General features: G+C 35.0%; 3 protein-coding genes across 4 annotated transcripts; 1 reads left to right on the plus strand and 2 right to left on the minus strand.

Annotated features, from left to right (window-relative positions):
• Positions 1 to 11846: 11846 nt before the first annotated feature.
• Positions 11847 to 17501, plus strand: LOC113719380 (probable LRR receptor-like serine/threonine-protein kinase At3g47570). Of its 2 annotated transcripts, XM_072071758.1 has the most exons (3): positions 11847 to 12799; positions 14749 to 16630; positions 16755 to 17501. In XM_072071758.1, exons 1-3 carry the CDS (start codon positions 12797 to 12799, stop codon positions 17114 to 17116), a joined length of 2247 nt encoding a protein of 748 aa, XP_071927859.1. In that variant the 5' UTR covers positions 11847 to 12796; the 3' UTR covers positions 17117 to 17501. The 2 variants fall into 2 exon arrangements, with proteins under 2 accessions (XP_071927859.1, XP_071927858.1); XM_072071757.1 differs by having other exon boundaries at positions 11847 to 16630.
• Positions 17502 to 32769: 15268 nt separating this feature from the next.
• On the minus strand, positions 32770 to 33366 carry LOC140021203 (uncharacterized). Its single transcript, XM_072071968.1, has one exon. The coding sequence runs from the start codon at positions 33364 to 33366 to the stop codon at positions 32770 to 32772; it is 597 nt and encodes a 198-aa protein (XP_071928069.1).
• A 35827-nt stretch (positions 33367 to 69193) lies between these two features.
• LOC140021204 (uncharacterized) lies at positions 69194 to 69719 on the minus strand. The gene is made up of 2 exons (XM_072071969.1): positions 69438 to 69719; positions 69194 to 69379 (listed from the first exon to the last, which is right to left on the minus strand). Exons 1-2 carry the CDS (start codon positions 69717 to 69719, stop codon positions 69194 to 69196), a joined length of 468 nt encoding a protein of 155 aa, XP_071928070.1.
• Between the last annotated feature and the right edge of the window lie 2370 nt (positions 69720 to 72089).

Below are 72089 nucleotides of genomic sequence, written 5' to 3' on the forward strand. Positions count from 1 at the left end.
GAGCTACCAATGAGACTTCTAACGTCTGCAGACCAATTGTTGAATAAACATATGCATGCAACTAATAATAACTTTAAGTGTACCAGTGAGCTGCCAGTGAAACTTCTAATATCTGCAGACCAACTATTAAATTTATATTTGCATGTGACTAATAACTTCAGTCAATTGTTCTAACTAAGTTCATTAATCAACAAGCGATTCAAAGATTGGAAATGAAACGAAAAGCTACAAAGAAAATCAAAACAGCAAGCCAACAGGGCAAAGTATAAAATCAGTGAGGAAAAACAAAATCTGGAAGTCAACAGCATGAAGCCTTTGATTAGCTTCAAGAAAGTTCTAAGGAACATGCTTTTCAATGAACTATATATAGACCAATTGCTTATCAATCACTGCCATAGTCTGATGAAAGAAATCTTCAATCTAACGATGGAAATGGTGACAGAGACTTGAGTGCTACCGCACACCACTGCTAAAAGACTGGAAAAACCACTCGAATCAATGAAACTCATGTACTGATTAGAGGGCATAAAAGGGACTTGGGGGCATCATCGTCAAAAGACGGTAGATTACGGTTATATCACAAAAAGGGAAAATGCACTTTTCATTCTCAAAATTTGGATTGTTGACCAATTAAGGACAATTGACGGGAAGACAAATTTATCGTTAGAACCAACCATAAACCCAACAAAAAATGGGTAAAACTGAAGGACCAATATTAGTTATCTAATTAAAGCTCAATTATTAAAGCTTGGAATATCACAAGGTCCATCAAACCTGAAAAGCCCATGGTTTGATAACCAAGTCAGTTATTAACTGACCCGGATTCCCCACCAACAGCTGCGTGTGAATTGCACAGATAAACCACGCATCTCAGAATCATTCCATAGTCTTTCTCAGCTCAATTTCAGCAAACAAGAGAAATCGAAAAACTACGCATTTCATTGTTATCCTGTCCATCTGAGATAGCAATAAAATCCAAAAAATGGGGTTGGGTTTACTTGCCTCCCGGATTCTCCTGCGATCCGGAAAACTCCGGCCGGGAAACTTCACTCCTCTCCTCCGCTGCTCCATCGTCTCCACTAGTGAGCTCCAAAATGCCGAAGCAACCCAAGCCCAGCCCGATTCTCCCCTGCCGGATCTTCCCAAGAGAACTCCCGTCCGCGGGGCCCGAGTCCACTTCCCCAACTCGGAAGACGCTATCAAAGTCTTCGTAGATGGATATCCGGTTAAAATCCCTAAGGGTATGACAGTCCTTCAGGCCTGCGAGATCGCCGGCGTCGACATTCCTCGTTTTTGCTACCATAGCCGCCTCTCTATTGCCGGAAATTGCCATATGTGCCTTGTTGAAGTCAAAAAGTCCCCCAAGCCTGTCGCCTTTTGCGCCATGCCGGCACTTCCTGGTAAACTAAACTAGTTGATAATTGAATTAATTTTTTGTTGATTTTATTGCTAAAATGGATTTATTACGAACAAAAAATTTAGATTTTTCGCTACTTAATATGAGAAAAATGTGGACTTTAGGGTTTAATGTTAATGTGTGAGGATTGGTGCTTTATAATTTAAGAAAAGAAAAAGAAAAAGAAAAAGTTGTTTGCTTACGTTGAGCTTGAGCTGGATGTTGCATTCTTGAGAAACTAATTACTTAATTTTGAGCTATGGATAATTCTGTTATAGAGAGTTATACTTTTTAGCTGTGATTAAATTTTCTTCAGTAGTTGCCAGGGACAAAGGAGAGGGGGAAAAAACATTTTTTTTGGTTGCCTGTTGGTTGTGTATTGATTTTGATGATGTTTTTGCAGGGATGAAGATTAAGACAGACACACCTCTTGCCAAGAAGGCACGAGAAGGAGTTATGGAATTTTTGCTGATGAATCATCCGTTGGATTGCCCAATTTGTGATCAAAGGTAGAGAATGTGGCTCTATTCGGTTTTACCCATTTTTTTGTTGGGTTTATAGTTGGTTCTAACGATAAATTTGTCAATTCCCGTCAATTGTCATTAATTGGCCAAAATTACATTACTTTGAGGATGAAATGTGTTTTGAGTGAAACTTTGAGAATGAAATTGGTCAACAACCCAAACTTTAAGAATAAAAAGTGCATTTTTCCAATCACAAAATAACAGGATGTTTTACCATTAGGCGTTCAAAGAGGCACCGCTGCTACAAGCACAGGCCTCACCCAATTTGGCGATATACCAACAACCCGCTTATGGCGCCATGAGTTACTATTCCTAACTCCCACTCTGGTTTTTTGTCTTTTTATTTTGTGGAGGGATTTACATATTTACTTGCTGTTGATCACAAGATCCAACACTCCATTTTCTTATGTACCATATTCAATTTCTTCCAAAATTAATAATTTATCAATTTAACAAATAAAGCTGCACTAAGTAAAATTAGTGTGTATAGACAAAAGGATAATCCAATACACCATTTGTTCCACTTTGATAGTCTTATTTTCCTTTTTCACGTGCACCAAATTATAGTCCACTTTTTAATTAAATAATACAGTTAACTTTTAACTTCTCTAAAATATTTTTATTTGTCATACATTGTTATCAGTGGGTATAACCTATCTTAGTCAATAATTTCTCTAATTCGTGCCTTAAATAGTACAACTTTCCAACATATTGTTGTTATAATTAATGTAAAGTAGAGGTGTCAAATAAAACCATTTAATTAATTTTACCCATACCCGTCCATTAATAACTGAATATGGGTACATTAAATTTTTATATATGGGTATAAATGGGTTACCCAATTATACCCATTTATTAAATGGGTATAATTGGGTAACCCATCAAACCCAATTAACCCATTTAACTTACGTTCCCAAACTTCTTTGTATTCTCAGTTTTCACCGTCAATCTTCTTCTCCTTCCCACCAGCAAGCCCACTGTTTCCCCCCCCTCTTCCTCCAGTGTTTGATTCCCCTCTCCCTTCTCCCCGTCTCTGCTTAATAGAAGGTTTTTGCCCCTTCCATGTCCGATTCCTGAGCTGATTGATGGCATAGTATTTGGACATGGGAGGAGAGAGACAGAGCATATGCTGCAGATCCTGCACCCCGGATGCATAGCATTGTGGAGTCTACAGGTAAGGCTTTCCTGCTTAAATTTGTGGTAGGATGCATACTGGCAAATATGCGAAGGCGTCTGGTGCGGATTAACTTGCCCTTTTCTTTGTGCAATATGTATGGATTTTAGTAAAGTTTGCCATGCTAATTTGCAGGGTAATCTGGAAGCAGCTTCTGATACATTAAAAAATGCAATTGACATGGCAGAAAAGATGCAGAAGTTGCATAGTTTACCTAGCCTGTTCATTCACTATTCTCGGCTCAAATATATGGTACGAAATCCAGGAGTACCTGAATCTGCGGCATCTGAAGCTAATTAGTTTTCTTTATGTCTTAATAGTGTTTTGGTCAGTAGAGCTTTATGATTGGCCAGAAAAGAGTGAATAGCTTTTGGTGGGTATGCTTGAGAGGAGTAGAATGAGCAGTAGGTAATGCATTTAATATAGTACTATTAATATATGTTCAAGGTTTTGCTATCTTTTATAGCGATCAAAATCCGTATATAGAGCTGGTAAACCTATTAGTGAGTTTACAAAATTGGAAGTATGTCTCATAGATGCTTTCTATCTGAAAACTTGTTTGGGGATTAGCTTGTGCTGAAATGCCTGCATTAATTAGTAGTTAACATAGCTTCCACTTTAGTGCCAGATATGCTTACATGAGGTAGCTTATAATGTCAGTATAGCTTGCTTAGTTGTGCGCTTATTTTTTGATGCCTGCTTACTATTAGCATAGTTGTTGCTGCCCATCATAAATGACCCAACATGATTGGCAGGCAACAGGCATAACACAGACCATTGATGTCATAATCTACCCATATCCTTGTAAAGGGTATATTTGGCTTGGATATGTTTTAGGTTCTCGATATTGTTGTAGTGCTAGAGTTTGAGCTACAATGTGGAATGGAATTTTGTGGCTTGTGTCTTGTGTATTACTCAGCCTTTGTTGTTATGACATGGTTATATTTGTGCCTAGTTATCTGGAAAATGGAAAGATGCTGATTTTGTTTGCATGATCAGGCTTAAATTAGTTCTAGCAACCTTGGCAGGATGCTGATACTGATGCACTGAATGCAGCAGCATCACTGTTGTAAGGTTCTCCCATTAGAAAGAGTCAAAAAGCTAAAAAACCAAAGTGGCAAGGAACTTTTTAAAGTGCTGAAAATTGGAAGTTGTTGAAACTTGGGCTTGGCTATCAAGTCATTGAAACTGGCAAGTGCAGTCAGCACAATTAAGTCTGAGAGGGCAGGGCATGACAAGTTATATGTAAGGCTGAGAGTCTTAGATAGGAAAACATCAGATGGTGTGTACAAAGTTGGTAGTATAGATAACAGAAATGCTATCCCTTCATGATCCAACAGATGAGTTGTCAGAGCACATTCAGGAACAATGTTCTTATACAAGCCATGGGCCTACCAATACAGATGAGTTGATCCAAGGTTCTTCAAAGCGTTCGAGACAGCTCACGTCATTGATTTGGAAGGAATTTGATATATTGTATGTTGAACCAGATGGTTCACAAAGAGCACAATGTAAATGGTGCAAGCGTGATTATGCATGTGGTGGAACAACCGGAACAAGTAACTTATGGCGTCATCTTTCAAATTGTACTAAGCGTGGACAATCTGATTTTGAAGAACGGTCTCCAATTGACCAAGGAATTTATCGGGAAAAGATGGGTATTGCTATTGTGAAGCATAACCATCCTTATAGACTAGTGGAGCAAGAAGGAATTCGAGACTTGTGTGTATACTTAAATTCAGATGCTTTACCCATTTCGAGAAACACGATAAAGGCTGATATTGAAAAGATGTACAAATGGGAAAAAGAGAGAGTAAAGACAGAATTAAATTCAATTTCAAGTCGAATTTGCCTTACTGCAGACTTGTGGACATCTATTGCAACAGATGGGTATTTGGCATTGACGGCTCATTTCGTGGATGAAGATTGGATTTTACAAAAGAGGGTTCTAAATTTTCACCACATGCCACCACCACATGGTGGTCCAATATTAGCTGAAAAAGTCATAGATTTATTGAGAGATTGGGCTGTTGAAAAAAAAGTTTTTACTATCACATTGGATAACGCATCTTACAATGATGGTATGGTGAATCTGTTGAAGCAGCATTTGAGGCTAAGAAATACACTATTTTGTGAGGGTGAATTTTTTCATGTAAGATGCAGTGCACATGTGCTAAATTTGATTGTCCAAGACGGTGTCAAAGTTATTTCCAAACCAGTCTCAAAGATTCGAGACTGTGTGAAATATATCAGAGCTAGTGAATCAAGAAAGTTGAAATTTGCAGAGTGTATTGTTCAAGTTTCTTTGCCATGCAATAAGAGGGTGCATCAAGATGTCCCAACCAGATGGAACTCTACATTTGTGATGCTGGATAGTGCACTTGAATATAAGCTTGCCTTTCATCAGTTGCACGTGGTTGATCGCAGCTTCAGCAGATTTTACCCAACTGAAGAAGAATGGCTCAGGGTGCAGAAATTTACAACACTACTGAGGCCTTTTTATGACCTGACCACCCTTTTTTCGGGGACTAACTATCCAACTGCAAATTTGTATTTTCATGGTGTCTGGAAAATTCAAAAAGTTATCACGGAAGAGGTCAATAATTTAGACATTGAAGTGAGTGAAATGGCCAAGAAAATGAAACTGAAATTTGAGAAGTACTGGGAATGTTATAGCTTGGTTTTGAGTTTTGCTATCATTTTGGATCCGCGCTTCAAAATGGATTATGTGGTGTATGCTTTTAAGAAGCTGTATCCTTTTGATTATGAAGAACGTGCTAAGGAAGTTCGGGATAAATTTTATTTACTATTTGAGGAGTATGAGAATACTTTTGATGGTGATTTGCTAGATGGATCAATAGCAGGCTGCTCTGGTGGTGATTTGGGCAATGACAATGATGATTTTGCTGAATTTGAGAGTCAACAACATGCAAACAAGAGGAATAAGTCACAAGTAGACTCTTATTTGGATGATACTCGACTCCTTTCAACTCAAGAATTAGATGTTCTCAATTTTTGGAAAGAAAACAAAAATCGGTACCCTATTCTTTCTTTGATGGCACGGGATATTTTAAGTATTCCTATCACTACAGTGGCCTCGGAATCAGCTTTCAGTATTGGTGGTAGAATTGTGGGTAAATTTCGTACTTCGCTCCTACCAGAAAATGTGGAGGTCTTGTTATGTACTAGGGACTAGTTATATGGAGTAACATGTATGTTATACTTAACCTTTTTGTGCACATGATCTTGTATTTTACTTTTTTATTCACTTATTGAACTTTACTTTTGATTTCAGCTTCTGAAGATGAAGAAGATAGAGAAAGACTGAGTATTGACTTTGCACCTTTAGTTGCTAAACTTACTAACCTTCATGTTGGCGGATTCCAACAATGAGCTGGAGGAGTTTTATGCTATGCTATGCAGTTGTACAAAGCTTGTGCTTGTTAAGTATCTTGATAGAGTAGCTAGTTGTGGGAATTCAAGTAGCTATTGTTTATTCTAGTACTGAAGGTTGGCAAGAAGTTTTGGCTATGTAACCTTTCACTGTTCTATCAGTTATTTCTATTTATTGAAAATTTATCTTTGTTTGTATGCTAAATGAAGTGATTGCTAATCCTTATCAGGATTTTTAACTATTTTTTATGTTAACTAATTTTGTTTTATTTATTATATTTATTTGTTGATTTTGTCTTATCGCTTTATTTCCTCGTAATTTATTAATTTGATCATTTTTAGCATCACTAATTTATGACAAATTTTAGTCTCCTTTCTTACTTTTTCAAAATGAAATTTTAAATTTATACACCAAAAAATACTAGGGGTTCAAAGTTTTGGATTAAATTTTTATGTTAACTTTCATATTATTTAGTCCAAATTTTTAGATTCTCATTGTTCAATTATTAAATAATATGTAATTTTGCGACATAGCACACGGATGAAAAAAAATTGATAATTAGACTTATTTGGCATAATAAGTAAATATTTAAAATTAATGATGGGTGTAAAATGGTATAAATTGATAATTTAGTTTGCAAAATGAATTTATATGAGTTTGTAAAAAAATAGAATAAATGGATTATTAATGGATAATTGAGTTACCCAACTCATTTTTTGACTTACCCATTTATACCCATCTAATTAAATGGATATAAATGGGTTGACTCACTTATACCCATTACCCATTTTACCCAACCCAAACCCACCCAAATCACCAATTTTGCCACCTCTAATGTAAAGGCATGATGAATGGCCACGCTTCTAATATTAATGCAATAATATTTTAGAAAAATATTAAGCTAGAATTGCTTTTCCAACACAATCAATTAATTTTTGTTTTAAATAGTGTAAAAAAAATTAGGACTATCAAAGTGCGACAAAGAAACTATGTTAAAGAGATAAAAAGAGAGAAAAAAAATCGTAAGAAAAATTAGTTTAAAAAGATATAGGATAGAAAATGGGTAAAATGTAAATGTTCAATTGACCCACTAATTTTCTTTTATTAACCATATCACCTGCAAGATAGAAAATTTTTGATTGGAATCAAAAGTCAAGTACTGTTTTCTTTGTGAAAATGATAGAATGCTTGCAAGGAAAAAAATGCTAAACCTGACTAAATGTTGTCCAATCTCTATCAATTACATAATATATAGTGTGGATTTCGATAAGAAGAATGTATTCACACTTCACAGTGAAAGAAGACGTGGACTTCGATAAGTTGAACTCTAGTCATTCTCCATGATTTTTTTTTTTCTTCTGGGCCAACAAGTCACTCTCCTTGACAGGTATAGATGAACTGATAAAGTTAAATATTTTTTCTCTCTTTAAATTTTCCTCCTCCTCTCTAGTATCTCCGTCAATTACGTTATTTAATATAGCGTGGCCGGCAAGAAGAACTTAATTCATATTGAAAGAAGACTTAGACTTCAATAAGTTAAAATCTGGTGTTCTCCTTGATTTTTTTTTTTTTTGTTTTTTTTTGTTTTTTGGTCAACAAGTCGTTCTCCTTGACTCCGTGTAGACGAACTGATAAAGTTAAAAAACAAATTTCTGTCTCTAAATTCTCCTACTTCTCTCTAATATCTCTGTCAGTGACATTATTTAATATAGTGTGGCGGACAAGAAGACCACAATTCCACTGGGCACTGATAAAGTTACATTGTCAAAACTAACAATACCCTTGGTCCCGCCTTCCGCCTAATTTTTCCCCTCCAAAATTCTCCACTGACAAAATTTCCACTCTAAATTCTCCTCCTTCTCCGTAACTTCCTTCATTCTTATCAAAATAAACAATACCTTTTATCCAAAAGGGGAAAAAGAAATACCTCTTCCATGGGGAGGGTGACCATTTGGTCTCCCTCCTTCCGCCTAATTTTCTTTTAATGTTTGTAGGAAATAAAATATCTTCTAAAATTTCTATTGATAGTGTTATTCTCTACTTAGAGCTTTCTAATATGGGATTTCTTCTATTTTAGGGTGTCTTGTGAAAATTTTCTATTGGTTTTATTTTTTTGGTTCTTTCTTCTTTGCCAAATCTCAATGTTTTCAAAACGATTTGTCAGATCTAAAATTTTTAAGTTTCTTTTGTTAGATCTCAACTTGATATATGGGTTTAATTTATTAAACAATAGATCTAGCAGAAGAAAACATGCACATATGTTTGTTAGGTTCAAAAAGATTATTATAATTTAGAATAGGTTACTTTCTTGGATCTGATGCACTGTAGATCCTTTAGATCTATTATTTGAGAGATTCTGAGTTTGAGACTTCTACTTACATTCAAAATTTTTTTATAAAAATATTATTTTTGTGAAATATTTTGTGACATATTTGATGATATATTTTCTATCATTAAAACGAATGAAATGATGATTTCTATTTAAAAAAAGGAATATATGAACCAATGCGAGGTCCACTATTTACTTGTACTACTCAAGTTTGATTGAGCAAACTTGTCAAACTCTTAAAACTTTCAACTTGAGCTTGAGTTTGATTTAGTTTCAACTGCTTGTGCTTAAATTCATCTTCAACCTAATCTAACTCTATCAAGTTATTTTTAAATAAGGGATAGGGATAGACATTTCACAGTGACAAGTATAAATGAAAGAAAAATTTTGTATATTTGATAGTCGATTAAGCTTGCATAAATATAAAAAAAAATAAAAAATACTTATACTTGAGACTTGATCAAACTCGATCAACTTTCGAGTGACGTATAAACTTCAAGTTCAAGTTCATCAAACCATTCAAGTTGCTCGAGGCTCTAACTTGGTTAATGTAAGCTACAACTTGAGTTTTGATTAGCTTCATTGAGTTTGATCTGTTCGCACCTCTATCCTGGATGACCTATGAACAAAATTAGAGAAAGACAACTTAAAAATGAAAACACTACTTTCATGAAAAATTCATTAACACCATTCGATATTCATTAAAAAGTTCAAATTGGATATAGAATCTTAAACCAAATTTAGAGAAAATCTAGAATAAATTTTGATTTGAATTTGTTCTTTGAATAGATCTTTTAAATACAATTTATGCATATTAAAACATAGACAAAAGTATCTACCAAAAACTTAGACAAAAGTATATATCTACAGCTATTCAAATATAACTATATTTTGGAAGATAATTCCATAGTGTGGTTTATCTGGACTGAATCCGTCCTATTATTGTCTCTGTCAATGTCCGTACGATTGCACCTGTTGCAGTGCCTAGTATAGGACGCGGGGCAGGGAGTCAACAGTGTAATATTTTTTGAATATTTTATAATTGGGATAATTGCAGAAACCTCCCCTGACTTTTATAGTAATAGCATTGACCTCCCCTATCAATTTTGAAATAGCACTGACCTCCCCTATCAAAAGTTGGAGGCAATTTAATAGGCAAAAGTGGGTCAATTTACTAAAGTACCCCTGACATGATTTAATTTTACCAAATGAATGTGATGAGTACTTTCATCAAACCCAACAAAACATTTGTTAATAAAAATTACACTAAATTAACTATTTTTGCATAGTTTAACTAATTAACTAAATAACTAATAATCTAATTGTTAATAGTTATTAACTAATCAAACTATTTCTGCATAGTTAAACTAATTAACTATTAACTAATTATCTAATTAATTAATTAACTAATTAACTAATTTCTATTTATCTAATTAACTAATTAACTAATTATCTAATTAACTAATTAACTAAAGCTGTTGTCTGTCCGAAACTAACAAACTATTTGCATGTTAAACTAATTAACTAATTAACTGCTTAACTAATTAACTACCTTATTATCTAATTAATTAATTAACTAATAAACTAATTTTTGTTTATCTAATTAACTAATTAACTAATTATCTAATTAACTAAAGTTGTTGTCTATCTGAAACTAACAAACTATTTGCATGTTAAACTAATTAACTAATTAACTGCTTAACTAATTAACTAATTAACTAAAGCTGTTGTCTATTCGAAACTAACAAACTATTTGCATGTTAAACTAATTAACTGCTTAATTAATTAACTAACTAATTATCTAATTAATTAATTAACTAATTTCTATTTCTCTAATTAACTAATTAACTAAAACTGTTGTCTATCCGAAACTAACAAACTATTTGCATGTTAAACTATATGTAGTACGCATTATCTATTTAAAGTATCGGCTCTTTATGGGTATTTTACTTTCAAACATTTAATTTATGATAAAAACATCAATGTTGGTAAGTAAAATTCAAAAAGTGTTATAGTAATATCAATATTCTTACTTTCAAACATTTAATTTATGGCCCTATGTCCCTCCATTTTTGTAAGAATATTACTGTAATACTTTTTTAATTTTACTTACAAACATTGATGTTTTTATCATAAATTAAATGTTTGAAAGTTAAATACCCATGAAGAGCCGATACTTTAAATAGATAATGCGTACTGCATATAGTTTAACATGCAAATAGTTTGTTAATTAGTTAGTTAGTTAATTAGTTTAACATGCAAATAGTTTGTTAGTTTCGGATAGACAACAGTTTTAGTTAATTAGTTAATTAGATAATTAGTTAATTAGTTAATTAGATAAATAGAAATTAGTTAATTAATTAATTAGATAATTAGTTAGTTAATTAGTTAAGCAATTAATTAGTTAATTAGTTTAACATGCAAATAGTTTGTTAGTTTCGGACAGACAACAGCTTTAGTTAATTAGATAATTAGTTAATTAGTTAATTAGATAATTAGTTAATTAGTTAATAGTTAATTAGATAATTAGTTAATAGTTAATTAGTTTAACTATTAACTAATTAGATAATTAGTTAAGCAATTGTCAAGCAAATAATAATTGTCAAGCAAGTAAGGACAAAATTGGAAGAAAATTCTTATCTCACTTCTACAAAAGCTATCAAGGAGGTTTCTACAATGAATTGTTACTGTTCAGGGGAGGTGAATGCAATTTCTAAACCTAGAGGGGAGGTCAGTGCAAATGTCAGAAATTTCAGGGGAGGTTTCTGCAATTTTTCCTTTATAATTTTATGTAAATTTTTTGTACAACTTAGAGGAGGTGTAATATTCTATTACTATTCATCTGGGTTCTATATGTAATAATTACATTTATGTTTTTAAGTTTTATAAATAGTTCACATATAATTAAAACTTATTTAAAAAATATTATATTGTTTTAAACGATTGTTACTTACAACCGTACAGCGTTGCGTCACCAAGTATATAAGTATCTCAGAAGAAATTGTTTACCATGCTAGCTGAGCCTATACCAATTGTGTTAGAAGTTAGAATTGCGAAACTACAGTCATGAGGAAAATTTTTTACTATTATTTTCCCCTTGGATTCTTCTTGCTAAGTTCCATCTTACCTTGCTCAGCCATAACCACCACCAACATTACCACGGATCAATTGGCCCTTGTTGCATTGAAGGCTAAAATCTCTTCAGATCCTCATCAAATCTTGGAAAACAACTGGTCTGCTACATCCTCAGTTTGTGACTGGAGAGGAGTCACTTGTGGCTCTCCCCACCGCAGAGTCACCGCCTTGAACATCTCCAACTTGGGTCTTACAGGCATCATTCCTCCGCAGTTGGGGAATCTGTCTTTTCTCATGTCCCTCGACATGAGCGGGAACAATTTTTATGGAGAACTTCCCCATGAGTTGACTCGTTTGCGCAGGTTACAAGTTCTTGATTTCTCCATTAACAAGTTTAGTGGAGATATTCCCTCTTGGGTCTGTTCCTTGCAAGGACTCCGAAATCTTTCCCTCGGGAACAATACTTTTACGGGTTTTATCCCACCTTCCATCTCTAACATGTCAAAGCTGGAGACCTTGAGACTCTCATTCAATCCCCTGCAAGGAACAATTCCAAGGGAGATCGGATATCTAAACAAATTGAAGAGAATATTCATGTACTATAATCAGCTTTCAGGTTCTTTGCCATTGGATATATTCAACATTTCCTCACTGGAAATGATTGCATTTCAAGGTAATAGCCTTTCTGGCAGTCTTCCAGTCGGCATATGTTCCCGTCTCCAAGGTCTCACATGGCTTGACCTTTCCCACAACAGTTTAAGTGGTAGGATACCTTCATCATTATTGGAATGTTCAAAGCTTCAAGCACTAGCATTGGCTGACAACAATTTCGGCGGAGCGATACCGGCAGGATTTGGGAACTTGACGGCGCTCGAGCATCTATATCTTGGTGACAACAATTTAGATGGTACCATCCTAACTCTTGCACTTGAGCTGAAATCAGATAAAGAGTTACATATAACTTTGTTATACATTCTCAAACAATTAAATTTTATATTGATTAATAATTTAGGAATCCTGAGGCACACAGAAATTGTGGCCCTGTTTTAATTTTTTTCATCAAACCGCAGTTAATTAGGAAAATTAACTTAAATCTAATTGGGATAACAAAATGAAAATGTGTACATTTGTTTAATAAATACAGCATTCCTAGAAGTATCGCCAAGTATGTGTTACAAACACTCATAATCTAATAGGATCTTGTTTTATATTTAATATACATCACATGCATAACCTTGTTTTCTTATCACATAATGAGCAAGAAGATTTTGATGAAATATGTTAAAATCTTTTAACAAGAGTAAGATAAATACTTGTCCCGTGACTTGTATACCATGCCAATTTCTCTTAGTTCTTGAATGTAAAATCTCAAGTTAACAAGCTAAAATCGTTTTATTTTCTGGTAAACAAAATGAAAATTCTTTTACAAAGACTATTGGAAACTATATCGCATGAATTGCTTAACAAAATCAAGAGTTCCATAAAGATTCTGACTATTTGTGGGTTTTAACTAAAAGAATGTCTACATAATATCCCGAGTTGAATCATTTAGGATATCTATGTAGTACTGACATTGAATTGATTAATTTAGGAATATCATAGTTTCTTTTGAAGCTGAGAGTATGAATTAAATTATGGAGAGTAAATATAGATAATAGTTTATAGCGTGCAGTTAAATTCTTTTTACTGTTTATATATTACTTTAGTTAACGAAAAGTAATTCATTTTTTATAAAGTACCACCACAAATAATCATTACAAATAGAGCCATGCAAGGTGTTGGACGTACTTCCAAACTAGTCTAAAATAAAAAGTCTAGTAATTATAGTAGAATTATTTTGTGACAGGAAAGGTGATTTTTAGTTAATTCTTTAAAATATTCTAACAGAAGTAAAAAGAAAAATCACTTTAATCATAATTTGGATAGAATGCCCAATTGTTACTAGTGTTTGAATACAAAACCTCAATGTTGTGAAACTTTACTTTACTAGCCAATCATATTTCACCAGTACAAAAGTTTTTCTGGTTTTATTGGATTAAGACAATTTTGCAGATCCGATCACTGCAGAGGTTGGGAATTTAATCTTACTTAGGATACTGCCCCTTTTTAGTTTACCCTTTGATGAACATTTAGCTAGAATTTACAATATCTTAAAGGTTTAATTTTTCCTACATTGTCAATGTATACACTAATGAGGTTCGATGAATACCATATCATCTAAATTTGAATTTAAATATCAAATTTTGTATATATGATATACTCCCTCCGTCCCATTGTTAATGTCATATTTCCACTTTTTGCTTGTCCCAAAATTTGAGTCACTTTGAAAAAGTCAAATCACTTTTACAATTATTTTCCAGTTATATTCTTCTATTGACAAGTCAAGATTGCACTAACCAATTCTGATGGACCCAGCCACAACACATCATCGGAAGTTATACCCTTCTGATTGTCTTTACCTTTTAGTCAAAGTGACTTAATGGCAAGTGGTCCCACCAATTTGTTGTTTCACTCCACAAACAGCAAAGGGCACGCTTGGAAAAGTCAGATAAGCCTGTCCCGTAATACTACTGTACATAAAAAGTGCGTTTCCCAAAAAGCGTCTCAAATTTTGGGACGAAAGGAGTACATCTAGACTTGCTTGTATATATACTGTCAGTGTAAAAAAAATTTACCTTATCTTGAATCTATTTGATGTATTAACATTTGTAAAATTTGTAACTCCTAGGTAGTATTCCACAAGAGTTTGGTAACTTAAAAAATATAGAATTTCTTAATCTGGGCTTCAATAGCCTGACGGGATCCATACCAGCCCAAATATTTAACATGTCAACACTGCTAAAATTGGGCCTCCAGGGCAACAAGCTATCTGGAAGACTTCCATCATCCATGGGTTATGGATTTTTCAACCTCGAAGAGCTTTATCTCCATATGAATGAGTTTGATGGAGTGATACCAGCCTCAATCTCAAATGCATCTCAACTGACAATTTTGACATTGAGTACAAACAAATTCAGTGGTCCAATTCCAAACTCCCTTGGAAACCTGAGACTTCTAAGATTGCTGGATCTCTTTGAAAATCATTTGACAACTGAAACTTCATCAAGAGAATTGAGCTTCATCAATTACTTGACAAATTGTATGTATCTAACACTGATAGCTTTTGGTGACAATCCACTGCACGGTTTTCTTCCAGTATCAATTGGGAATCTCTCAACTTCTATTGAGAAATTCTATGCGTATGATTGTGGAATCGAGGGAAGCATTCCAGAAGCAATTGCGAATTTGAGCAATCTATTGGTTTTGAGTCTATATGGAAATCAACTAAGTGGACCAGTTCCCGTCAGAGTGAAACAATTGCAAAACCTCCAACTTTTAAGTTTCTTTTCTAATCAACTGAGTGGTTCAATTCCAGATAGTCTTTGTGAGTTAAAGAGCTTGTTCGGTTTACATCTGGAGGAAAATCAGCTTCATGGGTCAATACCATCATGCTTGGGTAATGTTAGTTCTCTGAGAGAAATTAGCTTTGCTGGGAACTTAATAAACTCGAGCATACCTGCTAGCTTGTGGAACCTCACTGATCTCTTGCTCTTGAATCTGTCCTCTAATTCCTTGATTGGCTCACTACCTCAGGAAATTGGAAGCTTGAAGGCAGTAACACTAATGGATTTGTCAGGAAATCATCTTAGTGGGAATATTCCAAGTTCGATTGGAGGTTTGCAAAGTCTAGCCAATCTTTCTTTAGCACAAAATGAACTTGAGGGACCTATTCCAGACTCACTCAGTCATATGTTAAGCTTGGAACTTTTGGACCTATCCAATAACAATCTATTAGGTTTTATCCCAAAGTCCTTGGAGGCACTTTCATATCTCCATTACATTAATCTTTCTTTCAACCACTTAAGAGGAGAAATTCCGTCCAGTGGTCCATTCGAGAACTTCACATATGAATCATTCATATTTAATGATGACTTGTGTGGTGCTCAAAGGTTTCATGTTCCTCCTTGCAATTCTCCTCGGATTCACAAATCGAGTCGAAAGAAAGTATTTCACGTGTTAGGCATTATATTGGGTATTGTAGCAACAGTAATTGCTGCTACAACTGCAGTAATTTTAGTTTTAAGATGCCGAAGGAAGGGTGAGGTTTCAAGAAATACTGATTTATTGCCCATGGGACTGCCAAAACCAATTTCGTATTATGAACTCGTGCAAGCAACCAATAACTATGATGAAAGCAATTTACTTGGCAAAGGGAGTTTTGGATCTGTATATAAAGGTATTCTAACGGATGGGAGAGTTGTTGCTGTAAAAGTTTTTACTTTCCTAGCAGAAGTCACTTCCAGGAGTTTTGATACAGAATGTGAAGTTCTACGCAACCTTCGCCATAGAAACCTAACAAAAGTGATCGGTAGTTGCTCTAACTTGGACTTCAAAGCCTTAGTGCTTGATTATAAGCCCAATGGGAGCCTTGAGAAATGGTTGTACTCCAATGGCCACAACCATTGTTTGGATCTGCTGCAAAGGATAAGCATAATGATGGATGTTGCTTCCGCATTGGAATATCTTCACTTTGGATATGCGACGCCAGTGATTCACTGTGATCTGAAACCTAGTAACATATTGCTCGACGAAAGCATGGTTGCTTATGTAAGTGACTTTGGTATTGCTAAATTTTTGGATGAAGGAAATAGCGTTCTACATACCGAGACTCTCGCAACACTTGGATACATGGCACCAGGTTGAACATATTTTGACTTCTTTTTTATTGCTTTTAGATCTTATTTTTGTATGCACTATGTGTCAATTTCACGAGTTTGCTCTTCGCTCTGTTTTACTATGATAGATTGCCTTTTGTTTAACAGAATATGGACTTGAAGGACAGGTGTCAACAAGAATTGACGTGTATAGTTTTGGCATAGTTTTGATGGAAACATTCTCAAGAATGAAGCCTAGTGATGAAATGTTCAAAGGAAATTTCAGTCTAAAGAACTGGATAGAAGAGTGTCTGCTTGATGCAACAACTCAGGTTATAGATGCCAATTTACTGAGGCAACAAGATAAGCATTTCGATGAGAAATTGAAGTGTGTTTCACTGATCTTCAAATTGGCTTCAAGTTGCTGCACTGAATGCCCACAGGATCGAGTTGATATGAAAGATGTTGTGGCGGCACTTAAGAAGATAAAACGTCAACTTGACACTTTTTCTGATATCTCAGTAAAGTGAGTTCTTTTAACTTAATCCAACAGCACAAATTTGTTCTAATCAATTTCGCGAGTAAGAAAAAAAAAGTTTGTTCTAATTAAGGTTTTGTTGTCTTCTCGTAATTTCTTGTTCTGTCAAATCTATTTTCAAGCACCTAATGTTAAGTCCATTTCCTTAGTTGTCATTTGAAAGACATCCAAAGGAAAAATTACGTTGAAGATGACCACACGTGCATAGGTTTGCTTCGTGAATATCTTTTAGTGAAGTTCTGAACTTTCCGTCTAAAGGAAAGTCTTACATTCATGATAAAGTTAGCTATTCCTTTTTTTATTTTTTGAGCAAATGGGAACTTTTATTGAGCAACAGTAAAGCTTTTACAAAGGAATACAAGATTCCAGGTACATCATTGCTTTTTGTTCTTCTACAGTTTAATTATTTATATTTATCGTTGTCAGAATACTGAACATAAATAATAATATTATTTATTTATATTTATGGTGGTCAGAATATTGCATTCATAAAAAAAAATATTGCATTCATGATTAGAAAAAGTTCCGGAATCTGAATTTGCAGAGTCAATGATAGATTGGGTAACTATAAAATTCTTCGTATTTTTAATTTTTCATGCAATTCAACTAATTATTTTTTTAATTTTTTAATACAAGTAGGGGATCTCGAACCTAAAATCTCTCACTTACACTCCCTCCCCTGCTTCACTCAACCCATCGCTTCCCCAATTCAACTATTAGTTAAATAGCAATTTGGCTGAAAGTATTAATTGTTCAGCGAAAAAGAAGTCCATAATTTATAGTACAAGAAGACTTGGACTTCAAATGTTGAAGAGTTGAAGTTTAATTTATATTTAACTACGATTAATTCTCTGATATAATTATACAATACTAACAAACTCACAACCAAGTATTAATGAAAATTTAAGAAGGCAAACTGCACAAGTTTATACCCAAATAGAGACATGTTTTAACAATCCTCTATTATTGCCAATAAATTAAACAAAATAAAAAATCTATTTTGGTTTGAAGCATACGTGCAATTAATCTCTCACAAGATTAAGTGAAAACTAGTACCCAATTACCACTGAATGTGACCTTTTAGCTGACACTAAAGCAATCACTTTATCGTTTTTCCCTGCTTAATCAATTGTCTTTTTCTTACAAAGCATATATCCAGGAAACCTTTATGGTGGGAACCTGCCTATAGTAGAAAGGCTGGCAGAGAGCGACACGTGTTAACGTTATATACAGTCCAAACGGAGACGTTAATTTGTTGCACTGCGCGTGAAGAGGAAATATACGAGAATCGTCTGCGGATGCAACCAGAAAGCACACTGACTTCCGTACGAGTTGGACCAGGAAGTGTTATTGCATATTAAAATCAGAGGCATTTATGTATTTGCAAATGTACCCATTACCAATGGAAAAATATTGCAAATGCCTTGGACAAAAAATGTGTGTAAAGAAGGTACCGAAATTTTAAGAAATAATAAATGATTACGCGTGGGGGATAATAATTTGGAAGAAGGAAAAGTGGAGGTAAACGAAAGGATTCAAGCCTTCATTATATTTATATACATATATAAATTTAGTACCCAAGTGTTCAGCTTAAGCATCCAGGAAAATGGTCTCATAACTATCGATACGGTAAACAACACAGTTTTAGATATGATATAATAGGTTCTAAAAATTTTAGCGATCATTTGATTACCCGTTAGACCTATCCACTTGAATAGGATTATGGGTAAAAATAAGGGAGTAAATTTGTCATTCAAAATAGTAAGTTAGTGTAATAAATTAGTAACTTTTGCAGTCGAAAAGGTAAATTGTAAGTAATATGAAACATACCTTTTAAAGAGATAAATTACAATAGTATATCCCAAATATACTTTTGAGGGAGTAAGTTTATTTGAAGTAAAAATATGTTTTTATACAGAAATAATGAGTTTTAGTTATAACATAGTAAATTTGATTAATGACAAAAAATGCTAATTTATGGCCATAATATTGTATTATGCTTAAAAAACTTATACGAAGCCCATATTTTAGAGTTATTTGAAATAACACAAAAATGTATTATTACTGATTAAAACTGAGTACGTTACTTAGTCAGTACAGTTATTATACTTGTATACATACTTGATGGTATGTGTATAAATAAGCATTTTTGAGATTTATGGGGAAATTGATTTTTTCTTTTGCAGTTTAAAAAAAAGGTAAGCGAAAATCTTTTTTCTCAGAGCACAAAAATCCACAAGTCAAAGTTCTTGGTCTAAAGGGGAAAGAAACATTCTAAATATCATTGTTTACAGTACTAAATAAATTAGATGTAAAATGCTCGTTAAAAACACAGGTGCGTTGACATATAATAAAGGAAAGACATAAAGAGCAGGCCATTTACTAGAAAAGTTGTCATTCATTACGATTTTCTTATCAGTCTTGCAACGTATGAGCAAAATGGCAATAATTAAAATAGTATTTTATTCTAATTATACATATTTCATTAATTTTTTTCCATTTAAAAAAATGAATGAGAATCTTTTATGAGAAAGCACATAAGTCAAAGGAATGGTGTAAAAGGGAAAAGAATAGCATATACGTACAGTACCTATAGTTTATGTTCGAAGGACTATAGTGCTATTTTTGAAAAATATCCCGAAAAATATGTAATCGAAACGGAACCGATTCTTCACTATTTAAAATGTCAAATCTGTGATTGTGTTGTAACTGATATCCATTGGTATCGTAAATATCATTTTCCAATAAAATTTCACCTCTTTAACACCAATTTTCCCATAAACCAATTTATTTATCGGATAAAATACATGAAAATTCGGTTTTGAATAAAACAGTAGCTGTTTATGGCTTTCCTCCATTATAAGAACAGAGTACCCATTTTTGCATAAACAAATTTATTTATCGGATGAAATAAAAATAAATCCATTGTTCAATAAAACAACTCTTTATGGCTTTCCTCCATTATAAAAACAGAGTACCCATTTCTGCCCCTCTAGAAAAATTCCACCTCTTTAACACCAATTTTCCCATAAACCAATTTATTTGTCGGATAAAATACATGAAAATTCGATTTTTCAATAAAACACTAGTTCTTTATGGCTTTCCGCCATTATAAGAACAGAGTACCCATTTTTGCATGAACAAATCTATTTATCGGTTGAAATAAAAATAAATCCATTATTCAATAAAACACTAACTCTTTATGGCTTTTCTCCATTATAAAAACTGAGTACCCATTTTAGCCTCTCTAGAAAAAAAATCTTGGCTTTGTCACTGACTGAAATGTTTGTAACTGAGATTTATCCTTAGTGAAAAAATGTATGATACGTAATTTTTTCACTGTATTGAATTTATATGATGGCAAATTAAATGGGTCAATTGGATTAGTGTGCAACAGTTTTGTGAATGATTCCGAGAGTAAACTATATTTTGGCAATAAAATATATTGAATTGTGAAAATTATAATTTCAACATGCTCCTAAATTTTGGATATGTGACTTTCGCTGTTGTGAATATCTTAAATTAACAGGTAGTTATTACTATGAGTAATGTGGTAAGTGTGAGATGTGAATGTCAGTAATAATTGTTAGTTAATACTATCAGTAAAGTCAGCAGTAAATGCGAGATGTTAATTGGAATTTACAGATATTAATTTGACATGGTTGGTTATTATCTGTTAGGTAAAATTCGGGATTTTTAATTTTATTGGTTAGTGGGGGAAAATGTGAGGGAAATGTGGGAAAAACATGAGCACGATTATAGGATTTGTACGAGCAATTAAAGGATTAGTTGTGAGATAAACATTTCTTAATTTTAGAAATGTAAAATTGTAATAAAATAGTATTCGAACTTTTGACAATTTGAAAAGCTCCTTATCTAAAATTCTCTCTGCAATACATATAGACAGATATAGATGTCTTTTTTTTAGTTGTTGAATGTCATATTCGCGAACTATCTGCAGAAAAAAATAAATTTGTAGACTAAACTAATTTTGTTATACCAACTCTGTTATTCTTATTATTGTATTAATTGTTATGCTATTTTTCTCATTTTGTTAGGTCTACATTAATACAAGTTTAATTCCTATTATGTCTCGTGTCCCAGAAAATACATATTATCCTATTCAGGTGGATACGTCCAATTGATAATCAAATTGATGCTAAAAATTTAGAATGAATAAGTTGCTTTTGCATAATGGTTGGAAAGGTTTCTTGAGACTTTATGAATGAGGTGTCTTGCGTTTGCCAAAAGAATTTGTAGCATATTTTTGTATTGGAAATGAAGTTAAAACTTGCTATGGGTTACTTTTCTGTATTTCAATTTCATCGTTAAGGGTAATTTGTTGTTCAATTTAATTTCATTCTGATTTTATCTAACTAATAAATTAACGTATGAAAATAGATAATTTATGGAGGAAAGCCATAAGTAGCTAGTGCTTTTATTGAAAAATGGATTTATTTTTATTTTATCCAATAAATTCTTTTATGCGAAAATGGGTTATTTGTTCTTATAATGGAGAAAAGTCATAAAGAGCTAGTGTTTTATTAGAAAACGGGTTTATTTTTATTTTATTCGATAAATACACTTTTTAATGGAAAGGTAGGTACTGTGTTCTTATAATGGAGGAAAGTCACAAAATGCTAGTGTTTATTTAAAAATAGATTTATTTTTATTTTATTTTATCCCCAAATTTTGTTATGGTACTTTATTCTTATAATGGAGAAAAGTCATAAAGAGCTAGTGTTATTGAAAAATGGATTTAATTTTAGTTTAGCTGATAAATAAATTTTGTTTATGCAAAAATGGGTACTCTGTTCTTATAATGGAGGAAAGTCATAAAGAGTTAGTGTTTTATTGGAAAATGGGTTTATTTTTATTTTATTCGATAAATAAATTTTTTGTTTATAAATGGGTACTCTGTTCTTATAATAGACGAAAACCATAAATAACTAGTGTTTTATTGAAAAACGGGTTAATTTTTATCTTATCTGATAAATAATTTTTTTTATGAAAAAATGGGTACTCTGTTCTTATAATGGAGGAAAGCTACAAAGAGCTAGTGTTTTATTGCATAAAAGGTTTTTTTTTTCATCCAATAAATAAAATTTTTAAGGGAAAACGGGTGTTAAAAAGGTGGTATTGGATGAAAAAATAATACTTTAGAATACCAATGGATAACAGTTAAAACACAATCACAGATTTGGTATTTTAAATAATGAAGAATCGGTTCCGTTTGGATTACATATTTTTCAGGGTATTGTCAAAAACAGCACTGTAGTCATTCGAACGTGAAATACAAGTACTGTACATATCTGCTATTCCTTTCCCTTTTAGACCAATCCTTTTGACTTATGTGCTTTTTGATAAAAAATTTCAATTATTTTTTTTATTTGCAAAAACTAAATTAATTCTGTATAAATTGAAAAAATTATTATTTCAATTATTGGCACTTTGCTCATGCTTTGGAGGACTGGTAAGAAAGTTGTGAAGAGCTAGAATTTTTATTAATGAAAACTTTTTCCATAAATGGCCTGATTCTTATGACTTTCCTTTATTATATGTCAAAGTACCAGTTTTTAACCAGCATTTTACATCTATTTATTTGGTGCTTTAAACAATGCTATTCAGCTGTATCTTTCCCTTTCAGACCAACTATTTTGACTTGTGGATTTTGGTGCTCTGCGCAAAAAAAATTTAATTATGTATAAATTTCAAAAATACTAATTTTTTCACATACGATCAAGTATTTATACAAGTATATTAACATTACTTACTAAGTAAGGTACTCAGTTTTAATCATTAATAAAACATTTTAGTGTTATTTTAAATAACAATAAAATATGGGCTTGGCATAAGTCTTTTAAGTATAATAGAGAATTTTTGCCATAAATTAGCATGTTTTTGTCATTAATGAAATTTACTATGTTATAAGTAAAAATGATTATTTATGTATAAAAACATACTATTACTTCGAATAAACTTACTCCCTCAAAAGTATATTGAGGATAAAAATTGTAATTTATCTCTTTAAAAGTATGTTTCGTAATACTTTCAATTCACGTTTTGGGCTGCAAAAATTACTAGTTTATTACGTTAACTTACTATTTTAGATGACAAACTTACTTCCTTATTTTTACGCATAATCCTATACAAGTGGATAAGTCCAATAGGTAATCAAATAATTGCTAAATTTATTATAACCTATTATAATAATTTTTTTACCATAACGATAGTCATGGGACCATTTTTCCGGATGCTTAAGCTGAACACTTGGTCACTAAATTTATATATGTATATAAATATAATGAAGGCTTGAATCCTTTCGTTTACCTTCACTTTTCTTTCTTCGAAATTATTATCCCCCACGCGTGTGCGATAATCATTTATTATTTCTTAAAATTTCGGTACCTTCTTTATGCACATTTTTTGTCCAAGGCATTTGCAACATTTTTCCAGTCGTAATGGGTACATTTACAAATACATAAATGACTCTGGTTTTAACATGCAAAAACACTTCCTGCCCCAACTCGTACGGAAGTCAGTGTACTTTTTGGTTGCATCCGCAGACGATTCTCGTATATTTCCTCTCCACGCGCTGTACAACAATTTAACGTCTCCGTCTTCCTACCATAGGCACGGTTCCCACCATAGAGGTATCCCATATTATCCATGTTTGAAAGTGAGTATCATCATTATTGTCGTACTCCACAATCGTTTATTGTCCGTACTAAACATTTCGAAGATTGTTTGGCCTACATTTTTATACTTCACCTGGTGGCTATTTCCTTTAAGGCGAATTGGATGCTTTTAAGGTTTTCTACTTTTGTTAAAGCTTAGTGTGGCTACATGGACATGGATCAAGATTGCTAGTTGACTCTCAAACTATAGCTTAATTAAAATCTGCTCATGGCGCTAAGTTGGTTGGGACATCTTTTGTTTATACTACTAATTTGTTATTGCTCATAGGTCAAAGTAACGCCTCCTAAGAATGGAGCTTCAAGTATGCAATTTTATTTTCTTGAGGGGATGCGGAGGCTGTAAATAGTTTATGGTCTTTTAGGAAGAAACTGTATGATATTGTCTCAAAAAAATTCTGAAGTTTTTGTGAATCTATTATGCTACTAATAATCTTTTTCAAGAGTTGAAATTTTCAGATTTTTGCTTCAGTTAAGCTTTGATTCTGTAAGGTCCAGCTTGCCTACTTTATGGCGTGATTTAGATGCCACTCATTGTTTATTACTAGCATTTAAGTGCACTTACCTCTTTGTTTTGTAAATTTTTAGTGCATAGGCTAATAGTACTTCACTAGGACAGAAGGATAGAAAACGCCTTTGAAAGTCAAGGTTGTCATTGCAAGGCGGGGTTACTATGCTATTATATCGGACGCCTTTGAATTGTTATACTAAAGGCGTGATCTTGTGAGTTTACAAAACTAACCATGTTTTTTTTTTTTTTTTTTTTTTTTTTTTTGTGATATGTGATGTAGGTAAAGCTAAAGCTGAAGCTAATAACGTGATTATTTACTTTTTTTGTGCTTAATTCTTCTAAATGGAATGCAGTGTTCAAGTATTATTTAAACATCCTCCAAAGGTCGCTGCTTTTTTTTTTTTTTTTTTTTATCTAGCTTTTATCTACTATTTTATTAGCTGGTTCATAGATGAAGCTTTTCCAATATGGTGTGTATGTTTTTTTCCTTTTTTCATTGGCAAAATCCCATATACGAGAGAGAGGGATGCCACCCCTAAATTTTTTTAATAAATGAAGATAATCACATAAAGGAAGGGGACAAAACTTGACCGCCTACAAAGTTAGTGTGTATCGATTAATTATTTCTTTCAATTAATCAAACATGTAATAATCAGTGAAACAATGAGGTTAAATTTCACATTTGCTTTTGCTTTTGTCATTTTGTTGACTAATAATCCCTGAAAAATGTGTGTGGTCGTGGCTAGAGTATTGTGACTGTCACTATCACCACCAAAGTTAATTGGAATTGGGGTATGGGATGAAATTGGTCCTTTCCAATGTGAAGGAAATAATAAATATATTAAGTAACGATAAGTACAACTACTCTCCACTTCTCCTGCTACTCCACTACTACAGACAGGTCACATATTGGGGCCACTATTATCCTCCCCCTCTTTTTTTTTTTTTTGGTCAGCAATGATACATTTGTATAACCTACTCTATCCTAATCTAGGGGGGAGGGGGAGCCTAAGGAGGCTATGGTAGGGGGCTAGTAGGTATACAGACCCAACTAGACCAAGGGAGTGCTCTGACACAACCCTTAGATTTTTTTCGCTGCAGATGAGGTTTGACCCCTCACCTCTCCCTATCTCTAGTTATCTTTTTACCAGTCAGGAGATAATCCGAGAAAATCGCCTGTAAATACATCCTGAAAGTCTATCACTATGGGGATCTTTGCTGATGACTTTTCCTCTTTCTCAACATCTACCACATAAACCAAATATGCCTCACATCCTTTTCTTAATGCCCTATAGGCTTGCATGGCTGATAGGAGTGGCATCCTACGTAACTTTCTTAAATTAGTATTCCCTTGATAAGAGAAACATTCTTGGTGAGGGTTCAAAAATAGTACCTTCTTCCTTCTACAATCAATATGTGCATAGTACCTAACTAGCCAATCCATTCTTAAGATGATATCAAAATCACTCATGTTAATTTGCACTAGACTCGCTTCTAATTTCTTATCCTCCAATTCCGCCATATAGATTGGATATTTAACATGAGATACTAAAATCCTATCATCTGAAGTGGCCACGTGGTAGGGATGGTCTATTCATTTAGGTTGCGTACACAAATGTTTAGCAAATTTCTTTGCAATGAACGAATAACTTGCACTACAGTCAAATAACATAAATACTGGCACAGAGTTTATCAAAAGCATACCTGTGACTACATTACCAGACGCCTCTGCCTCTAAATCAGTCATCGCATGCACCCTTGCATTCATCTTAGCTTTGTTACCAACTAGGTTGCCGCCCTTGTCTATCCCTACCTTTTTATTTGGGCAATCCATAGCCTTATATCCTTGCTGTCCACATTCAAAACATGCTCTAGTTCTAAGTCGACATTCTAATAGATGCATCTTACCATAGGTTTTATATTGAGGGAAAGTTTTTTCCCTAGTTATCCTTGGAGGTGGTCGCGACTCTTCTTCACTAAGCGGAATCGTTTGCCTGGCTTTAGCATTCTCAACATGGTAAGTTCACCCCTAGGTCTTGGCCTCTTACTCTTAGCCTCCTCATCTTGTTATTTACAGTCCATCTCAGCCTTTATGCTGGCGTCTAACACATCATTAAATGTGGGAATGTGTGAGGTGTTCACCCTAGTCTGTATATGATTCAAGAGTCCATGAATGAACTTATATTTTTTGAGACTACTACAAAAATGTCCTTTTATGACATTAAAAGCATCATTATACTTCCATGTAATGACCTTTCAAATAAAATGACATTCTACCAAAAACGTCATCCATTCTAACGTCACTATAAGTTTTATGGCAGTTTTGTAAATTCTAATTTATAGTTGTGATGGCATTTATAAATGTCATTATTTACTGGTTTTATGACACTTTCAAATGACAAGAAATGCCAGGGCACAGTTGAAGTTACATGAATTTAAAGTGATACTCATAATTGTCATATTTTGGAGCCATTTTGATACTTGTATTATGTAAGCACAATAAGCTATTATGACACATTTACAGTATAAGTAGAAAGAAATATTATGATACCTTTGTAGTGTAACTAAATTAGGCTATTATGACACTTCTTAACATGAAATTTTGTGAATGTTATGAATAGCAATACATAGCCAAAGTGGTAACACTTTTTAAGTGTCAGTACATCATATTGCATTAGCCCTATATATATACTGGCCGTGTTTTTATACCCAAAAACAGAAATCATATTTCATCCTACCTGCACAATATAGATTCCAATTTTTGGAATGATAAAGTTGATAGTACCATCATATAAAGAAAAATCAAAGTGATTTACACCTTCATAGTAATTGGTACAATACATTTAGCCAAATTGGTGCAAAAGTACATCATCCAATCAACTCTCATTAAAACTATGTGAACAAATTACATGCTAATTCACCGAATTTCCAACAGCCATGAGTATTGCAATAGCATTGTCAATACATATAAAGGAAACAGTAGTTTGACAAGAACTCAACTAAAATGCGTTGACAATGCCTTCAAAAACAGCCATTTGACCCAAAGGATCCTTTAATTTTTTTCAAAATTCACCTACAAGTATCATAAACCAAGCAATAGGAGTTACAAATCACATGTACAGTTCTTCTTTTACAGTTTTGATGTTAAAAAACAAATATAAAGTAAGTTAAACAGATGACCAAGATTTACTAAAATTATTGGCCAAGCAATGTCTACTCCAATTGCATCTCCAATCTTACAAAAATCATGGTATGGCCTCATCAGCTCTTCATCACTCTCCATAGACACATTCACATGGATTTCACAAAGGTGTGTCGCATGGATTTCACATGGATTCCAAACTTTTAACCACTCCAACAGCATAAATTTTATTTGAATCAACCGTACTCCTTAATGTAACTTTATCCTCGACCTTAAAAGTACCAATTTTATAAAATTTATAGCCACCACATATAAGAGAATAGCTCCTGAACAGAAATTCAATACATAGTACTAGAAGAACTAACCCAAAATTTAGATATTAATATCCTAACAAAAATTACAGTCACAAGAAGCACCACAATCAAAGTGCAGTCCATTACAATCAATAATAATATCTAGAACAGCGAAACCTCAATAATTAAGTAACATATAGCAATTACAAATATGTTCATGAAAACCATTTGTTAATGCAACTTCTAAACAAAGTCATAAATGAATTGTTTATTACCTTTATCGGCCAAAAAATAGCATTTGATGATTGCGAAGTAGATCTTTATTGAGATGGTGAACTTTGTCCTTGTGATCTTCCTTGGTGTATTGATTCTAGCTGCTGAATTCTTCGCTTTGTTTTTGACAATGTAGCACTTTGTTCCATGACCAACCGAAAACATGTTGAATGACTTGGTATATCCCCACAAATTAGATTGTGTAACTCCTAAACCATATGTATGAACTCTTCCACTACTTTTTTTACCCATTACTTGTGCAAACACGTCATGCCTACCCACAATATCTTCTTCTTCTTCTGGAAGTTGATTTTTTAAGTTTTCCATCTCCTCCTAAAATTAACAATTCAGAGTTACTATATGTTGTTTCTTATTGTAATAGAAAAAACAGGTTTTTGAATAGAGGGAATAAGTAGCAGTAGCATACTATTTTTCCCCAACTTCATAACTAGATGGCACTCCATTAGAATTAGTATAGCATATAGTGAACATATCTGCTCTAGAGAGAGAATGCCCAAACTCTTTTTTCTACATACAATAGTATATCAAAAGATGATATCAATTTAAAAGATTAGATGTGGTTACCAATTTATGATATTATACATTATCTACTCGAACTTGAGCAAATGGCTTTTTCTCCGTACTATGGTTCATCTTTTTCTTCCCTCGATGCTCTTTGTTTGTTGCATATATTTTCTACATAGTTTAGCATAATACAAAATAGTTAACCATAGACAAATAGAAAAATTGATCACAACTATAACAATTTTTCATACCTTTGACTCTTTAGAATGCCATTTAGTCAAGATATTTTTTTATTGCTTTGGAAGAACTTGTTTTGGTCTTTTCAGCACCTAATTTTCAATTGGCTCATTAGAATTGAAATAATCTTTTTTTAGAGCATGCTTCCAACTTTTCCATTTCTTTTCTAATGATTGCTTAACTCATTCTTCTAGATCGGAAGGAAGATCAAATTTCTCTTGTGTTGTAAAAGAATCAAAGAAATTTTATTAATTCTATATATTTCCTTCAATTCATTCTAATCTATATATACAATTTTCTAGTACACTAAACAAGGAAAGTCTACACCTAATTCCCTTAATTTTATAGACAGCTTATTCACCCTGATTTCCTCCACTAATTTACCAAAAATATCTCCTAAGATTACTCATTCAATTTATCTAAAATATCTCCTAAGATTACTCATTCAAGATTCCTACACTCCCCCTCAAGCTGGTGAATATAGATCTTCCATTCTCAGCTTGATAGCACTCTCATGAAACATGTTACTGCACAGTCCCTTTGTCATCACATCTGCAAGTTGAAGTCCTGTCGGAACATACGGAGTACAAATCAATCCACTGCCTAGCTTCTCTTTAATAAAGTGCCTGTCTATCTCTATGTGCTTCGTCCGATCATGTTGCACTGGGTTGTGAGCTATGCTTATAGCAGATTTGTTATCACAGTATAGCTTCATCGGTTTGCTCCATTGAATCCTCAAGTCTTCTAGGATAATTTAGCCCACAATAATTCACATACCTTTGCTGCCATAGCTCTGAACTCTGCTTCAGCGCTTGACCTTGCTACCACACTTTGTTTCTTGCTTCTTCAGGATATTAAGTTTCCTCCAAGAAATGTACAATATCCCGAAGTTGATCGCCTGTCGACTGGAGACCCTACAAAGTCTGCATCTGTGTAAACTGCCAGATCAATCTCAGGACCCTTTTTGAATAAAATTCCCTTCCCTGGATGTGCCTTTAAGTAATGAAGCACTCGATAAACTGCTTGTAGATGAACTCCTCTAGGATCATGCATAAACTGACTAATAACACTAACTGAGTACGCTATATTTGGCCTAGTATGTGCGAGATAAATGAGTTTCCCAACAAGTCTTTGGTACATCTCTCTGTCCACTGCTTTATCTCCATAAGCCTCACTTAATTTGTGATTCTATTCAATGGGAGTTCCAACTGGTTTGCTCGCTGTCATGCCTGTTCCTTGAACAGGTCCATAACACATTTCTGTTGAGAAATAAAAATTCCCTGCCTTGATCGAGCCACTTCAATTCCCAGAAAATACTTCAATTCTCCTAAATCCTTTATTTCAAATTCCTTGGCTAGGCACCACTACAAAGTTTCCTTCTCTATTTCATCGTTTCCTATCACTATAATGTCATCCACGTATACAATCAAAACAGTAACTCCCCCGAAGGCTGAATGCTTGATGAATAGGGTATGATCTCCTTGACTTTGCTTGTAACCATTAGCTATCATTACTTTGGCAAATCGTCCAAACCAAGCACGTGGGGATTGTTTCAACCCATATAATGCCTTTTTTAATCGACAAACCTTATTCTTGTCAACCCCACTGAATCCTGGTGAAATGCTCATATAAATTTCCTCTTCTAATTCTCCATGAAGAAAAGCATTCTTCACATCGTACTGTTGCAATTCCCAATCAAAATTAACAGCCAAGGACAACAGAATTCTTACCATATTCATCTTTGCTACCGGAGCAAACGTTTCCCGATAATCTACTTCATATGTCTGTGTGTACCCTTTTGCGACTAACCTCGCCTTGTACCGTTTTAGGGACCCATCTGTCTTAAACTTTACTGCATACACCCATTTACAGCTCACTACTTTCTTGTTCTTTGGTAACTCAACTAATTCCCAGGTCCTATTCATCTCTAATGCATCTATTTTTACTTCCATAGCAAGTCTCCATTCTTTCTTTGATAATGCTTCAGACAATGAGTTAGGAATAGAGACTGTGTTTAAGGTGGAAAGGAAGCTTTGATGGCTTGGGAAAAACTTCTCAAAAGACACAAAGTGAGACAATGGGTATAAGGGTCTTTTGGTACATTCTCGGGTTTTTTTCCTTACAGCAATAGGTAGATGCAGGTCCTAGTCAAGGCTAAGCGACAAGGTGATTTAGAGCTGGAAGAATGGTCGGTCGGTGGTGTAGAATTCAGATTTGATTCACTCATTGTTACCTCATTCTCGAAGCTTGGTTCAGAGGATTGTTCTTGCCTTGTAACTACGATGGGATCTCCTTTCCTTGTATACACTTGGTCAAATCGGAACCAGTCATAGATTGTACAATCTTCTTTCTTTTTTCCTTCTATCACATCAGATTGAGGAATTGACTCTCGAAATTGAGATTTGGACAGGTCTAAAGGAGGAAATTTTAACTTCTTATCTTCAAGTGTATCTAACTCCCCCTGAAGATAAGGAGTGATGAAATAGGGCTTATTTTCAACAAATATAACATCTGCCGAGACATAGAGTTTTCTAGTAGGTGGATGATAATATTTGTAACCCTTTTGAGTAGATGAGTACCCCACGAAGACATACTTAACAGCACGAGGATCTAACTTCCCACGGTTATGACTATGGACATAAACAAAAGAACTACATCCAAAAACCCGAGAAGTGAGATTAAAGGAGGATCGAATATCGGGGTAGAATTTGGATAGGTTCTCTAGTGGACTTTGAAATCCCAAGACCCTGGAAGGAATCCTATTTATGACATAAGTTGATGTGAGTACAACTTCTGCCCAATATGCTTTTGGCATATTTTGTTCAAACAGTAAGGCTCTAGTGCACTCAAGAAGATGTCGGTTTTTCCGTTCTGCCACTCCATTTTGTTGTGGAGTGGTGATACAGGATGATTCATGTATGATTCCTTCTTTTTGGAAAAACGGACTCAAGGTTTGATTGAAATAATCACGAGCATTATCTGAACGAAAGTGTTTTACCTTGGTGCCAAATTGATTTTGAATCATTGCATGACTCAAATCAGATTATTTTTGAGTAAATAGATCCAAGAGACTCTTGTTCAATCATCGATAAATGTGACAAACCACTTAGACCCTGAGATGGTTGGAATAGTTGATGGCCCCCAAATGTCACTATGGATTAAAAAGAAAGGAGAAGACCATCATTTATTACTGATAGGAAATGATACACGAGTGTGTTTAGCATACTCACAAATATCACAATGAAAAGACTGAACATCAAATCCCTTGAACAAGGAGGGAAACATTATTTTTAGTGCAAAAAAAAGACACATGACCTAGACGTCTATGATGTAACTAGATGACATCCTTATTGGAGGGTGAAGACAATGTGGACAGGGCAGATTTACTAAATTCTGGTTGACTTGATGTATCCAAGTAATAGAGTCCATCATGCTTCTTAGCTAGTCCAATCCTCTTCCCCGAGCCTCAGTCCTGGAAGTCACACCAGGATTCATCAAATATAAAAGAGCCAGCTAGATCTTTGGCAAGGTTTTTTACAGAAACCAAATTTGTAGATAATTGAGGAACATGAAGAACATTTTTAGGAATCAATTTTGGAGTAACTTGGACATCTCCAATTCCTGCCACTGTGGTTGTAGTGCCATCCGCAACAACAATCTTTCCATTGCTAGGACAAGGGTTATAAGTTTTGAATTTATTTGAAATATGAGTCATATGGTCCGTAGCACCAGACTCCAGAATCCAGACATTCCTAAGCTCATTGCCTAAAACACTAGATGCAAAAGAGACTAGAGCCTTACCTGAAAATGTCAATGAACACATACCCCAATTCCTTGGTTGAGAATTGTTAGTTGCTGGTTTGTCAATTGTCTCTAACATACTTTTAAGCTTTCCTCCATACTAAACCCTCCAAACACTTGAGTTGGATCTTGAACCGACACATGAGCCTGCCTTTACTGGCCACCTTTCTATCCCCATTCACGAGTGGGTGGTTTCCCATGTAGTTTCCAGCATTGTTCTATGGTGTGTTGTGGTTTCTTGCAGTATGTGCACCACAACTCCTCGCGATTCTTTTGCCCACTTGTTTGATTGGTCTTGTCCGCAGCAACCTTGTTCAGTACCAACCACTGAGGTTTGGAACTTAAAAGAGCTGAATTTTCTATTGAAGGTAACTCTAACATAATACCCCTGCGACTTTCTTCTGCACGTACCTGGGATTTTGCTTGGGTTAGAGAGGGAAATTCTGGCCTGCCCAGAATTTGAATTCGTACAAGATTGAATTCAGAGTTTAGGCCAGGCAAAAAATCATAAACTCGGTCCCTTTCTATGAACTTTTTGATAAACACTGCACATTTGCTACAGTTCAAATCAAATGTCCTGTAATAATCCAGTTCCTGCCACTGGTTTTGCAGAAAATTGGCATACTCCGTCACTATTTTTGTCCCTTGTTTTGCTCCAGTTGTCTTTGTCTTGATGTCATAGATAAGAGCTGCATCATTAACCTTGGAATATGTCTGATGAAGGGCATCCCAAATTGCTTTTGTTGTAGGAAGAAACATACACATACCGCTGATTTTAAGAATCATGGATTTTCATAACCAAGACATGATCATTGAATCCTCTTTTTCCCATGCTTCAAACCCCGCCGTTTCACTATCCGGTGCTATTTCCAATAGATGACCCAAATTTCCTTTTCCTTTCAAGAATGTTCAAACCAATTGAGACCACTTCAAATATTTTTTTTTCATTTAGTCTATATGCTACCTGGATGTTTTGAAGCTCTATTATGCTCTGTGTAATTTGTTCTTCTTCCAGAGTTGAAGACAATTGCCGCATTGAGGATATAGCATCCGCCATGATTGAATAGGATCAAGTAATTGGTGGGAAGGAAAAAATGTATAGTAAAAGGAACAGTAATGAAGGCTGGAGAGAATAAGAAAGGAACCAGCAATTAAGACTGGAATTGACAAGAAGCAAAGGTGGTATTGTTCCCAGAACCCTAGACGGGCTCTGATACCATGTTGTAAAAGAATCAAAGAGATTTTATTAATTCTGTATATTTCCTACAATTCATTCTAATCTATATATACAATTTTCTAGTACACTAAACAAGGAAAGTTTACACCTAATTCCCTTAATTTTAGAGACAGCTTATTCACCCTGATTTCTTCCACTAATTTACCTAAAATATCTCCTAAGATTACTCATTCAAGATTCCTACATCCTACAATGTCAAATTCTTAATTAAAAGAGCAAAATCATTCAACTAGTATAGTACGTAAAAGAAATACATACCTTTACTACATTTATCATGTCATCTTTTAAAGATTTGGGAACCTTACACCAACTATCAATATTAATTGGTGCATATTTTTCAATTCTGGCCAATGCTCCCAAAAATTCATTGAACTTGCTTCTATTTGTACCTACTGGCTCACCAAACCAGTTGAACCTCACTTTAATTTGCTTGTCAGTACCATGTCTACTCCAAATGTGTCTCATAAATGTTGGTTCTCAAGTTTTCTTAGGCACATCATCATTAGAACCGCCACCTGTAAGTATAATAGACAATTTGGATGTATCTTATGAAGAAGAAACCAATATTATATATATTTTGTAATAAAATTAAAAGGACTTAATAATGTAGGTCATACTAGTGCCTTCCTCATTTTCCAAGTTGATTTCATTTTCAAGACGTGTATCACGCAATCAAAAACTTCTTTCTCCTCTATAATTTTTTCCTCCTCTCGTTCTTGCCATTGCTGCACAACTCCAATTTCAAATTGTAAATACATAGACATAATCAACAAATTTTATCCAACAACATATTACCATGAAATAAAAAATTTGTCACAAAAAATTTAAGTACCTAAATTTAATATATACTAAAGAACAGTCAAAAGATGACAATATTATATTTATATAAAATAATAAAAGATCATCCCTTGGAATTTGATGCCACTCCAGTAGTAGCAAATTTTCCTCCTATGATATCCTCTCGTACCCAATTAATATCATCAAATATTACATTTTGATGACTACTTGAAGGCTGACTTTGCAAGTAATTATTAGCATCTATAGGATTCATCTTCAGATCATCTCTTGGTATAGTTGGGATAAAAACATTCCACCTCTTATCCAAAAGATGTTCCATGTAAAATACTTGCTTCACTTGGGATGCAAGAATGAAGGGTTCATGGTAGTGCTTCACATTCATAAAATTCACAAGTGTAAATTCATTATCATCTTGTTTCAACCTATTTCCCTTAGAGACCCAATAGCAATCAAACAAAACCAGTCTTCGACCTCCACTATAATCCAATTCCAAAATATCATTTAAGACACCATAATAGGCCAAGTCATTCAAAATCGAGTTCATATTTGGTGCTTACAAAACTTGACGTTGTTATACTAACAATCACCCCACTATTATGATATTTTCTTTTGCTCTCCAAATGTTTTGTATGGAATCTAAAATCATTGACAATATATCTCTCATACTTCAACCTCACAATATTTGGACCCTTAGCCAATATTTTTAAATCTTTTTGAGATAGATTCATTCTTAAGTAGAAAACATCCACCTATGAAGACCAAAAAGTTAAATTAATAAAATAATAATGCAAGTTTTTATGTGTAAACGTACAATTTTTATGTATATTAACTCACATAATAATCAAACCAGCTTGCAAATATCTGACTATGAATCTACTTCCTTTCATGTCTTGAACTACGTGAATGCTCCTCTTCAATCAATTTACGATGTTAGCTTAATCAATTATAAAAATCAACCAAGATAGTTGTCTCTAGACATTATCCATTTATAAAAGATGACTAATGTTATAATACAAGCATAGAGTACAATTACTTATTTGATATATGGTTCCATAGCTTCACAATTGAATAACACATATTGATGTGCCTTTTTTATAGTTTTGTCATCCATTATAATCGAATGTCCTTTTCCTAATGGGCAACTTTCCATATAGAAAATTTCAAGTCCTTCAGCTGAACTTTGACCTCCATCTTCATTTCTTCTTGGTCGATTAAACTTAGTTATCACTTCATCAAACAAGTAGAGAGAGCAAAATGTCAAGTACTCATCGACTAGGCACCCTTCAACAATTGAACCTTCAAGCCAACTTCTATTTGAAACATAATTCTTCAAATTGCATAAGCATTTGAAACAATTACAAAAATAGTATGTGATCGATAAGTCTACTCACATTATGTTAAAAAAATTAAAATTTTAAACTTATGAAGTTACCTTTCAATCGGATACATCCAACGATAATGTATTGGATCAACTATGTTTCAATTGCTAAATGAATAGTCTAATGTACCATTATAACAAAAAAAAAAGATGGTGAACATATGCACTCCAACTGGCATAACACAACAACATTTTTTTCCATGCAAAGCGGTTCTCGAGGACAAAGAGCTTTAGAGCATAAGTCTCTAAAGTATTTGGACAACTTTATCAGAGGAGATAGCACCGATTTTGGAAGAAGTTTTCTATAACATAATGGTAATAGTTGCTGCAATAATATGTGATTGTTATGACTCTTAAGTTTGGATAGTTTGGGAGGTTTCAAATGCACAGACTTTGAAATTGTGGCTGAATAACCATCCGGCAATTTAATCTTTTTTCAGAATTTTATAGAATAACTGTTTCTCTTTTTTATCCAAATGGAAACATGTTGGAGGCAAGTGTGCTCGCCCAGAGTCACTTGTAATAGGATGAAGACCTGCTCGTATGCCCATTTCTTGCAAATCATGTTGGACACCAAGATTATTACACTTTCCATTCACATACAACAATGTTCTCACTATAGTTTCACATATGTTTTTTTCAATGTGCATGACATCAAGATAATGTTGTAAAAATTTGTTTTTCCAATATGGCAAATAAAAAAAATGCTTTGTTTCTTCCAATTAAAAGGTAATTCAGAGTTATCATTGACTAATTTTCCAAATTTGATTTCATATGATCTCAACTCCTCCAAGACTACATCTCCCGTCAAGTGGGGTGGTGGAACTCCATGTTCTTCCTTTCCATCAAAGTGACTCTTATCTTTTTGATATGGATGATCATTTTCAAAAAATCACCAATGACCCATGTAACATCGTTTTGAACAATGCTTTAAAAGGTGTGAAATGGTATGCTTATGACACATTGGACATGCTAAATAACTTTCAGTACTCCAATCAGATGAAAAAGCATAATCAGAAAAGTCACTAATGGTCCATAATAAAGCAGCACACATATGATAATTTTGTTTGATGATGCATCATAAATGGTCACACCTACGTCTCACAGTTCCTTCAACTCAGCTATAAGAGGTTGAAGGTAAACATCAATGTTGTTTTTCGGGTGCATATGGGTCAGGAATGAGTAATGACAACATAAAGTATGGATGTTTGATGTACATCCACGGTGGCAAATTATAAGGCATCACTACTACCAGCCATGTACTATGGTTCACATTCATATTTTTAAATGGATTAAATCCATCAGAAGCTAGATCCAATTTGACATTATGAGGTTTTTTTGCAAACTCGGGATTTTGGTAATCAAATGATTGCCAAACTGGAGTATTGCAGGATGTCTCATGTGACCATCCTTAGTACGGCCCTTGACATGCCATTTCATGAAAGATGCAGTTTTAGATGACATGAATAGACGCTGCAATTTGGGTTTAAGTGGAAAGTGCCATAAAACCTTGTGGGAAACTTTCCTTTTTTGACCAATAGGATCATCCTCTGATGGCACTCACCTTAGATGTGCACAAGTGGCACATTTGATCTTTGATTCATCTTTTTCCCAATACAATATGAAATCATCAGGACATATATCATATTTTTTGTATCCAGGTTCTAGTTCTTTCATTATCTTTTTTTTTCATAATAAAAGTTGGATAGATTTACATCCTTTAGGAGTACTTGTTTCAACAAATCAAGAAGTATATTAAATATAGAATCAAGCATTTTGCTGAGACATTTAATATGCAACAAGTGTACCAAAAACGAAAGTTTAGAGAATTGTGGGCAATCTGGATAAAAGGGCTATTTCAAATTATTTATTAATTTGTAGAATTTTTCAACATCAATATTCGGCCGTTATGTTTCTAATCTTTCTCCCATATCTAGATCCTGATTTATAACTCTTAATGCATCTTATAGCAGCTCCTGCATATCATCCATGGGATTGAGTGGAGGAATTTCATTTGAAGAGCCATGTGAAGATTTATGATGAACATTCGAAGATAGCTCTCCATGAGCTTTCCATTGAGTATATCCTTTACTAAACCTTTTCCACATCAAGTGTGATTTAGCCTGCTCTCTCATAACAAATACCTCATTTCCACACCTAATGCATGGGCATAAAATCATCTCCCTTATACTCCCATTCATAAATACAAAATCAAGAAAATCTTCTAAACCAACTTTGTACTCATCACTTGATCGTGACATATTCATCCATCTTTTCTCTACATTCAAACAAATTCTAATTAAAAAAATAAAACTTCGTTAGCATGTAATTTAATTTTAACTAAATTATTACTAATTTTTGCATGAAACATTTATTCAAATAAGAAAACAAATTTCAAGGAGATCAATAGAAGACACAATTCCCTCACGGAATATTACAATTGTGACGCCCCGAAAAGTATAAGTGTGAGAACCCGGAAATTTTCTAATTTTTTAGGGTTTATTTTATTTAATCGCCTGCCTTTTCTACATTTTCTTTATTAGAAAAATTCCCCAGATAAAGTTTATGAGCAAAGATAGTTTTAAAATGATTTTTCTAGTATCGATTAGTTTTTGAGAAATTAAGAGCGTATTTTGGACGTGGGACCCGCTAGTGCGGTAAATGCATTATATTTTTGACAACTTGTTGGAATTTTGTATTAAGTGATATTATTTTACAAGTTGTTAAGATATTTGTATTGGAGAGACAAAAAGATAAGTTTTAAACCTAAAGGTGACAAGTGTCACCATAAGATTTAGTCTTGAGTTTGACTACTATTCATAACTTTACCATTTAATTAAAATTGGCCAAAAATCTCTTCATTTTGCAAGCTTCTTGGCCGAATTCTCTTGCTCAAAGAAGGAAAGAAAAGCTCTCAATTTTCTAGTCTCCAATCTTGCCCAATCTTTCAATTAAACCGATTAATCTTCCAATTACTCCATAAAACCTCTTAGTTTGGTGGAGTTGAACTTGGTTGTGGAGTTGTTTGGAAAGCTAAGGTGACTAGTTGCTCTCTCTCTTGTTTCTAAGGTGAGTTGAGAAGAACCACTCTCCTTCCTCTAATGATGTTTAAATCATGATTAGTGGTAGTATGAGATGCAAGTTTATGGATTATATCTTGATTTTGGTTGAATTGGTGAAGTTTTATAATTATTGGGGATTTTTCTGTTTTCATATGGATATGATTATGTGGTCATGTATGATGATTGAAAATGATATTTAAGGACTTTATGAGGTGGAAAAAGTGGTAAATTGCAAGCAATTTCTGTTTTGGAAGAAATTTTGGAAAGTTAGGGTTTATGATTGTGCATTCTGCCCGAATTTATAGCTCCTAGATAGAGACCGAATTGGCCTTGGGTTAAACATGAAAGTTGTAGGGAATGATATTTTAGAGGTGCCTACAAAATTTCAAGTCAATCGGAGTAGTGTAGAATGAGAAAAGTTGAAATTACTATTGTTGTTCTGGTTTTTCCCGAAATTGAGAAGTGCGTCTGTAATGGGTTATTTTGGTTGAGAATGTTTCCGAATTGGTTGTTGAGGCCTTCTGATGAAATGTAACCTTGTTTCTTAGTTTTCAGCTGGTTTTGGAATTTCTGGATTTGGTGTTAGGTAGGCTGATTTATGATGTTTGCACCAGAATGCGATTTGTGAACCTGTTTTTATGATTCTGGTATAGTATCTTGCATTTTTGACCTGGTTACACTCGAAACTGGGTTGAGTGACCTTCTACAATATTGTAGCCCTATCTCTTAACTTCGAAACGGTGGGTCTTTCACCTTTATCCGACAATCGTATCGCCTTTGGTACCATTACCGCAAAATGACGTCCAAAACTGTTTTTCTGGTTTTGAGCTTAACTTTCATTTCCGGACTTTTCCATAGCTTGACTTGTACTAGTACTACTTGGAGCTTGCTGAATGCCTATTGGATGAACTTGTTGTTGTGTGTGTACCTTTGGGTTGGAATGAGGAAATAATGAAGCCATGATGGCTGGAAAAGTTAGCAAATTCAGGGGAAGTGCTGTCCGAACTTTGAAGGAACTTGTTTGCGTTGGGTTTGTGATCTAAGGCTTGGATTTGAGCAATGCAATGTTATATGATGGATGATTTCTGAGCCATGGAGGTGAGTGACCTCAAACTATTTCTAAAGTTATTTATGAACCGTTTCCTGCATTATTTACTTTTGAACTGTTTCCAAAGTTACTTTTGAACTGTTTTCTTGCATTATTTACTTTTGAACTGTTTTCTTGCATATCATGCGTGCTTGTATGCGAGTGTTCCTTGTTTGCTATATTCCTTGACTTATTGGCTTGTTATTATTGATTGATAATGTATTAAGTGCTTTCAATGATTGTTAAAACAAGTTTTCTAGGCGAGTGTGTACTTTATCGCACTCGACCTAAATAAATGTGGAATTTTCCATGATTAATGATTAAATGCTAGTTGCGCATGAATGTAAGCCTTTCGGCTGAACTGGCCACTGCCCTTCGTTACCGATCGACTCGAGCCAGAAGCGGACTCGATCGGGCGATATGGTGACCCTGGGTGAATTTGGTATACTCGAGTATTACCTTGTAGTCCGGCTACGTCCGGATGGGTGGAGTCCGGCCAACGTCCGGATGGGTGGAGTCCGGCCAACGTCCGGAAGGGGATGAATAAACGAACAAAGGCACGAGGGTTTTATTTGTCAAAAGGAAATTTTCAAATAATTGGAGGAATAAGGGGAAATGGCAGGAGAACGAGCGAGCGCGCGAATATTTGGCTCCATGTGGGCCCGTATCCTTTTCATGAATGTTACTATCGCTTTCCATTGTAAATGTTTCTTGAATTATTGATACTCCATATTTAACGTTTTGTAAATGTTGTAATTGTTTCTGGACTTATCATTTGAATTATGACATCATTGAAATGAACTATTGTTAAACCGATTTGATTATTGATTTTACTGGTTACTCACTGAGCTTCTAGCTCACCCTAAAAATATTTTATTCCCCTCCACAGGGCTCGTGGCGAAGGAAGGCTTGTAGTACTTATTCCTGTGATCGGATGAATTATCTCATGTGTACTTTGAATTTGGACTTCCTCTTGTATAATAGTTGGATCATGGATCAGAGTGGCGCAGTGGAAGCAGGGACGCTTCGCTTTTGGATATGTAATTAGTGGAGAATTTGATGTAATATTTGAGATTTATCTTGTAATTCATTTGAGTTATATTGAGATTTATCTTATAATTGTTTGAGGACTGTAGTGAGCGACTGAGTCCCGGCGAGAGTTGGGCAGGCGGCCCGCCGAACCCTCTGGTTCGCCTTAGGGGGAGATGGGGCTGTCACAACAATAGTAATGCTACCTAAAGGCAACTTTTTAAAACATGTTACCAACTCAAAAAAATGCGTTTTCAAAGCATTTTACTGTCTAAGCTTGTCAAAATTTTAATTCAAATCAATTTGATTAAATGAGAAAGAATCAAGAACATACAACAATAATGAAAAATATTGCAGCCCATAAAGTCAAGGAAAATATGCAAGAAACATAAATCTTTTCGCAAGTCCAATTGGTCACCCAAGTGAAAAGGAAAAAGAGGAAACCAACAGAAAAAAAGCACTACAATAGCCCAACTAGCATAGTTTTATACAGCCTTTAAAACTGATTGAGATAGGCTAGACAAAAGCAATAACAAAAATAACTTATGCTGTCTTACTAAGTAGCTATACTTGAGCCTATCAGCTCAGCCAACTGCAATTAACTTAATGTGGCTTGAAACCATTCTATAACAAATGCCAACTACATAATGGCATATGGATCAATAGGGTATCCATCTTTGTTTACTTAAGTTTAGTAAGTCATATTTGTCAGGTTGACAGGACATAAAAGAAACATGTTTTATGCAGGAAAAAAACTTTTAATATGCATACATGAGGCAGTTCTTCTATAATATAACTCTCAAATTTGATAAATAGCCTTGGGCTAGGTGAAAGGCCACAAGCTAGATAAAAAACTTAACATTTGAACCAGCTTTGTACGTTCATCAACTTCAGAGGGTTGTCATATTAGAAAATGCCACAAAGAAAGCAAATGAACAGTCAATACCCCTTATAAGTCAATGCCCATATACTTGGGCAGGTTGCCATAGAAAAATAGAGAAAGTGAATGAAAGCTAAGTTCAACAATAAGTATGCTTAATTGCTACATGCTGTACTTGATAAAAGAAAATGTACCTCAATATCCTATCCCAAATTATTACTGTAACTATGTCGGGTATGTTGTCCAACAAGAACAATCGTCTGGATATCTAAGACATGGACAAGGTGAAGCAAGCAGGCCAACTACTCATGATATACCTGCATTGATTATGGAGCCTTTTGAATTTTGGAGACCAAAGCATGTGTTAATTGTGTAGTTGGCCAAATTCCAATACATAAAGAGAAACTTCATAACTTGAGATAACATTACTATTTCATTTCAAAAAAAAATTGAATATCTAAGTAATCACTACAAAGGTTTTCGCCTATCTAAAAAACAGCAACAGTCTAAGACAAAAATAGCTAAATACCTCAAAAAATACATGTTTAAACGAATTGAGTAAATTGGAGAGCAAACCTATTTAGAAAGCCTTGAAAAATTCATTGAATCAATTTATCAAACATATGGTAGGTCATGAATGCTACCAAACTGATGCTAAAGAAGGCTTTGGTACAACATTACGAAACTTTTCTTGTCTACTAAAAAAAAAAGAAAAAATTCACTAAACATGACACTGAATCACAAAAATAACACATCCAATCAAATGACATTTCAACGACATACCCAAATAGCTAAGTATAAGACAACCCTAAATTGTTGATGAGATCTAGCTTTTTGCTTATTTTGGACAAAATTGAAGATGTATATGTAGACCTAAAGTTAAAATTATCTCTTAAATACAAGAAATAAAAAGGAAAACAAATTTGATATGGCTAAATTTAACCCTAGATTGAGAGAAACAAGAAAGGAAGGGAAAGGGCGAAGAGATAGAAAGAAAATGCGATAAGTAAGAAAAGGGAGGAGAAGCAGTAAGTAAGAAAAGGGAGGAGAAGAAAAGGGAGGCAAATTTAGAAATTTAGGTGAAAATAATCATCTGCAAAATTGTAGAGCTAATTTTTAGAATTGAGGCGATACGACGTAGTTTTCTCTACTTTCGGCACCTTTTTAATGACACTTCTTACTAACTATCATGTTAACACCCTATTATGACATTTGGGAAAATATGTTATAATACAAGTGTCATTTAAAACTATTTTTCTAGAAATGGCTCCAAGTCCGCCTATAGGTTCTCAAATTGCTCTATTTTCTATCCTCTGACAGCAGGTAGGAAGAAGTATTTAAGAAATTGTGACAGCCCCACTTTCCCCAAAGGCGAAACAAAGGGGCCAGCGGACCGCCTACCCAACTCTCTCCAGGACTCACTACAATTCATAGCGAGAATTATTTGAAATTTTTAAACTAACCAAAATAATATTCATTGCACCCCAAAATAACATTTACATACATTCAAAAGTAGTATTCTTGACCACTCTCGGATCCGAATCCTGTTAAGGAAAACAAAATGTGGGATGAGCTTACGCCCAGTCAGCATTCCAAATAAATAGGCAAAATAAGAGAATAATACAATTTAACATGTAAGCACGTTTTTCAAGTAATATAGGTTCAAGTAAATCGATATTCAACTTTAGAAACTGGTAGTGGAGCAATTAATTGTAATAGGAATCTTTCAATGTAAAATACTTGATGAACAATAATATTCATGCATGTATTCAATCATTCGTTCAAGTAAATACAAGGATGAACAATACAATAATTTAAACATGAAAAGGATACAGGGCTCACATGGAGCAACATTCACCTTATAATTGCCAATAAACAATCCCCTACATTTTACCACCTTATAACCTCCGAACTCCCACCTTATGTCCTCCAAAAGATCAACAATCCCCTTATTTAACATTCACCTTATGCCATCCGAAAATCAACAATTCTCTCATTTAATATTAAATATTAAGCATTGTACTCAAAACCTTTCGGAAAAGAGTTTTGAACTTTGCACTTAACATTGGTAAGTTATAAATCCAAAGTTGTCCAGCTGATCCTACCTCACAAATGGCGGTCTCGGATAGGGTGCCAACATAGGGTTAAGCTCAGTTCAGCCGATGCGATAAAGTACACATTGGCCTACATTCTTGCACATTTATCATGCATTCATGCAATGTGAACATGCACTCATAGAAAATTAACAAGACAAGAAAATCACAACAGTCATTCACTTATTATCATGTCATTCAAAGGAGAGTACTTTAAGCAAATTATAGCATTTTCTCAAATCATACATAATCAAATAACATGCATTGGAACACTCACCGACAAAGCAGAGCAAATCAAATAGTCCCACCAAGGTTCTCGTTTTCCACATCAAAACCTATATTCAAGCAAGTACGAAACTTTAAAATTCCGACTAGAGCAACCAAATAAAGGAAGGAATGATCGAGAGAGCTACTAGAGCGACTCAACTTCGAAGCGACAAATGACTCAAAAGAGATTTCAAAAGGATATAAGTTTCAAAACCTACGCGAAGGTGCAAGTTCAAGGAAATCACCAATACACCTTAGGTTTATTTCAAGCAAGGTTTGGTGCGAAAAGAATGTTTCTCGGATCAAAAACCAAGAGCAACAATAAATACATGAAAAGGGTACAAATACTGAAAATTTTCCAGTTTTATGGCAGTGAAAGATAGCTAATTTTCACTCCTTTGAGTAATCGGTTTACGACCAAATCAACTCACAACTCTAATATTATGTATTGGCAAATAGTACGAGCAATTTCAAGTCCAAACTATCACAAATCGAAGGCAAAACAAGGCCAAAACAGCAGCCCTGTTCCACACCCAAAAATCAGGAAATTCAACTCAAAAGCCAATCAAAACTCAAATTCTCTTCAAGTTAAATGCATGGTTTTCGCTACAAATCAGTCCACAAGAGTTCTACTAAGTTTATAGCACAAGATTGAGACAAACTTTCATGAAAACAAACCAAAAAATGAAGAGAAATAAACTCAAGAAAACTGGTCAGCATGCATACATTTGGAAATAGAATTTCAGTCCACTTTGGCTTCTAGTTTCACCAATTAAACTTTCTTCAAATTGGTCAAACTTAACACATATGTCAAGACTAATGAAGTACCAAGTTTTCCAAGCAAAAACTCACCAAGATACATCGTAAAGTAAGCTAGAAAAACTGGAAATTGCAACAACATAACAGATGGCTAGCAAGCAACCCCAAAGCAGAAAATTTCCACCTAGTTTTCTTAATTTTACTCCAACAAAACTACTATTCAAACACACATACATAACATCCACTTCTAGCGTAAGGTTATACCAAGTTCCTTGAGCACAAATCTCACCAAAACAACACAAAAAATCCTCACAAAATTGAAGCTAAAAATTCGGCCAGCCCAAGCATAAATTCCAACTTGTGATTGTTTAATTTTTACTTCATGTGTACCAAGTTAATTAAGCTTACTTTAACCATAATTCTCATGCTAACACAACGAAGAAAACCTAAAGCAATCCTCACCTAATACACCTAACCATACATCAAACACATAGAAGGCATAAACATAAATCCATGATCCAAGCTTCAAAACAAGAACCCAAGCCAAGCCATCAACAACTCAAGTATCTAGGTTATCTAAACACCTTAATTACATGCATACCCCACTAATTTAAAGCATTAAAATTCATGATTTAAGGTTTACCTCAAGCTCCTCAAGCTTTGCAAGTTGCACCAAAAACTCTAAGAATCACCTCTCAAGTAGCAAGCCAAGGTTGGGTGGAATCTAGTTGAACTTCCTCTTGAATCTTGCTCTAATTTTCCAAGAACTAAACTTAGGATTTTTTGTGAAGTTTTTCCTCTCAAGAGGTTCAGCCAGGAGCTCAAGACAAAGGGCTAATGTTTTGTTAAATGGTAAAGTTTACTTAAGAAACTAATTGTTCAAGTCAAGGAGTTGTAGAGTGATGACACTTGGCCAAATTTCTACCTAGCAAGTTTTTTCCAATTTCCTTCCAATCATGATAGTTTACTTAAGTTCTAACTTCACACCAAAACAATTAAATTTCCTAGGATTTATTAGACATAAGAAAGATTAATTCTCTCATTTTCTTAAACTCATTTTTACCAAAGTTAAATAAAATAAAGAAAATAAGGCCCAAAAAATGAATCATATCTCGAATGCTTAAAATAATTTAAATACATATAAATGGATTAAAAATGGAAATATAAAACTTAAAATTCAAGGTTCTCACACTCTCTCCCCTTTAAAAGAATTTCGTTCTCGAAATTCTCACCTTTATCACCCTTGTCAACTCGGAAGACGGTTGTCCATAAATAGCATAGGTTCTAGCTAGTGCTCAAGGTCGATTCTCTCCTTCCTTTGCTTGTTTAGAGACATTTTTATCCATTTGTTGAGGAGCACTCTCTCTTCGTTGATTTTTCGGGCAGTTTGCAAATTGATGATCTGTGCTTCCACAAATCAAACACTTTCGCCACTTTTTCCATCAATTTTTCTCAGTGTGATTAGACTTCCCACAATATCCACAAGTCAAGTGAGATGTCAGTCCTTGGTTCTCCTACGGAATTTCCCTTGATGGTTCCCTTTCAATTTGAGTTCCTTTTATTATAGTTGCTGCTGGTTTCCCCGCCATGGGTGGAGATGGAAGTGAAAGTTGTACTTTTCCAGCTCTTCTCCCAACTTTGGAAGGTGGTTCATCTTCTCCCAACTTTGGCAGATGCATCCCTTTTCCGTGTTTGAAAAGCTCGCAATTGAGATTTCATACTTTCAACCCTTTGACCTTTTTCAAGGGCATCACTGAATGTAGGAACTTGAGCTGCTGACAAAGATTCTTGAATTTCCAGACTTAAGCCCTGAATGAACCTCCTTTTTCTCTTTTGCTCAGTAGCAACCAACTCTGGAAAAAATTTGGATAATTTTGTAAACTGAGCCTTATACTAACAACACTCCTTGATACCTGATGAAGCCTTATAAACTCGTCTTCTCTTTTTTCTTGAACAAGAGGGGGAATATATTTGTCATTAAATTTTTGGATAAAATTTAGCTAGGTCCAGGGTACTTGTTTCCTCTCCCACTTAGTCCTTACGACATTCCACCATAATCGTGCTGCTCCCTCAAACTGAAATACGGCGAATGCCACTTGCCTTTCGTCTGTATATCTTAGAGCAGCAAAGATATTTATCATGTTTTCTAATCAATTTTCAGCTATTTCGGGATCAGGACTCCCAAAAAACTTAGGGGGAGAAAACTTTTGAAATCTCTCCAATGCTTTATCCTCTCTGATATCTTGGTCTCTTTGTTGATTCACTTGTCTAGCCCCTTGGCCCTGTGGGAGTACTAAATGTTCTAACAAGTGTGTCATATGATTTATAGCCAATGCCACTTGATCATTTGCCTCAACCCTTGGTTCAGTGTTTTGGTTAGCCACAGACCCATTCTCTTCTCTTTGATTTTGGGTTTGTTCACGTGGACGTCCCCGTCGTTGTCTTCCAGCTTCCATTTTTTTTTCCTCAACTAGTCTATGTAGATATGTATTAATCCAATACTCATTATGAACATACACACACATATGCATGTGAACATACCAATGACAAGCACATATATTCAAAAATAATAATTGACAAATTAGACTAAAGCATTTCCACAAGCAACATAGTCACAATCAATTCTAGCTACCAATTAGACTGAACCAGAGCTATTTAATCAATACAAGTTGAAACTGTGACAGCCCCACCTCCCCTTAGGGCGAACCCAAGGGTTTAATGGACTGTCTGCCCAACTTTCGCCAGAACTCATGCATTCACTCGAACCAAACTACGATTTTCAAGTCAAACAATTTCTTAAAGCCAAGAAAGTACTTGAATAACAACAGCCACAATTCTTAGGCAATAACGTTAACTATTACAACCATAATATTTCAAATACAAATGAAATATACATTTCCAAATGTCCAAAAGTCGCTCAGAGAATCACATTAACTCTAGACAAGAGTTAGCTAGTCTAACACCTCCAATTCTTTACTTCAAATTCTTGTTAAGGAATAACAATTTAAAGGGATGAGCGGACGCTCAGTGAGGCCAAGATATCAAGCAAGCAAGTAGAACAAGTACCATAATTCAACTCAACTAACTTATATACAAAATAGCAACAATGGTTTCATGTAAAGTCATAAAAGGACTAAAACATATTCATTAATAGGATACAGGAGCTCTCAGGAGCTAATCCACAAGCTTGCCATTTTACAATCTTGGATGTCATTTCTTTTGTTGACACTCTGTCAACCACGCGAATAACAAGTTCGTAGATTCACTTGACACGAATCCCCATCCACCGTTTCATCCCCAACCGGGCCCGAATGCCAAATAGAAATAGTGGTGGTAATACTCGATTATATATGCAAATAAGAACAAGTATGGTTGATGAGATAACACTTCAATCGAGTTAATCAAGATAGAGGTACTGAGACGGGATGAGAGGCACCTCTCACTCAGATTAAGTGTGGTACATGCTGCCGCTCAATACAAGGGTCAACGAGATAACTCTCCAATCGACTTAATCAGGATAAAAGTACTGAGATAGGATGAGTGGCACCTTCTACTCAGACTGAGTGTGGTATATGCTGCCGCTCAGCACTAGGGTCGATGAGATAACTTTCCAATCGACTTAATCAGGATAAAAGTACTGAGACGGGATGAGAGGCACCTCTCACTCAGATTGAGTGTGGTACATGCTGCCGCTCAACACTTACAAGTCGAGCACAAGCACAACCACAAGTACATGTCAATCAAATTCAAGCAAGTACAAGATCATTCAAGAAGGGGAGGACAAGTGCGATAAAGTACACTCTCGCCTCGTCAAATTCAGAATTCAATACATAACACGTGGTATCAGTCAAATCGAGATATATTAAGAAACATACACTTGACACTCACCAGTTTAAGCAAAATAACGTCAAAAATTTGCCCCTCGGATTATGCCCTTGATCACCTACAAATCTTAAGAACAATCAAGATAAAGTATTATAGTTCAACCATTCAAAACTTAGGTGAACCAAAGAAAATTCAAGTAACTACTAGTGCAATGATGCAAATATGGTTTTGGAGTGTAAAGAGAACATTTAGACCAAAGGGACATGAGTAATCAAGAATTTCCTCATTCCAATCATAAAACTAAACTCAAAATGGTTTAACAACTCCAACTTAAAGTTGGGAATGAAAGTAAGGATAGTTTTAGGAAAATAGAATTTTTCCAGTTTCGCGCAACGCTATTTGAAAAATCATATCTCAAGTTTCTTAAGTCCAAAATTTATAAAATTTATACTGCTGGAAAATAGATTCAAAGGGTTTCTCAGAAGATACTTTTGAAAGATTCTATCCACAAGTCAGTCAAATTCCAATCTCAAGCGGCTGGTAGAAAGTCAAAACAGGAATGAAAATTCAGTCAATTTTGAAAAATCACAGATATTCACAGGAATTGAGGAAAACTTTGAAATTTTCACGATAGAAAGTACTCTGAATCTAGTTTCAAACTCAATAAGCAGAACTCAATTTGAATTTTTCTACACCAAGATATGATAGATTTTCCAAGACTACTTAGAGTCTCCTACGAAAAAATTTTTGGCAGCACTTTCCCTTATTTTTCCTAATTTCCAGCCATTTTCAAGGCTTCATTCTCACCATAAAACAGTCTCAAATCAAGCATATACATACTAGACCAACAACTCACTAAATCAAGCATATACCTAGCATATAACCATCACCTACTCAAGTTAGAAAAATTAAATCCTATGCTGAAATTCATAATCACAAGTTGAAAATTTCTATTATAAAGCCAAACAAGCATTGGAAAGTTGAAAAATCATATGCTAATGCTAATAAATCATAACACAACTGAAATGAACTCATCAAAGCTGGAAATTCTCCATCAAATCTGAAAATTTTGATCCACCACATGAACCATGAAATTTTCCATGAATACCACCATAATTTAACCCTTAAATCCACTCAAAAGCAAGTTAAATAACAAGAGATGGTTTCTAGACTTTGTTACTTAGAAACCCAAAGACGACCGAGCAGCCACAAACTTCTTCCTCCAAAAACTCTCCACCAAAGTTCGCCGCCCTCCTACCTCAAATTCAGCTTTTATGGATTGATTTGCAAGATTAAGGTGAAAACTCAAGAATCAAGCAAGGTTTTTTGTGTTAGAAATGGAGTTTTCTTTCTTTCTTTTCTTGCTCATGAAGGTCAGCCAAGAGAGGGGAGAAGATGATAGGATTTTTGGTCAATTTTTGGTTAATAAAAGGTTAAGAAAGGTCTTAGCCAAAGTCAATGGTCCAAGGCTTTTGTGGCAAATGGTTTGCCATGGTTAATCCTCATCCTTGTGAGGACTTGCAAATTCCTTATATTTTTCTTAAAACTTCCATTTTATTTGGAAATTATTACTTTCTAATAGCCATACTACCCAATCACCCCACAATAAGTGTAAATGAATATAGAATTAAGGATTTTCCCTTTGGTTTTTAAGTTAGCGCGAATTAGGGTTTTTACGCCTATCCGTAGTGTGATTATCCGGTACAGAATGGGGATCAAATTTAGTGATTAAGAGTGAGTTTTAGATGATATTAAGTGTGTAATTAGAAGTGATAATAATAAGTTAGTGAATTATAAGATAAAACCCTAGTATACGCGATTTAAGAAAAATCGGGTTGAACCGATGGGTACCGTTTGTTATCGAATGAGTACACCACTTGACTACCACTTCCTTACCATAAAATATCCTTGATAATAGTGCAAAATATCCCCCTCATCCTCAGCTTAGGTTGGCCGAAATTATTGACGAAAAAACACAAGGAAAAAGAAAAAAAAATTGAGATGGAATTTGGTGGTGACAAGTGGAGGCTATCCAAGCACCTTTGACCCAAACCAAGACCAAGTCTTATAACCTTTCTTAACCTCCAATCTTCTCCATTTTTCTAGCTGAAAACCATGAGCTTGAGGGAGAGAGAGAGCAAGAGAAAGAACTCCATTTCATCTTGAGCTTGATCCATTTGAGTGAGAAAACAAGATTCTAAACCGGTTAAATCTTTCTTTGAGCACTTGGAAAGCTTGGTGTGCAAAAGGTTTACAAGGAAAGGTGGTGGATAACTCTTACAAGCATCTTTGAGAGGTATATTGGCTGTCCATCATCTTTGGTTCCTTTACTCTTGCTTAAGTTGCTATACAACTCATGTTTTGGGTTAAATTGGTAGCTATGCAAGTAGTTGTGATGATTTTGGGAGAATTAGTAAGTTAGGATTTTGTATTGTTCAGCCATATTTCTTCTTGTTTAGATGGATTATGATGTGAATAAGTATAGATAAGGAAGTGAAGTAGTGTTTCCAAGCTAGAATTGTGAAGATTATTACTTGTATTCATGAATTCCAGATTTCAGTTTTCTACTTTCCCTGTTCTGACCGGCACTGTTTGATCATGTTAGAGGCCGAATTAGCCTTAATACAAAACATGAAAGTTGTAGAGAATTATAGTTTATAGCTGTCTGTAAAATTTCAGCTCAATCAGAGCATTGGAACATGTGAAAAGATAAAAATATCCCTGACTACCATAGGTTCAGTCCAATGGACAGTTTTGACATTTCACCAATCTGACCGCATCTGTTCACTCTGATCCTTACTGAATTAGTATCTGGCCAAAACACAGAATTTGTAGTGCTATGTCTTAGCTTTCTAACACCCCTAAAAATGCCCTAATTGGACTTCGGTAGCCGGAGTTATTGTCGTTTACGCATAAGGCGGTTACCAAGCCTGAATGTGAGATTCTGGTTCTGTCATTTGAGATTTTGAGCTAGATACACTACGAACTGGACTAAGTGGTCTTCATCAAAGTTGTAACCTTTTGTTTTAGCTTCGAAATGGTATAAGTTTCACCTCAATCCGATAAGCGTAGCCTCGGTTGTGTCTGTTACGTAAAACAACGTCAAATCTGTCTTTTGTTTTTTGACGCAAACTTCATTTCCGCACATGTTCCTAGTTTGATTTGGTACTTATATGACTTTGAGCCTATGGAATGGCTATTGAAATGAGATGATTTTGTGTGTAACTTTGGGGATTGATTGAAGAAAAGAATGAAGCCATAAATGGTTGGAAAATAGGTAAATACAAAGGACGTGCTGCTCAAATCTACACTCGAGGGCTAGGTGGATATACCTGCGACCTGAGTGACGATTTGAGGTTAAGTTGGGCATAGATCACCTATGGTGTTTACATTTTTTTTAGTCAGGGTATATAACTTAAAATTTTGTCGAAAACTTGTACCCTTGGATAACATGAAAGTAACGACTACTAGAAATACATTTTCTCCATTTCTTCGACTCAAATGGTATTTCAAAGTATACTTGGTTCAAATTTTCCAAGTTTTAAGACCGAGCATGAGTTTATAAATATTCTACAAATAAGTTTCAATTATGTGATTCTCGTTAAACGAAATGTTTAAGTTTCGAACCTTAGTTACTTTCAAAAGCTCTTAAACAATGTTTTATCGTAGATTTGGACTCCACCCACGGAATAATATCCGAACGTAACTCGTAAAGGCACCGCATCTTTTGGTGAGTGCTTCCAAATACCTTGTTGAATTGGACACTTGTTCACAATACTTGATCAATATAAATAAATGATATGAGATTTGTTGATCGGACAAGAGTGTACTTTATCGCACTTGCCCTAACATGATATATACTTGTTTATTGTTGCAATTAACTTGATATACTTGTACTTGATTTGTAAGTATGGAGCGGCAGTATGTACCATACTCAATTTGAGTGGGAGGTGCCTCTCATTCCTATCTCTATACTTTTATTTTAGTTCCGTCGATTGAAGATGTTATCTCATCGACTTCTTGGGGACCCAAACCCCACTGGCTAGTTAATCGAGTCAAGCCGGCAAGGGCTTGGTCGATTAGATAACGAATCATGGGTAGTTAGTGATGTCGAATGGAGTGTTATCTTCTCGACTAATCGGTATACTCGAGTATTACCACCAGTGTTTATTGAGGATTTTGAGCCCAGTAGGGGGTGTGGATGGTGGACGGAGAGTAGTTTAAGTGGTGCTCTACTGGATTGGTTACTTACTTTGTTATTCTTGGTTTTTATGATCACAAAGTAATTTGAAATGTTTATACTAACCAAGAAAGTGAACACTTTGATCAGGTCTGATGGAACAAAGAAAGCATATGTTCGTTTATCTCCTGACTACGTTGCTTTGGATGTGGCAAACAAGATTGGAATAAAATGAATGAATTTAGTCATTGTTTTGTTCCAATCAAAGATACTGTCCTTTAAGTATGACAATTTTGCTATTCTTGGTATTTTGAAATGTATCTAACCTTCTTCGATTATAAGTGTCTTTACATATCAAAGAATCAGGTATGAATAGGTCATGAAATGCATTTCAACCAAAAGAAGAAGCAAAAACAGGATACTCACGTCGGACGGCCGAAAGGAATCTGTCGGACGTCCGAAAGGATAAAGAGCATCAAGAAGGAAGCTCTGTCGGACGCTCGTGAGGAAGCATCGGACGTCCGGAAGGATCAGACGCTTGCCATCGGACGCTCATCAACCGCATCGGACGTCCGAAAAATTCCAAGCTGACTTGCCAACTCTCTGCCTACGATCGGACGCTGCGGTGTCGGACGATCAAGACGCATCGGACGTCCGAACGTCAACTTGGATGCCATCGGACGATTGGTTCGGACGATGATTTGATCGTCGGACGTCCGACAGCCCCAACGGCTAGTTGACTCTTCAGCTGCCTTCTATCCGTTGGAAGCATTGATGAAGCCCATTTCTGGTTCCCTTTAAAATCAAACTGGTCTGAACGAAGTACTGACTTTTGCACACTTTGTTTACAAGATCTCAAGAGATATTTTAGCTAGAAAATAGTCTCCAAAGCTAGATTTGTTTTAAAGTGGTGTGAATTTCTGGTGAGCATTTCTTTTGTGATTGAAAGGATCTTTAGTGTAGCTTTGTTGAGGGTTTTCAGAGTGATTGTAAAACTTCTTAGCTTGACTAAGTGAGGCTTAGGGCAAGGAGGAAGTGCTCCCTCCATTGTACATCTAGTTGATCGTCTTCCATCAAAGAGAAGTTGCTCTTCCTAGTGTGTGGTCTTCAAGTTTGAGGATAGCTTGGTAGACACTTGGTTTGATTCCCCAATTTACTTTTCTGTTTAATAAAATTCTCATTGCTTGTTTATACTTGTGTTTCTGATCAATATTGCTCTTGCCTTCTAATCCACTTGGTTGATCATTACTAGAAAAGAAGGAAATTTTAATTTAGCAAAAATTGCCTAAATCTGATTAAGATTTTGAATAACCCAATTCACCCCCCCTCTTGGTTGTCTTTGGGACTTACAATTGGTATCAGAGCTTGGTCTCCTTGAGATTAAGCTCTAACGGCTTGGAGTAAAGATGACAACCAGTCATGCTATGTTTGTTGAGGGGCAATCTGTTACTAGGCCTCCCATGTTCAGTGGCTCCAACTATGTTAGCTGGAAAGAACGGATGATTATTTTTTTGCAATCTATTGATATTGAACTGTGGTTTATTGTGAGTGAAGGACCGCATGAAGCTAATTTTCTTGATGCAGATACAGGGCTGCTTCGGCCAAAAATGAGAGCTGAAATGAATGCTCAAGACAGGACTAACCTCACATTGAATGCCAAGGCCATGAATGTTCTTTATAGTGCCTTAGATTCAAATGAATCAATTAGAGTGAAAGGCTGTAAATCAGCCAAAGAAATGTGGGATAAGTTAAGAGAAATCCATGAGGGTGGTGACAATGTGAGAGAACAGAGAAAGGCCATCTTGGTCACAAAGTATGAATCTTTTAAGATTGAACCTCTTGAGGATATTGACAAAATGTTTTGCAGGTTCACTGACTTGATCAAAGATCTCGAGGTGTTGGGCAAAGAGTACACTTTGGGAGAAAAGAACAGAAAAATTCTCAATGCATTGGGCAAAGAATGGGAAAATAAAGTGACTGCAATAGAGGAGGCTAAGGATTTAAGTTCTGTGCCTATTGAATCTATCATTAACTCACTAACCTCTTATGAGTTAAAACTGAAATCTAAAGTGCAGGAGGAAGAGGATGCTAGAGCAAAAAGAAATATTGCTCTAAAGACTACTCAAAGTGAAGATGATCCAGCTCACTTGGATGATGAAGATTCGGATGGTGATGATAATGATCTTGCTCTCATCACAAGAGGCTTCAAAAGAATCTTGAATAAAAGGAAGTTCAGAAAGGGAGGACCTAGCAATCAATTCCAAAATTATTCATCAAATGCAAGGAACAAAGGAAAACAAGAATTCAACAAGAAGCAAGTGGACAAATGCTATGAATGTGGACAGCCTGGACACTATGCAAACGAATACCCCATGAAGAAAATGAAAGATGGAAAAGCTGATCGAAAGCCAAGATTCAACAACTTCCAGATTACTTGGAATGAATGCAACTCTGAAGGGGAAGTTGAAGAAGAGGAAGAATCAGCTCAAATGGCCTTCATGGCTATTGGAGATAATGAGGTAACTTCCATACACTCTCAATCTGAAAGTGATGATGAAGAAGATGATGATCTTGAATCATTTGTTGAAAAACTGCATAATGCTTTGAAGGAATCTTATGATAAGAACAAGCAGCTAAAACAGAAAATTGCTTTTCTCATTCATGAAAATGCATGTCTCCTTCAACAAAATAAACAACTAAAAACTGACAATGAATGTCTTGTAAGAGCCGGATTTGATGTTCAGAATGAGCTTGATAGAAAGACAAATATTTGTAAAATGCTGAAGGAAAGACATGGTGATTTAAAAAGGAGAATGGACAACTTGGATGAGACTTTGAAAGCAAGAAAGTAGGAGTTTATCAAAAGGAACATGTCACCTACACATCCTACTATTTTTCAAAGAACATTTGCACACAACAAAAATGCACATGGTTTCACAACATATAGAAAAGGTGGATTGAGATATGTCAAACCAGTACATGTTAAGGACTCTTCCATTATGTGTGGTTTTTGTTGTCAAAGAGGGCATTTGAAAAGTGATTGCTATGTGAAAAGAAATCTGAACAAAGGGATGAAATGCATGTGGTTAGTTAGATATAATGCTAACTATTATGGACCCAAAAATTAAAATGGGTACCAAACACTTTCTCTTTTCAGGAAAAATGCTCACACAAGTCCAAATGGTTCATTGATAGCGGTTGTTCAAGGCATATGACCGGTGATCCCTCTTTGTTCATAAAGCTGAAATCAAGATCAAGTGGAAAAGTGACATTTGGTGATGATGTGAAAGCTAAAACAATTGGAATATGTGATGTTGGTAAGGATGGTGAAACTTTTGTTCATAATGTGCTCTTAGTTGATAACTTGGGTTATAATTTGCTTAGTGTTAGTCAATTGTGTGATAAAGACTTGAATGTATTGTTTAGAAAGCATGAATGCATTGTGCTTGATTCCAAATACAATGTTGTGTTCAAAGGTAAGAGGTTCAACGACATTTATATTGTGGTTCTTGATAAAATTGATTCTTCTAGCTTAACATGTCTTAAAGCTTCAAATGAAGATCCTTGGTTGTGGCATAGAAGACTTTGTCATTTTAACATGGAGTTACTAAAGGAAATTTCGAAAAAGGAGCTAGTTAGAGGCTTGCCAAAAATCAGTTTTGAAAAGGATAAAATATGTGATGCATGTCAATTTGGAAAGCAAACAAAAGTTTCTTTTAAACCAAAGAAGTGTGTATCTACTTCCAAACCTTTAGAACTCTTGCATCTTGACTTATTTGGCCCTACTCAAATCTCTAGCTTGGGTGGTAAGAAATACTGTTTTGTGATTGTAGATGATTATTCTAGATACACTTGGGTAATATTTCTTGCTCATAAGGATGATGCATTCAAGAATTTCACTTCATTGTTTGCTAAAGTGCAAAATCTGCTTGGATTAAAAATTGTTAGAATTAGAAGTGATAATGGAACAGAATTCAAGTATTGTGGTTTTCCAGAATTTTGTGATCATAATGGCATAACTCATGAGTTTTCTATTGCAAGAACTCCACAACAAAATGGTGTTGTAGAAAGGAAAAACAGGACTCTCCAAGAGGCTGCTAGAACTATGTTAAATGAATGTAGGTTGCCTAAATATCTTTGGGCTGAAGCGGTAAACACTGCATGTTATGTGATGAATAGAATTCTCTTGAGACCTATCTTAAAGAAAACTCCTTATGAGCTGATTTTTGATAAGAAACCTACAGTTGGTTATTTCAAAGTATTTGGTTGTAAATGTTTTATTTTGAATCTAAAGGAACATCTTGGTAAGTTTGATAAAAAATCTGATGAAGGAATATTTTTGGGGTATTGTGAGAATAAAAGAGGATATAGAGTTTTTAATAGAAGGACTCTTGTGATTGAAGAAGCTATACATATAACATTTGATGAAACCAATGATGATAATTCCAAAAGTCCGTGTGAGGATGATGATGTAGGTGTTCGAGCAGGAATGGAAAAGCTGTCAATTGGAAATGAAGGAAGTTCTAAACCAGCAGCAACTGAAATGGAAAATGAAGTTCATAATGATCAAGAAGAGGAAGATGAAGACAAAAATGATGATTCACTCAAAGATCTTCCCAAGGCTTGGAAATTCAGCCAAAATCATCCAAAAGAGCTTATAATTGGTGATCCATCCGAGAAGGTAAACACTCGTTCCTCATCTAGAAAATTGATTGACAATTTTGCTTTAGTGTCTCTTTTTGAACCCAAAAATGTCAATGATGCTTTAAAGGATGAAAACTGGATTTTGGCAATGCAAGAGGAACTTAATCAATTTGAGAGGAATGAAGTTTGGACACTTGTTGATAGACCTCAAAATCAACCTATCATTGGCACAAAGTGGATTTTTAGAAATAAGTTAGATGATAAAGGTGTTGTTGTAAGAAATAAAGCCAGATTAGTTGCTAAAGGATATGCACAAGAAGAAGGAATTGATTTTGATGAAACATTTGCTCCCGTAGCAAGATTAGAATCTATTAGAATGCTTCTTGCTTTTGCATGCTTTAAAGGCTTCAAATTGTTTCAAATGGATGTTAAAAGTGCCTTTTTAAATGGTTTTATTGATCAAGAAGTATATGTGGATCAACCCCCCGGTTTTGAAAATACAAAATTTCCAAGTCATGTGTTTAAACTATCTAAAGCTTTATATGGTCTAAAACAAGCTCCAAGAGCTTGGTATGAAAGACTAAGTGGTTTTTTGATTGAAAATGGTTTCAAAAGGGGTGTTGTGGACACCACACTTTTTACTAAGCAAGTGTTGAATGACCTTCTTATTGTGCAAATATATGTTGATGATATTATTTTTGGTGCTACTAATGAGTATCTATGCAAGGATTTTTCCACCACTATGCAAAGTGAATTTGAAATGAGTATGATGGGAGAATTAAATTTCTTCCTTGGACTTCAAATACATCAAGCTCTTGAGGGAATTTTTATAAATCAAGCAAAATATACCAAGGAGTTGCTGAAAAGGTTTGGCATGGAGGACTCAAAGCAAGTTGGAACTCCAATGTGCACTTCTACAAAGCTTGACAAAGATGAAGAAGGTAATCATGTGGATGAAAAGCAATATAGAGGTATGATCGGAAGCCTACTCTATTTAACCGCAAGTAGACCTGATATTATGTTTGCTGTTTGCTTGTGTGCTAGATTTCAATCTTGTCCAAAAGAATCACATTTGAATGCTGTAAAAAGAATTTTTAGGTATTTGAAAGGTACATTAGACTATGGTCTTTGGTATGCTAGATCTAATGAGTTTGCACTATACGGTTATTCGGATGCTGATTTTGGAGGTTGTCGTGTGGATAGAAAGAGTACTAGTGGAACTTGTCATTTTCTTGGAAATTGTTTAGTCTCTTGGTTTAGCAAAAAGCAAAATGCAATATCTTTGTCTACAACCGAAGCGGAATATATTGCCGCTAGTGCATGTTGTGCTCAACTTTTATGGATGAAGCACACTTTGAATGATTTTGGATTGTTGTATGACTGCATGCCTGTATTCTGTGATAATACTAGTGCTATAAATTTGACCAAAAATCCTATTCATCATTCTAGGACAAAGCACATAGATATAAAGCATCACTTTATTCGTGATCTTGTTCAAAAAGGTGACATATGTGTAAATTATGTTTGTTCTAAAGATCAATTTGCTGATATTTTTACCAAAGCTTTGCCATTAGAACAGTTCATTCATCTAAGATCAAAATTAGGAATAATCGAAAAATCATCTTAATTTTCTTTGGGTCTTCGGACGTCCGAAAGAAGATGAACGGACGTCCGATGATGTTCTTCAGCCATTTTCCAGATTGCGCTTGTTCGGACGCAGCTGTCGGACGCACAACTTCGTTCGGCCGTCCGACAGTGCAACGGCTCATTTTTTAAAACAACTTTCTTCCTCAATTGCCTCAGACTCTTCCCATTTCATTTTCTCTCGGACGAAAACCCTCTTGTCTCTCACTCCCAAATTCATATTATTCTGAAGCCCCCATTCCCAAATTGACTCAACCAAAACAGTTCCTGGTCAATTGCGAGTCATTTTTCCTGATCATTTCACAGAATCATCTATCACTTCGCACATTCCCAAATTTTCCTCAAAACCCTACCTTCTCATAACCGCTCTGTCAAATCTTGTACAAGGTCTTTTGTTCCAAAATTTTTGTTCGATTCACTTCCCTACTGCTGTGTGCATCATTTGCATTCTTCATTCCACACATTTCGCGCAATGGTGAATCTAAGGGGAGGAAAAGTTACTGCCGGACGCAAGCATCCACTCAGGGATGTGGATGAGGATCTTCCCACTGTCAAACGGACATCCAAACGCTTCAAAAGGGGAGCTATCAAGGGTCAAATGTCACGACCTACTCCACAACTCACTTCTCAACCAGAATCTGGACAGGGGACCTCTTCTCAACCGCCTCCTAAATCAGTCCCTCCTCCTACATTCTTTGATGATGCTGCGAAAGACAAATACTCCTGGATATCCCAGAAGGGTGTCATCCCTCAAAGAACTGTAAACCCCTCTGAATTTCGCTCCATAGGTTTAGAATCCATTCTGAGTCTATTTGCTTTCCAGAAATGGTCACATCTTATTTCTATGCCAAATGTCTACTATCCTGATATGTTGCATCAATTTTTTGCCAATTTAAGGAAAGGTTCTGACCCAACTGAAATATTTTCCAGGGTTAATGGGGTAGACTTAATCATTGACTCTGAAATTGTGAACTCCATTTTAAATACTACCATTGAACGTTTATGCAAAGATAAGATTGCTAATTTCTTTTCCTATGAAGAGCTCCCGACTGTGGCAAATCATTTTGATGGGACAAAAATGTTAACCTATTTCAAAAGAAGTTTTTCCTCACCTGCTGATGCTAAATTGAATGATCTGGCCCCTGTGAATTTAATTGCTTTTTCTATCATTTCAAACCTGCTTGTGCCTACTGATGGCCATAGAACTGATGCAAACAAAATGGAGTTGTACCTCTTTTATTGTTTTCAAGAAAAAATTCGTATTGATTTTGGTTTTGTCATGTGCAAGTTCTTACTTCGCTATGCCACTGATTCTCGCAGAAAATTATCTTATGGAAAGTTTTTTCAAAAGATTTTTGAGTTTAACAAAGTCCCTATTCTAGGTGTTTGTCCTAAAGAAGCATCTTCTTATGCCTTTACAAAAGGGTATTTTGAAAGGAAAAATCTTGTTTTCAAAGATAATCTGTGGGCTTATAAGGGTGCATCTTCTAGTGAACTTAGGTCCAAGACTGCACATGATCCTTCACCCATTTCACTCACTCCCATTCACCCTAGGAAATCTGCCACTAAAGCATCTTCCTCTTCCAGTAATGAAGTAATTGAGCTTCTTCAAGAACTCAAACAGCATGTTCTTCTTCTAGAACATGGTCTCATGCTCACCATGTCTTCTGAGCAACAAACTGCCTTTCTTGACAAAAAGAATCTTCTTTTTCCTCCACCTGTGGTTGAGGAAGTTTCCCATGACAAAGAGTCACACCCCACTGATCCAAGTTCATCAATTCCGGATCCTGGTTCTTCAACCCCTGTGACTCCTCATGGCATCTCTACATCAGATAAAGGCAAGGCACCAGTTGAAGAGGCTGCTGAAGATGATGAAGAAACTGAAGAGGAGGATCTTGACCAATATCAGCTCTCTCGGAGGACACCTGGATCCACTTAGTTCATCATTTAGGACATTTGCATTTTGTTTATCTTATTTATGTGTTTGTGGTATTTAACAATGAATATGAAATGTAATGGATATTCTAAGTTTCTTTTGGTGTGTTTTGATGGATGTTTAAGTACTGTGTTGATGGATGTCTAAGTATTTTGATGGATGTTTGTTTGTCTATTCTGATTGTGTGAATATAATGAATTTGGTTTGCATTGGTGTAATGACTGTGTTTGTGAATGACTGTGGTTTGCATTTATGGATGAAATTGATTACCCTTTTGTGATGACAAAAAGGGGGAGATGGCCGGATCTATAGATTGATATTGGATTGAATTTGATGATGTTGGATTGATATTGGATTGATTGGATTGGCTTGTATAATTGGATAATTGTGTAATTCGGTTGGGCAGCCAAGTGAGGGGGAGTTTTTCAAAATTGTTTATGATTCACTAAGAAAGGGGGAGTTCTTGTCTATTGTGAAAGGGGGAGATTTTATTCAAATCATCAAATCTCATTTCAAACCTTTGTTTTGTCATCATCAAAAAGGGGGAGAATGTTATTCTTGGTTTTGATGATCACAAAGTAATTTGAAATGTTTATACTAACCAAGAAAGTGAACACTTTGATCAGGTCTGATGGAACAAAGAAAGCATATGTTCGTTTATCTCCTGACTACGTTGCTTTGGATGTGGCAAACAAGATTGGAATAAAATGAATGAATTTAGTCATTGTTTTGTTCCAATCAAAGATACTGTCCTTTAAGTATGACAATTTTGCTATTCTTGGTATTTTGAAATGTATCTAACCTTCTTCGATTATAAGTGTCTTTACATATCAAAGAATCAGGTATGAATAGGTCATGAAATGCATTTCAACCAAAAGAAGAAGCAAAAACAGGATACTCACGTCGGACGGCCGAAAGGAATCTGTCGGACGTCCGAAAGGATAAAGAGCATCAAGAAGGAAGCTCTGTCGGACGCTCGTGAGGAAGCATCGGACGTCCGGAAGGATCAGACGCTTGCCATCGGACGCTCATCAACCGCATCGGACGTCCGAAAAATTCCAAGCTGACTTGCCAACTCTCTGCCTACGATCGGACGCTGCGGTGTCGGACGATCAAGACGCATCGGACGTCCGAACGTCAACTTGGATGCCATCGGACGATTGGTTCGGACGATGATTTGATCGTCGGACGTCCGACAGCCCCAACGGCTAGTTGACTCTTCAGCTGCCTTCTATTCGTTGGAAGCATTGATGAAGCCCATTTCTGGTTCCCTTTAAAATCAAACTGGTCTGAACGAAGTACTGACTTTTGCACACTTTGTTTACAAGATCTCAAGAGATATTTTAGCTAGAAAATAGTCTCCAAAGCTAGATTTGTTTTAAAGTGGTGTGAATTTCTGGTGAGCATTTCTTTTGTGATTGAAAGGATCTTTAGTGTAGCTTTGTTGAGGGTTTTCAGAGTGATTGTAAAACTTCTTAGCTTGACTAAGTGAGGCTTAGGGCAAGGAGGAAGTGCTCCCTCCATTGTACATCTAGTTGATCGTCTTCCATCAAAGAGAAGTTGCTCTTCCTAGTGTGTGGTCTTCAAGTTTGAGGATAGCTTGGTAGACACTTGGTTTGATTCCCCAATTTACTTTTCTGTTTAATAAAATTCTCATTGCTTGTTTATACTTGTGTTTCTGATCAATATTGCTCTTGCCTTCTAATCCACTTGGTTGATCATTACTAGAAAAGAAGGAAATTTTAATTTAGCAAAAATTGCCTAAATCTGATTAAGATTTTGAATAACCCAATTCACCCCCCCCTCTTGGTTGTCTTTGGGACTTACAAGGTCCTACTACCATAATGCACTACGAATTTAACTTGCACTAACTTATACATAGAAAATGATTTAAAACTTGATTCACCTACAAAAATATATGAGAAATTAAGGAAATAAAGTAAAGTAAAGAAAATGTACTCAAAGAAATAAGATAAAATAAAATAATTTTCTAAACAATAACATTCATGTGTGCATTCAATCATTCGTTCAAGTAAATGCAAGGATGAACAATAATTTAAACATAAAAAGGATACGAGACTCACAGGGAGCAACATTCACCTTATAACTACCAATAAACAATCCTCTACATTTTACCACCTTATAACCTCCGAGAAATTGAACTCTAAAATCATACCTAGAATTATTTCTTGATTAGGGAAGTGGTTAATGGTCATACCTTAATCACTAATACAGTTGATTGCCATCACTTGTTTAATAGTTATAACTTATTTATCAGTGAATAAATGAAATTATTATTGCATCAATGATTAATTGAGTGAACCATCTCATAAGTTATTTCTTGGCTAGAGTTTATTTATTATTAATTCAATTTCAATTAATTGTAATTTAGTCCTTTTTATTTGAGTTGTTTAATTATTCCTAATTTTATAAAAATCTCCCATACTCTGGGCTCTAGAAGAAATGAATTTTTTCAATTCCTGTGGATTCGACCCTACTCATCGCTATATACAAAAATTTGCATTTTATTTGAGTAGGTATTTATTATTGCACAGGCTCGACACCTGTTATATGTTTAATGGTGTTAAGTATGTTAGTTGAAAGGAACAAATGAAAATATTTTTACAATCTATTGATATTGAATTGTAGTATATTATTAATGAAGATCTTTATAAAACTACTATTTTAGATGCAAATACAGGTAGGTTTAGACCTAAAGTTAGAAATAAATTGAGTACTGAAGAAAAGGCTAACCTTAATTTGAATGCCAAGGCTATGAACGTTTTGTACAATGCTTTTAGATACCAATGAATCTACTAGAATTAAACGGTGCAAGTTGGCTAAAGAAATATGGGATAAGTTCAAAGAAATTCATGAAGATAGTGATGATATTAGAGAATAAAAGAAATCTATACTTGTTACTCAATATGAATATTTTAAAATGGAATCTCATGAAAATGATAATGTTGATAAGATGTATGATAAATTTAATGATATTATCAAAGATTTTGAAGTACTTGGTAAAACAATATTCTTTAGATGAACGAAATAGCAAATTTTTGAATGCTTTGTTTAAAAAGTGGGAAACTAAAGCCATGGCAAATGAAGAGGCAAAAATTTTATTAATTCATTAATCTCTTATAAGTTGAAACTAAAATTAAAAGTGCAAGATCAAGAGGAAACTAGACTCAATAGGAGCATTGCACTCAAAACTTCTCAAGAAAAAGATGATTTACTCTTACTTAATTGTGAGGACATAGAGCTTGATGAAAATTATGTTACTCTTATGACCAAAACTTCAAGAAACTCTTTAACAACAAAAGAAGATTCAAAAGAGATGGGCCAAACAACAACCAATTTTTAAATACCACAAAAGTTAGAGGAAATAGGAGACAAAACTTCAATAACTTCCGAATCACTTGGAATGATTGTAGTTCGGGTAGTAAAGTTGAAAAAGAATGTGAAAGAGATCAAATGGCATTTATAACTTTTAAAAATACCGAGATATCAACTAATTTCCTTTTTGCTAATGAAGATGATAGTGATGTTGGTGATAATAATGGTGTTGAAGCATTTATACTCAAAATATTTCACAATTTAAGAATAAAGAATAAAAAACTAAAATAAATGTTTTGTTGAATAAGAACTCTGAACTTTTTCAAGAAAATAAGAGACTAAAAAAAGAAAATGACGATTTGAAAAAAAAAATGGAGTTGGCTTTGTTTGTAAAAAGGATGATTTGAAAAGAAAATTGAATGAGAAAACTCGGTATCATGAAAAGATCATAGAAGATCAAACTTGGTTAAGGAAAAAAATAGATGATTTTAATGATTCTCTTCAAAAGGAAAACAAAGTATTTTAGAAAAAAAAGAGGGTAGGAACACAATTGCTGACAAAAACTTCACTATTTTTATAAAGGATGGTTTTTGCTTTATGAAATTGTCACATGTTAAAAATGATGATGTTATATGCAATTATTGTTGTCAATACTGTCATATGAAAAATGATTGTTATTTAAAAAGAAATGTTGATTTAGGAATGAAGGTCATTTGGATAGTGAAAAACACCACTAATCCCCCTCGAACCCAAGAAGAATGGATATCAAAATAATTTCTGTTATTTAGATATACTATAGAGAACTTGACCCAAGTAAACCTCAATGGATGTCACATGATGCTACTTGGAGTCAAAAATATAAAAGGGTGGAAAATAGTAAAGTAAGCAAGAAAGAAACTAAGGTGATGATAGAATTCATCATGACTCACAAGAGGTTATATGACTCCTAAATAAAACAAAGTGTGCCAACCATGAGTTTTGATCTCAAAAACTTAAACTATATTATTTACTTCGAATATTGGTATTGTAAATTAGAATTGATTACACACTTAGTCGTGTCATGTATTGTAATTTACATTTGTTTTAAGAATAGAACACATGGTATTGGAATGTCTAACTATTTTGAAGTTTCATTCATATTTGTCCTATATTTGAAAATGGCATTCAAATTGATGATTTTGGTTAGATAAATGCTTGATTGTGATAACTCCTAATATTTTCTAAATGAATTCATGCCTTGCAAAATGAAAGGGGAGCACTCACTTTTCAAAAGAGTTAGTATTTTTTAAAATCCTCAATGTTAACTTGCCATGAGTCATGTATGTGGACTATGCTAAGTTGCGTAAGTTTGACATAGTTTAATCATTAGGTATAATGTATCACCTTGGTTATGTGTGAGAACATTTTGTCCTAATTTAGTTAAATTTGACATATTATTTTGTACAAGTGAATTTTTTTCCAATTTTATATTTAAATGCTATATCTATGCATGTTAGCATCTTATAAGAAAATATATTAGACATCCATAGTGATCCTCATGTCTTCTATCTTGTTTAGATAGATGAATGCATAAGAATGTTCTTAGCCTCATAATAAATGAGATAGTTACATCACATATGATTAATTGTTAATCAAGTCTTATTTTGATGATGTTTTTATATAGTCATTGGTTCTTATTGATGCATTTTTTGAAATAGCAGGAACTATTGTAAGAATGAGTAACAATTGACTTGAAATGATCTTTTATATGAATTCCCTTATATGTGCTTGACTATATGCCTTTAAAGGGAAGTAATTCTTCAATTTTAATTTATTATTTTATGCTTATTTGATCTACATAGTTATTTTAAGGAAGAGTTTTGGCATTAACAATATTGTCTTAATTGAGGAGAAAGTCAAATGTAATATCTCATGGGAAGTCTCGTTGTTATGACACTTGAAAATGCTACGTGGTTGATTTTAGGGAGAGCTATTCATAATTAATTCATAAACAATTTTTCCCTCATACTTATATGCTTTATTTTTTATAATACTAAAAAGGGTAGTAGATTGAATGATAATTTTTTTTTTGAATGATGGGCTTGTTTTTAGGGGGAATCAATTTGAGTTTATTTGATCAAAGAAATTATCATTTTATTTGTTATCATAAAAAAAGAAGACATTGAAAATTTAGATTGATCAATCCTTGGTTTTGATAATTAATAAGTTAAAATTATGATTTCAAATAAAATTTTGAGTGAGAATTTTACTAGTATGGATGCTTAAATATTTGGCAAAAGAAAAGATGAAGATTAAGAAGAAATGAAATTTGTTTATGAGTATCGGACAAAATTTCAGACATTGGTTAGAAGGATAGGACATCTGATGAATGAAAAGAAATGCTAACTCTAATGATCAGACAATGGATTGGATGCACAACATGGCGATCAGACGTTCGAGAAGTTGGCTAAACTCTCTATTTCTGTCAAACGCATCTCTCGAACGCTACATCAGCTTGTCAAATGATTCAACAAAGAAACTGCAAAGTAGGATTAGATGATGGTTCGGATGCAGAGCATTTGAATCAGATGTTCGACAAGTTCAACGGCTAGTTTTTAATAGTTAGTCTTTTTAACCATTGAAGTGACTTTTGGAGCAAAATTTCACTACTTATTAATACCTCCAAGTTTGAAAAGAAGAGGGACTTTTGTCTATATGAGATATAAGCTTTTAATAGTGCTTTTTGGATAGAAAAATATTTTGAATATTGTATAGATGTGGGAAAAGTTCTTGGATTTGTGAAGTTTCTCATTGAGGAGGAGTAAAACTTTAGAGAAGTAGGCCTCACTTGTAAGTGTTCTTTATTGGTAGGGTAAGCATTCAATTATTGATTGGAGAGAGTTAACTAGGGAGAGCTATAAAATCCCTTGACTCAACTAGAGTTGGAATACTTAGCATGAGATACATATATATAAATCTATAAAGTGATGAGATACATAGGTGCTGTTTTACGTATAAGTGACGAATATATCTTTATTATTACATGCACATATGAAGAAACTTTCCCAAAAATTAAAATATAATTCAAGAAGTACAATATGCAAAAGTTTATTACGCATTTTATAAGATTATGTGAAATGTACAAGTATTTTCAAGAATATTTTTTAAGGTACATGCCAATATGTATTATAAGGGTATAATATGGTGTTAGGAATGGTATGGGAGGGGTGGGAGGCAAAAAAGGGCAAACGGTATGATAGGAATAATTACGTAATAAATAGAATCGATGAAGTATTTAGCATTTTGTCCCCCCAACTTCAAAAGACTTACCCGATAGTAATTTTCCCATAGTCGGAACTATAATGGTTGAATTTAAAAGCATAATTCTGGGTCTTCAGCATAGATAACCCACTGAAATAAGCCTAAGCTTATTATTGAGCCCAAAACCCAAAACCGCCTGTGAAAAATAAAGCAGGAAAATGATTTTTTTTTCTTGCTTTTGGACGCCGGCCGGCAGGTGGGTCATTCTCGTTCTCAGAGAAATATTGATCGGGCCAGCTTTATGCCAAGAGTTGGCTAGACTGAAAACCACAATGACGGGGGCTGGTTCATTTTCTTCGCCATTCTCCCAACAGATACCAATGGCGAGGAATTTCAGTGCTTTGGCAAGGGAGAGGCGGTGTATGAAAATTAATAACTGCCGGTTAATGGCTGGGACATTTGAAGTGAAGCGAAAGCTCTTTACAAAGCCCTCGTTAAAGATCCTAAACGTCCGAATGAGCTGAAGGAGAAAGCATCGCTATAAGCTGGCCAAGTTGCCAAGAAACGGCGACTTTACCCGAATTCGAAATCGTTTGTTATGGTACAGAAGCCAAAGTGCAGAAAATGTAAAAGGAAGCAAACTTGATTGTAAGGTTCAGTAGTTGATCAATGTAACAGTGATTGTATTGAGCTCAATTTCATTAATGAATCTGAAACAAATTACAAGAAATAGAAGTAATGAATTTATCTAAGAAGGTGTAAGATCAGAAGGAAAATTTAGGAGGGAAATTATGAGGATCGCTCCCAAGCTATTACAACTAATCTGGACAAAATTGATTCAAAAGCTAAGAATCGATTAAGCAGACAGGCCTGCTTATAAAGTTATCAGCCTCTAACAGACTCCTAACTACACCAATAAGAATCAAACACGTGTCCTAATTTCAGCTGCAAGTTGCCGTGCTTCTTGGCTTTCTGTTGGAATAGATGAAACCCAGCAAAGGCGTGGTTGAGCATACGTGCCTTTGCTGAAGCTCTTCCTCTTGATCACGCCTTCAGTTACTGGATTCCATGCCTTCTTCTTTTCTTCTTCCTAGCGCATATCTTCAGCTTCAGTCCAACTTCTGCATTTCATTACAATACCTCCCCCTCGTAAGACCTTTGTCCTCAAGGTCGGAATTGAGGAAACTTCTCCCTTATCTACTTAGCATCTTCCCAAGTTGCTTCTGCACGTTCAGCACCCCACCACTGAATAAGCCATTGAGTCACAGCTGCATTCTTCCTCTTGATCATCCTCCTGCTTAATAGTGCCATAGGCTCTACTCTAATCTGCCCCTTTTCATCAGTGTCTGGTAGTTGTAGGATAGGTGTGATCTGGTGCCCTAGCTTTTTTTTTCAGCAGAGACACATGAAACACAGGATGGATCCTTGATGTAGCAGGTACCCTGAGCCTGCAGGCCACCTTTCCAATTTTTTCCTCTATACTGTAGGGCCCAAAGTACTTAGCAGATAATTTGGTGTTGTTCCTGATCATCACAGATGATTGTCTGTAAGGTTGCAACCTCAAATATACCCAATCTCCAACCTGGAACTCCCTTTCACTCATGTGATCACCAGCATACTTCTTCATCCTCTCCTGAGCAGCTTTTAGGTTGTGTTGTAATAGTTCGTCCATTCTCTTCCTGTCTCTCATGTAATCCTCCACTGTTGCCACCTTAGTTTGCATATATGGTCCAAGCGCTAGCTAGAGAGGCTTGGTCCCATACAAAGCCTCAAAGGGGCTCATCTGTACAGCAGTGTGGAAAGTGGTATTATGCCACCATTCAGCCAAAGATAACTAGGAGTTCCATCTCTTTGGTTCCAGGTGAGTCATACATCTGAGATACATTTCCAATACTTGATTTACCCTTTCTATTTGGCCATCTGTTTGGGGGTGGTAAGCTGTACTTAGGCTCAATCCTGCTCCCAGTAGTGTGAATAGCTCAGTCCAAAATTGGCTAATAAAGACCTTATCCCTGTTTGAGATCATACTTTGTGGAATGCCATGTAGCTTACTGACATGATCCAGGAAAATTCTAGCTACTTTAGGGGCATCAAAAGGGTGGGATAAGCTCATGAAGTGAGCATACTTAGTAAACCTGTCTACTACAACCAGGATAGTGTCCTTTGCTTCTGATTTGGGTAGTCCCTCTATGAAATCCATGGTGACATGACTCTAAGAGTGCTGTGGGATTGGGAGGGGTTGGAGCAGACATGGATAAGCCACACGTTCATCCTTACATTTCCTGCAAGTATCACACTGTAATATTGTTGCCTTGATCTCCTTGAACATGCCTAGCCAATGGAATAGCTGTTTGGCTCTTATCCAACTGGCCTGTATGCCTGAATGTCCCCTTAGCTGAGAGTCATGAAGGGCAGAAATAAGTTTCTTCCTTATTTCTCCCTCCTGTCCTACGACAACTCTTCCCTTATATCTTAGAATTCCACTCTGATAGCTGTAGTCTGAATCCTGCTCTGGAAATGCTAAGATGCCCCTGATGAGATCTTGAGCCTAGGTATCACCAATGTAACTTTCCATTACCTCTTTCATCCATTCTGGTATGACTGTGGTAGTTGCTGCACACTCAGCTCCCTCCTTCCCCCTTCTGGAGAGTGCATCAACTACTACATTTTCCTTTCCCTTTTTTAGCATATCTCATAGCTCAGTCCCATCAGTTTAGTCAGCCACTTCTGTTGGAGGGGGTGGTGATCCTCTATTCCAATAGATATTTCAAACTTTGGTGGTCAGTGTTGATGATGAAATGGTGCCCCTCCAAGTATTGCCTCCACTTAGTGACTGCTGTGACTAAGGCCAGCAACTCCTTTTCATAAATTAACATTCCCAAATTCTTCTGTCCCAAGCTTTGACTGAGGAAAACCAATGGTCTCTTATTCTGCATCAGAACAGCTCCTATTCCTCCATAGCGAGCATCTGTCTCTATCACAAAGGGCTAGGAGAAGTCTGGAAGAGCAAGTACATGGGTACTGCACATAGCTAACTTCAGCTTCTGAAAAGCATCTTCAGCCTCCTCTCTCCAGCTGTAGCCATCCTTCTTGAGGTGGGTAGTTAAAGGCTTTGCAATAGCACCATATCCCTTGACAAACTTCCTGTAGTAACCAGTTAGACCAAGAAATCCCTTCAGCTGCCTAGTGTTCCCTGGTCTTGGCCACTGCATCATGCTGTCAATTTTCTTGGGGTCAGCTCTTACTCCTTCTGCTGAAATGATATGGCCTAGATATTCCACTTGCTTCTGGGCAAAGGAGCACTTACTCTCTTTTGCATATAGCTGGTGTGGCCTCAGAATCTCCAGGACTTCAGTAACATGATTGATATGTTCTTCTAGAGTAGGACTGTAGATTAGTATATCATCAAAAAATACCAATACATGCTTCCTTAGTTGTTTCTAAAATACCTGATTCATCAGGCCTTGAAAGGTTGCGGGTGCATTGGTCAGCCCAAATGGCATGACCTTAAATTCATATAGCCCTTGATGTGTTCTGAAGGTTGTTTTAGGAATTTCTTCTTCACGTACTCTTATTTGGAAGTACCCTACTCTGAGGTCAATTTTAGAGTAGTATTTGGATTCATGCAGTTCATCCAGTAGCTCATCAATAAGGGGCATAGGGAACTTATTCTTGACTGTGAGATCATTCAGTTGCCTATAATCCACACAAAATCTCCATGAGCCATCCTTCTTCTTGACTAGAAGTACTGGTGAAGCAAAAGGGCTGCTACTCAACTGAATGATCCCAGTTTGCAGCATCTCTTGCACTAGTTTCTCAATCTCAGACTTCTGGATGTAAGGACACCTATAGGGCCTTATTTGGAATGGCTTTGCCCCCTCTTTGAGAGTGATGCAGTGATCCTGGATCCTCTTAGGAGGTAGTCCTTGAGGTGCCTGAAATACATCCTCAAACCTTTGCAGTAATTTCTCCATTTCTGGTGGTGTTGGCTCTTGGTCTGGCTCCTTGTCCTCTACTGCACTCACCTGTGCCAGAATTCCATATGCTTGTTTCCTGGTCCACTTGTATAATCTACTTTCCCTTATTAGCTTCA

This window comes from Coffea arabica, chromosome 11e (genome assembly GCF_036785885.1).
Source record: "Coffea arabica cultivar ET-39 chromosome 11e, Coffea Arabica ET-39 HiFi, whole genome shotgun sequence".
Lineage (NCBI taxonomy): Eukaryota > Viridiplantae > Streptophyta > Magnoliopsida > Gentianales > Rubiaceae > Coffea > Coffea arabica.

Coding starts and splice junctions, on each gene's coding strand:
- LOC113719380 (XM_072071757.1), top strand. CDS start 14,719: ATGTCAACACTGCTAAAATTGGGCCTCCAGGGCAACAAGCTATCTGGA. Junction 16,631..16,754: donor ACTTGGATACATGGCACCAG/GTTGAACATATT, acceptor TTTGTTTAACAG/AATATGGACTTGAAGGACAG.
- LOC140021203 (XM_072071968.1), bottom strand. CDS start 33,366: ATGTGTATGTTTCTTCCTACAACAAAAGCAATTTGGGATGCCCTTCAT.
- LOC140021204 (XM_072071969.1), bottom strand. CDS start 69,719: ATGCAAACTAAGGTGGCAACAGTGGAGGATTACATGAGAGACAGGAAG. Junction 69,380..69,437: donor AGGTGGCCTGCAGGCTCAGG/GTACCTGCTACA, acceptor TGAAAAAAAAAG/CTAGGGCACCAGATCACACC.